The sequence below is a fragment of the Canis lupus genome, chromosome 6, assembly GCF_048164855.1.
Source record: "Canis lupus baileyi chromosome 6, mCanLup2.hap1, whole genome shotgun sequence".
In the NCBI taxonomy this organism is placed as follows: Eukaryota; Metazoa; Chordata; class Mammalia; order Carnivora; family Canidae; genus Canis; species Canis lupus.
The window spans coordinates 80,016,466-80,077,413 of NC_132843.1; the positions used below are offsets into that span (position 1 = coordinate 80,016,466).

A 60,948-nucleotide genomic window follows, 5' to 3' on the forward strand; every position below is an offset into this window, starting at 1 on the left:
TGGCTATGGTTGGGTCAGCTGCGATGGGTGGCATTCTCCTAGCTTTAATTGAAGGAGCTGGTATCTTGTTGACAAGATTTGCCTCTGCACAGTTTCCCAATGGTGAGTCTTCCTGTTTACTACCATATCTCAAACACTGGAATGGCCTCTTGATGTTTAGAGAAAACCTGTCTTTCTGCTAAAACGTGGTGGTTTGTGATTTCTACATTTGCCATGGTTTATGAGGGTTATGATAATAGGCCCTGATTCTATTTGAAAAGGCGGATGTGGATACAATTATTGTGTTTAACCACAGTAACCAAAATGCTTTGGTTAGATAGTTTGCTATTGATCTTTCTTACAGTTCTTAGGTTTTGCCAGTGCTCATGTGCTCATTCTAAGAAATTACCAGTTATTTTAGAGGGGCTTGAAAAAGATCGACCCTTGCAGATGTGTACAATAATGGTAGTCCATCAGCAACCTCTTAACTATACATGTATGTGCCAGGCACTGGTCAGGATGCTGGGATATAGTGCTAAATAAGGACTTTAATTCCTGTGGGAGATGACCAACTGACATGTTAACAGATAAATGAGATTTCATTGTGTTGCTTGCTTTGGAGAGAATGAAATAGAGTGGAAGAAAGTGGCTATGTTTGAGAAATCACTAGGGTTGGCAGGGAAATTTTTTTGAGAAGTTGGTAAAATAATTTGTTGCTAATTGTTCCTCTTAACCGATGTATAGGGAAAAGTTAAATTGTGGGCAGGGTGATCATTACATGGTCATGAAATACCTGCTTAGCTGTTAAATTGTGTACCTTCTAGTAACTGCAGAAAACGTCTGTTGCCTGTAAAGAGCCAACATTCCCTTTGTCTATAGAGGGACAGTATTCCTTGATATTGGAAGGAAGCAGAAAGATAATCATGAAGATTTTAATAGGAAAAATTTGACCTGGCATTTGGGGAAGGAAATATGCAGAATAGCGACACACGTTGAAAATTATTTTTGGAGCTTGGAAAAGATTCAGCATAGAGTTAGGAATAGATCATAGCTCCTAGTTTGATACGATTTCCCTGAGGCACCTAGCAAGAGATTCAGTGTCTTTTTGGCACAGTTGTAAAACACACTGCTCAGTAGATGCTAGGGATGATCTAGGGACCTTCTGGATCCTCTCAACTTCTGTTCCTATTTTTTGATCATTTAATAATCTTCTGAGTTAATAATCTTCTGATGTGCATTTTCTAATTTTGCCTTTTAATTTGTTTGTACCACTTTCTTGTAGAAGATTTCACATAAAACATCAGAAAAGTTTCATTTTTTCTGGAAATTCAGAGACTAATATAACAAAAACACGAGTTACATTGCCTTTTTAACTTTTTTTTTTAAGTAGGTTCTTTGCCAAGCTTGGGGCTTGAACTCATGACCCCAAGGTCAATCATGTTCTACTGACTGAGCTAGCCAGGCACCCAAGTTACATTGTCTTGTAGAAATTAGTCTTGGTTATTTTGCTTTAGCATTTTTTCCTAGAGAAAAATCTTTAAAAGATAGTGCATTTTATTTGAGACAGAAGATGTGTTTCTGAAAAGCTGTGTTGGGGAGAAATCTTTGAAGAGTTCAACTATTTTTCTAGTTGACATGAAAAGGTTTTTAAAAATGAAAAAAATGAGGTAAAACTGTACCTAAGTAATAAAGGTTATCTTCAGTTTACCTGTTTCACCCAGTATTTTCTCTAGTTTTCTGAAAAGAACAGATAATGCTTTTGTAGTGAAAAAAAAAAAAAAAAATCATTGGATTGAAGTATTGGAAAGCTTCGGGGAATTTTACCACTGCCCTCTTTCTCTCTTTACAGTTATGTTTTAGTCTGCTTTAGTTTCCTTGAGGAAAATAGTTGTGATTATTCCCATAAAAGTCTTTTTTTTTTTTTAGAACCACATTTTCTTTTTGGAGCGCGTGGATGGCTTAGTCAGTTAAGCATCCAACTCTTGGTTTCAGCTCCGGTCTTGATCTCTGGGTTATGAGATTGAGCCCCATGTCCATCTCCTTGCCCAGCCCAGAGTCTGCTTAAGTCTCTCTCTCTCTCTCTCTCTCCTCTCCCTCACTCCCTGCCCCACTCACTCTCTCTTTCAAATAAATAATTCTTTTTAATAAAAAAACAACCATTTAAAAAAAAAAAACAACCATTTTTTTATTAGTTTACAGGCTCTCTCATCCTTTGAAAACTAAAAATTACAAGACTTCGTTCTACAGCAAGCTAGGGGATGTCTTCCCTTTTCAGAATTCATTCTCTATTTAATTGGCTGTATAACTGGATTACTGATTTCTCTTAAAACATGACTAAGGTACTTAAACTTTGTGAAAATAATTTTAAATAGCTACTGAAAAATATGTCAAGAGGTGTGAGATTCTTCTCATCTTTGTAGCAGCTTGTTACAGCAATTATTTTAAAAACTTGAATTCACTTCTTGCTATAATTAATCCATCTGACTTTCCTGGCATAACAGTGGAGAGCTGTTCATTCTGGAGCATAAGGGAAGCCAGGCTGTCATGTTCTACCAAATTTGGAGGCACTCTCATGAGAATTAGGCCGTAGAGATTTCAGAGGACAGCTCTAAGGTAGCAAGCATGTTATTTTTTATTTTTATTTTTATTTTATTTTTTTTATTATTTTATTTTTATTTTATTTTTATTTTTATTGAGTTGACTGATTTACTCTCTACAAAGACTTGTTCTTTTTAATTGTAATATTCAGGTGGTTTTTAAGATGCTTTGCTTTCTTAATTGCAGGTCCTCAGTTTGCTGAAGACCCCTCTCAGTTGCCTTCAGCCCAGTTACCATCCTCACCTTTTGGAGACTATCGACAATACCAATAGGACTTCTTTCCCAGGATTTCTTTAACAGAATGAGCTGTAGTTCAAGAAGGAATTTCAGAAGATAAGTTAAAGTCTGTTTTTAAAACCATAGGTGGGACAGCTATAGCCAAATAGGCTTTGAAGAGACACTTAGCTCTTTTTTCTATTTAAAAGAACATTGGGGGGGGAATGTTAAAAGACAATACATTTATTTATTCACACGTGGATTGCATTTGTGATAAAAATAAATGTCTAATACCTGTAAAAGAAAATATAATAAATGCTTAGAAGATGAAGGACCAAAGGGCAAATGAAGAGTGACCATCATTTCCTTGGGGATTTCTCTGCCTGGTTTTATGTGTCCTGTCAAACAATAAAAAACTAGAACTTGCTCTTTGTTTTAAGATAAGTTGTAGAGTTCTACTCTTCATCCTCAAATATTCAAATAATGCAAAGTTGAATGTTGAATATTGCATGTTTTATAGTTAGGCTCTCATCTCACTTGAAGTAAAATATGAGAAGAATTATGCAGAGTTAACATGGATCATTTCTCAGTAAATACTTTATGGATTGAGGGTTAAAATACCCTTTACTTTGAAAGTAAAATATGGTATTTCTTGGTTTTGAAGATGTCAGATGTAAAACTTTCTTTACCTTTGAGGCTCCTGTGTCTTTTTTTTTTTTTTTTTTTTTAAGGTTTTACTTATTTATTTAGAGAGCCAGGGGGTAGGGGCAGGAGAGGCAGAGAGAATCCCAAGCAGACTCTGTGCTGAGCATGGAGCCCAACACGGGGCTCGATCCCACAACCCTGAGATCATGACCCAAGCTGAAATCAAGAGTCAGATGCTCAATCAACTGAGCCACCCAGGCACCCCTCCTGTGTCTTGGTTCTTGATCATCACCATCCTCACCAGAAACAACTTCTTCCAATTCTACCCAATTCTGTATGAGAAGAATTCATGGAGGGTATAGTAGCCCTGGAAAAGTTTGGTGTTTATTGTGTGCTTAAAAATAAAATGTATGCAAAAAAAAAAAAAAAAAGTATGCTGATTTTAGTATTCCAAGTCCCCGGAAGCTATTCTTCATAAAGGGTGTGATTTGGGATCTGATTGGGCCTGGAAAATGGATTAGCATTTCAGAATAGGCCATTTTTCTGCTCGTATTGGAAATGACATGTGGCCGTACAGAAGGCAGGAGGCTATTACCCATTTGCCTACGTCTGTGTGAAATGGAGAACAAATCCATGTAGCTGTGGTGAACACACATTTATCTTTTGGCCCAATGCCATACACATGGTAAGCATGTAATTACTAATTGTGATCTGATCTTTTTTATTTGGTAAGATATGTATAAAATACTATTTATGCTTTAACCACTTGTAAGTACAGAGTTCACTGACATTTAAATACAGTCCAATATTGTATAGTCATCACAATTATGTATATCCAAAACTTTTTCATTATCACCAACATAAATACCCATTGAATAATAGCTTCTCATTCTACCCTTCCCCCAGGGCCCTGGCAACCACAGTCCTACTTCCTGTCTCTGAATTTGCCTACTAGGTATCTCTTATAAGTGAAATCATACAGTGTTTGTCCTTTGTCTTATTTCATTTAGCATAGTGTTTAAAGGTCCATTTATGTTGTAACATATGCAAAAATTTCTTTTTTGGGGGTAGCTGATTATTCCATTGTATGTATATACCACATTTTATTTATGCATCCATTGAGGGATGTTTGGGTTGCTTCCACCTTTTGACTGTATTGTGAATACTGCTGTAAACATGGGTTAGTCCCTGCTTACAGTTCTTTAGGATGTATGTATACCTAGGAGTGGATTACTGGGGCACGCGGTAGTACTATGTTTGACTTTGTGAGGAACCACCAAACTTCTCCACAGCAGCTGCACCATTTTATGTTACCACCAGCAACGCACAAGGGCTCCAGTTTCTCCACATCCTTGCCAACATTTATTTTCCTTTTTAAAAAATTATAGCCATCCTAGTATGTGTGAAGTGGTATCTCGGGCTGAATTTACAGTCTTCCTAATGACATATGGTACTGTGCTTATTGGCCACTTGTGTATCATCTTTGGAGATTTGTATTTAAGTCTATAGCTCTGACTTTCACAAGTACATGTCTATCGGAAGAGCAATTCAAAGCTGAGGATGTGTTGAATTGCGTACAATTCTCAAAGTCTCCTTACATTCCTTCTCTTAAATGGTGTATCAGTTTGGAAAATAAGTTCCTTTCTTAGGAGTTCTGATTCTTTGAAGATTGTGTATATGTGATGCTTGCTGGTATGTTTTTGTCATTTTATGGGTTAACTCTGGAGTCTTCAACTCAGCATATCTGAAGCAAGCCTTAGTTACAGGTGACTTTCTGGAATTAGTGAGGTAGAGAAAAAATTTGAAAAAGATGGAAAACCAGTTATTTTTAATAATTTTATTTTTTTAATTATTTTTTTTTAAGGAGGGGCTACAGAAGGCGAAGGAGAGAGAATCTTAAACAGAATCCATACCCAGCACAGAGCCCGACTTAGGGCTCAAATTCATGACCCTAAGATCATGACCTGAGCCTAAATCACGAGTCGGATATTTAACCGAGTCACCCAGGTGCCCCAAAGAGAATAATTTTAAATTTTATTCCACTGTCTGCAGGACACTAGATCGAATAAAATCTTGCCAGTATGTTCCCCGGGCTTCCTGCCTCTCTCCTCCTCAGTTGATATCCCCCTTACTCTTTACCTCTTGTGGTTAGGAGAGGCTTTGCTCTTGTGGAAAAGGCTTTCTACCTTTAATGCTAGAGCCTGGCTTGAGGGCAGTAGTTCAAACTTCTCTAGAGATGAGAGGTAGAGAAAGAAGGTGTAAAATGGGGAAAACAAACTTTATTCCTTTATTTTTCTGCTTGAAACCACATGGAGCATCTGTGGTGTTCCTGGCACAGGTGTTTTGTAACAACCCAAGAGCTTCTGTGCTCTGCCTGCCCCCCCTCTTTGCTGGCTCATTCCCAGCTCGGGTGCCTTCTCTGCAGTCTAGTGGGAGTGCTCGGATTGAGCCCAGGTCTTTCCCTATGTGTTGTCACACTCAGCACAGTAGGAGGAGATCGCCAGGGGAGTTTTACAGGGAACACTCATGCCTGCCACCTAGTTTCTATTAATCTTTTTCAATTGTAGCAAACAATAGAAAACTAGGTTTAGATTTTATTTTTATTTTTAAAGATTTTTACTTATTTATTCATGAGAGACACAGAGAGAGAGAGGCAGAGACACAAGCAGAGGGAGCAGCAGGCTCCATGTGGGGAGCCCAATGTGAGACTCGATCCCGGGTCTCCAGGATCACGCCCTGGGCAGAAGGCGGTGCTAAACCGCTGAGCCACCCGGGCTGCCCTAGGTTTAGATTTTATTTTATTTATTTATTTATTTATTTTTAGGTTTAGATTTTAATAAATGTCTTAAAACACCAACTTGAAGTTTGTAATAAATATTTTAAAACTAATTTTGGTATACTAAAGTATAGCCCAGAATAAGAGCTAAAATAACCAAGTTGTTTTAATGATCACAATAAATAATCGGAGAAAGAAGCAGACAGAGAGGGGGTTTCTCCCTAGGTCTTTCCTGGAATAATGGAGTGAGTGAGTTGCTCAGTTTCAAGGTTGAAATGCCCGTCTGAAAGATCCCATCTGCTCTGCCGTTTTTGATGAGTCTCTGACAGTTGGTGTGAAATTGGCATGTGATCATTTCTGAGTCAGGGTTTGGAAGACATGCGGGTACAGCTGCATCTACTACTGAAAGCCCGTCAGTTGTCATAGATGAAATGTCTGCAGTTACGAAAGCGTGGTCATAGCTCCACCCTGTGGTGTGCTAGTCCTCGTTAAAGCTGTCTCCATTCTCTGATCTCCCCGTGGGTCAGCACGCTACACCTACACGCAACCTGTGTTTGTAACTCGTCGGAACACAGCCACGTCCTTCCACATTTGTGCTGTGGCTGCACTCTTGCTTCGATGGCAGAGTAGACTAACGGTAAGAAAGACTGGCCTGCAACCAGCACGAGAGAGGCAGGATTGAGTCTCAGTAGCTGCTAGAATTGAGCTTCTTGAGGACAGGAATGCATTTCATAATAGGTACTTGTTAAATATTGAGCGAATGAACAAATTATAAGCAGATGTGTCTGTACCCAATTTATTTATTTATTTATTTATTTATTTATTTATTTATTTATTTATTTTTAAAGATTTTATTTATTTATTCATGAGAGACACTGAAAGAGAGAGGCAGAGACACAGGCAGAGAGAGAAGCAGGCTCCATACAGACAGCCTGATGTGGGACTCGATCCCGGGACTCCAGGATCACACCCAGGGCCAAAGGCAGGCACTAAACCACTGAGCCACCCAGGGATCCCTGTACCCAATTCAAAAGTCTGAAACGTTTCAAAGAAGTTCTTATGAGATATTTCAGGCACACAAATGTAATTTTAAACATACCCATGTACCATCCATGTTGCTCAAGAAAGAAAACCTGCATCAGGCAGTTGAAGCCTCTTGTGTGTGGCCCCCTGATTCCATTCACCCACCTCCCCACAGGAATCAGCTATTTTCCTGAATTTGATTATTGGCATTGCCATGTATTTATTTTTAATTGATCACTTTAATCTGAGACAATTTTAGATTTACAGAAAAATCGCAGAAATAGAATTTCAGTATACTTTTTGTGCTGCTTTCCTTTATGTTTTAACATCTGACATGACCGTAACACCATGATCAAAACTAAGACATTCACATTGGTCATATTAACTAAACTATAGACTTTCTTTTAATCTCATGAGTTTTTTCTGTAATTTCCTTTTTCTGTTTCAGGATCTAGTACACAATGCCAAATTCTATTAATCGTCAGGTCTCCTTAATCTCATCCAATTTATGACAATTTCTCAGTCTTTCCTTGTTTGTGATATTTTTGTTTGTGAGGATACCGTTATTTTGAAGAAACCCTCAGTTTGCATTTGTCTAGTGTTTTCCTAAGGTTATGCATTATTAGAAAGGACAGCACACAGATCTGCCTTCTCAGTGCATCTTGTCAGGGGGCAGATGATGTCTGTATTTATTACTGGTGATGCTGACGTCGATCACTTCATTAAGGAGGTATCTGCTGGCTTTCTCCACTGTAAAATTACCACTTTCCCCTTGGTAATAAATATCTGGGGCGGGGGGGGGGGGCAGATACTTTGCAAATGTCATTTTTTTTAAACATTTGCCCACTAACTGCCATGTGGCTGTGATTTTCTGTTTTTCTCATACCTTCTGCATTAATTGGAATTCTGTAAGAGCTGCCTCTTTTCTCTCATTTGTTTTTTCAGTTATTTATGTTACTATAGATTCATGGGTCTTTATTTGGAGGCCATAACCCACTACTAGTATTTATTTGCTCAGGTTGTTCTAAGTTTGCCCATTGGGAACTCTTTCATGTCAGCTCTTAGGCTCTTTCAACATTGCTTTTTTTTTTCTTTTTAAATTTAATTTAATTTATTTATGATAGTCACAGAGAGAGAGAGAGAGAGGCAGAGACACAGGCAGAGGGAGAAGCAGGCTCCATGCACTGGGAGCCCGACGTGGGATTCGATCCCGGGTCTCCAGGATCGTGCCCTGGGCCAAAGGCAGGGGCCAAACTGCTGCGCCACCCAGGGATCCCCATTGCTTTTTGTTTTTGTTTTTTTATCCCCTAATTACTTCCTACCACTGCAAGATGCTCCAAGCTCATCTATTTCCCTGCTCAAGCCCTGGAATGCACCTTTTTCCCAAGGAGCTCTAGTTCCCTTCATGGGATAATGGTATTTAAAAACCAAAATTCTGGTTCGTAGGTATGCTCTTCGCTACTTGGGTGTCCCTGCTGTTAGTCCTTTTCAGAGGATAAAAATAGGAAATATATGTAATATACTAACTCATGCACATACACAGCTTTATTTCTATATCCGTAATACAAAAACCATGAGTCCCTCCAACTCCAGTCCAGCTCCATAGGATTCATTCTGGCCATCTCTCTGTATTTCTAACAGTAAGCTTGACTCTTGTTATCTATAATAATTTGCTGCTTTTTAAAAATTATTATTATTATTTTTTATGATAGTCACACAGAGAGAGAGAGAGGCAGAGACATAGGCAGAGGGAGAAGCAGGCTCCATGCACCGGGAGCCCGACGTGGGATTCGATCCTGGGTCTCCAGGATTGCGCCCTGGGCCAAAGGCAGGCGCCAAACCGCTGCACCACCCAGGGATCCCAATTTGCTGCTTTTTAAAAAAAGATTTTATTTATTCATTTGAGGTAAACAGAGAGAACAAGCAGGGAGAGGGGCAGAGGCAGAAGCAGACTCCCCGCGGAGGAGGGAGCCTGATGTGGGGCTTGATCCCAGGACCCTGGGATTGTGACCTGAGCCAAAGGCTGATGCTTAACTGACCGAGCCACCCAGGCGCCCCAATAATTTGCTTATTCAATCCTAGTTACATATAAGGTGATTTCAGAATTGCTAAACCATACCTCTGTGAGAAATATGCCATCCAGAGTACAGTGTTTGTCAGGATTTACTCAAGACATTTTCCAAAACTATTTAGGTCCACTTCATTGTAAGGTCCACCCCCTTCTTTGTGGCTACGTGGTTCACTGGTGACACAGCCAGACTCGTTTGCTGCAGCACGTGTTCCATATTTCACATCCTGGTGGATTTTTGTTTTAAATTTACATTCAGTAGAAGTCACTCGTTGTGGTGTACAGTGATGTGGATCTTGATGAATGTGGAGGGACAGGTATCCACTGCCACAGTTTGACACACAACAGTTACATCACCCCCAAGATTTTCTCGTGCTGTCCTTCTGTTGTCAACCATTCCCTCCAACCCATGGCAACTGCTGGTATGTTTTTCTGTCTCTGAGTTTTTCTTTTCAAGAGTTTTGTACAGATGGAATCCTACAGTAGGTAGTCTTGCATCTGGTTTCTTTCAGTTGCCAAAGTGCATTGACGGTTTGTTCCTGATGTGTGAATCAATAGTTTGTTCCTTTTTTTAAAAAATTTTTTATTTATTTATGATAGTCACAGAGAGAGAGAGAAAGAGAGAGAGAGAGAGAGGCAGAGACACAGGCAGAGGGAGAAGCAGGCTCCATGCACCGGGAGCCTGATGTGGGATTCAATCCTGGGTCCCCAGGATCGCTCCCTGGGCCAAAGGCAGGCGCTAAACCGCTGCGCCACCCAGGGATCCCAGTTTGTTCCTTTTTATTGCTGAGCAGTAAGTAGTCTGTTGTTCATTTATTCACTAGCTGAAGGACATTGGGTTGTTTCCACTTTTTGGCGATTGTGAATAAAACTACTGTAAACATTTGCTTACAGTTTTTTTGTGTGAACATGTTTTGATTTCTCTTGGTAAATACCTATGATTACTGGGTCATAAGGTAGGTATATATTTAATTTTACAAGAAATTGCCAAAATCTTTTCCAAACTGACTACCATTTTGTACTCCCACCAGGAACATAGGAGAGTTCTGGCAGTTTTGTATCCTCATCAGCGCTTGGTAGTATCAATTTTTGTTCTTGTTTTTTAAAATTAGCAATTCTAGGTACATAGTGGTATCTTGTGGTTTTAGTTTGCATTTCTCTCGTGACTAATGGTGTTGGGCATCATCTTTTCATATGTTCATTTGCCATCTTTATATCTTTTTAGAAAAGTGGTTCAAATTTCCACCTATTATTTTTCTTATTTGGTTTTGAGAGTTCTTTGTATATTGTGGATACGAGTCCTTTGTCAGATGTTGTATTTATAAGTATTTTTTGCACGCTTTGTTAAAAATTAGTGGTGTGAGGCTGTTTCTGGATCCTCTGTTCTGTTTTACTCTTCTACGTGTCTACCTTTCACTGGTACTACACTATAGCTTTATATTAAGTTTAAAAATTGGGTAGTGTGAGTCCTCCAACTTTGTTTATGTTTCTCAAAATTGCTTTGGTTATTCTCTTGCTTTTGCCTATCCCTACAGTGAGCTTATTGATAGCTACAAAAAAGCCTGCTGGAGTGTTTTTTGGGGTTGAATTTCATCAGTATTCCATAGTTTTTAGCATACAGATCCTGCATACGTTTTGTTACATTTAAACCTAAGTATTTCATTTTGGGAATGTTATTTAAACGGTATTGTTTTTAAAATGTCAAATTCCATTGTTCACTACTAGCAGATAGAAATACAATTGATTTTAAGACTTTTTTTTTTTTTAAAGACTTTATCTGAGAGAAAGAGAGATCACAAGCAAGGAGGAGGGATCAAGGGAGAAGCAGACTCCCTGCTGAGCAGGGAGCCTGATGGGAGACAAGATCCCATGACCCCAGGATATAACCTGAGCCAAAGACAGACGCTTAACTGACTGAGCCACCGGGGCACCCACAATTGACTTTTATATATTGATCTTGGATCCTGTAAATGTGATGAACTGTTACTAGCTCTAGGATCCTTTTTGTAGATACTTTGAGATTTTCTCTGTAAACAGTCATGTTGTCTGGAATAGAAACAGTTCTGTATTTCCCAGCTATGTGGCTTTTTTCTCTTTTTCTTGCCTTTCTGCAACAGTGCAGTATCGGATAGTAGTAGTAGGAGAGCACATCCTTGCTTTGTTCCCTATCTTGAAAGGGAAGCAGCCAGTATTCACCATTCTGCATGTTATCTGTAGAATTTTTGTAGATTCTCTTTATAAGGTTAAGGAAGTTCCCTTCTTTTCCTCGTTTGTGGAGAGCTTTTGTTTGCTTATCTGTTTTGGTCATGAATGGATTTTTGTCAAATGCTTTTTCTGCATCCATTGAGATGATCACATGGCTTCTCTTTAGCCTGTTATTATAGTGAATTAACATTGATTAATTTTCAAATGTGAACCAGGCTTACACTGCCAAGATAAACCCTACTAAGCAATGATCTGTTATCCTTTTTATGTATTCTGGATTGATCGACTGATGTGTTGGTGATAATTTTTGCATCGATCTTTTTTTTTTTTTTTTTTTTTAATTTTTATTTATTTGTGATAGTCACAGAGAGAGAGAGAGAATGAGGCAGAGACACAGGCAGAGGGAGAAGCAGGCTCCATGCACCGGGAGCCCGACGTGGGATTCGATCCCGGGTCTCCAGGATCGCGCCCTGGGCCAAAGGCAGGCGCCAAACCGCTGCGCCACCCAGGGATCCCTGCATCGATCTTTATGAAGAATATCGGTCTGTTTTCTATGATGCCTTGGTTTTGGCATTAGAATAACATGGATCTGAAAATGAGTTTCTACCTTTTCTGTTTTCTGAAAGAGATTGTGTAGAACTGGTGTTTTTTCTTCCTTAAATGTTTGATAGAATTCAGGCATTTGATAGAACCATCTGGGCCTGGAGTTTTCTTTGTTGGAAGGTTTTGTTCGTTTGTTTTAAAGCTTATATTTATCTATTTAGAGACACATACACACACACACACCACGTGAGCAAGGGTAGGGGCAGAGGGAGAAGGAGAGAAAGAATCCCCAGTAGGCTGTGCTAAGTGCAGAACCTGTTGCTGGGCTTGATCCCACCACCCTGAGATCGTGACCTAAGCCAAAATCAAGAGTCAGACACTTAATGTACTGAGCTACTTAGAAGCCCCTGTTGGAGGTTTTTTAAGCTACAATTTCTTTAATACAGGATGTTTTATTTTATTTTAATTAATTAATTAATTAATTAATTAATTTAAAAGGATTTTTTAGATTATAAATTCCTTCTTGGGTGACTTGGTAGTTTGAGTCTTTTGAAGACTGGGTCTGTTTCATCCATTTTGTCAAATTAATGAACATAGAGTTGTCTGTAGTATTTCTTTTTGTTGTTCTTTTTAATGTTTAGGAGATCCATACTGATACCTTCTTTTGTTCCTGATACTGACAGTTTATGTCCTCTCTTTTTTTTTGTTGGTTTAGTTTAGGTCAATGTTTATCAATTTCATTGATTTTTTTTCAAAGAACAACTTTTGGTTTCAATGATTTTCTCTATTTTTCTGTTTTCAGTTTCATTGATTTATGCCTTCATTATTTCCTTCTGCTTGCTTGGAGTTTAGTTTACTCTTACCTAGTTTCTTAAGAATGAAGCTTAGATGATTGATTTGAGAACTTTCTTTTCTAAAATAATCAATGCTATAAACTTCCTTCTAAGCACTTTGCTAGCTGTATTCCATAAATTTTTATATATTTTCATTTAATTCAAAATATTACTATTACTTTCAGTAGGTCCCACACTCTGCATGGAACCCAACATGAGGCTTGAACTCATGACCCTGAAATCAAGACCTGAGCTGAGATCAAGAGTTGGACCCTTAACTGATTGAGCCACTCAGGTGCCCCTAGTTCAAAATATTTTTAAATTTCCATTGACCCATCCTCTTTGAACCATGGATTATCTAAAACTGTGTTTTTCAAATTTCAAATAAATGGGCATTTTCCAGATATCTTCCTTTTAACTGATTTCTAATTTAACACTGTTATTTGAAAACACTTTGTATGATTTCTATTCTTTTTAATATGTAAGGTTTCCTTTATGACCCAGTCTAGGGCCTATTTGCTGAATGTTCCATGTGTTCATGAAAAAGATACACACTCTGATACTATTCTATGAATGCCAAGTGGTTGGTTGATAGTTTTGTTCAGATTTCACATATCCTTAATGATTGTCTGTTTACTTGTTCTATCAATTACTGACACTTTCGAGTATTGAAATCTCCAATTATAGTTGTAGATTTGTCTATTTCCCCTTGGAGGTCCTATCAGTTTTTGCCTCGTGTGTTTTGAAGCTCTATTGTAAGCTCAATACACCTTTAGGATTGCATGTTTTGGGGTAACTGACCCCTTTATTATTATGTAGAATTCCTCTTTATTGATGATAATATTCCTTATTCTGAAGTTTACTGTTATTAATATAGTTACTCCAACTTTTCGCCTAGTGTTTGCTTAGCTTTATATATTTTTTCATCCTTTTACTTTTAACCTATTATGTCTGTATATTTAAAGTGAGTATCTTTTAGACAACACAGTTGGTGTCTTGCTCTGTTAGTCAACTAACAACCTCTTCTAACGTACGTTCACACTCACTATGATTATTGATGTAGTTGGATTAAAATGTACTATCTTATATACTGTTTTCTATTTGTTTCATTTTTTCTGCTTACTTTTTTCTTTTTTTTTTCTGTCTCAGGCATGTTACTCAAACTTAACAATCCCATTTTAATGTTTCTATGAACTTATTTATATGTATTTTTTTAATTGCAAAAAAACCTTTTTTTCATAGTTAGGGTTTACAATATACATCTTTAATTACAGATAAGGACCTTCCAAAGTGTATTTTTTTTTTAAGATTTTATTTATTTACTCATAGAAACAGAGAAAGAGAGAGAGAGGCAGAGACACAGGCAGAGACACAAGCAGGTTCCAAGCAGGGAGCCTGACGCGGAACTCGATCCCGGGTCTCCAGGATCACAACCCGGGCTGCAGGTGGCGCTAAACCGCTGTGGCACCCAGGCTGCCCCACCAGTGTGTTTTCAATTCCTCCTTCTCTGGGGCACCTGAATTGCTCAGTCAGTGAAGCGTCTGCCTTCAAATCTCGAGGCATGATCCCAGGGTCCTGGGATTGAGCCCCGCATCCAGCCCCACATCGGGCATTCCGCTCAGCGGGGAGTCTGCTTCTCACTCTCCCTCTGTACTCTCTCTCTCAAATAAATAAATAAAATCTTTTTTTTAATAAAAAAAATTAATTCCTCCTCCTCATCCTTTTGCTGTTGTGCTACAGTTTATTTTTATATATTCTGTAGACACACAGCACATTGCTGCTGCTTTTGCTTTGTACAGTAGGCTTTCAAAGCAGAAAGGGCTTGGTGTGCAAACCAAGGCCCGTGGGCCAAATTCATCCTGCCACCTCTTTTTGTATGTCCTGCAAATTAGGAATGGTTTTTAAATTTTTTAATGGTTGAAAAAATAAAAAAATTCATAATATATGAGAATTAGATGAAACTAAAATTTCAGTGCCTATTAAAGTTTTATTGGGGGCAGCCCTGGTGGCGCAGCGGTTTAGCGCCGCCTGCAGCCTGGGGTGTGATCCTGGTGTCCCGGGATCGAGTCCCACGTCGGGCTCCCTGCATGGAGCCTGCTTCTTCCTCTGCCTGTGTCTCTGCCTATCTCTCTCTCTCTCTCTCTGAATAAATAAATAAATCTTTTTTAAAAAATAAAGTTTTATTGGAACATAGTTACAGCCATTTCTCTGTTTTGCCAATGTCAGCTTTTGTACTTTAAGGCAGAGTTAAGTGGTTGCAACAGACTATAAGGTCCACAAAGCCTAAAATATTTGTCTTTTACAGAAATTTTTTTTTTTGCCAGCCTCAGTTTTAGAGCAGTTCAAAGTAAGAAAAAGATTATTTTATTTTACCTGCATTTATTCAGTTTCTAGCACTGTTCTTTGTATGAACCTAAGTTTCTGTCTGATACCTTGTTCCTTCTGTCTGAAGACCTTCCTTCAACTTTTCTTTATAGACTAAATGTGCTAGCCCTTAATTCCCTCAGTTTTGGTCTGAGAAAGTCTTTATTTCCTCTTCATTTAAAAAAATATTTTCTTGGGATGCCTGGGTGGCTCAGTGGTTGAGCATCTGTCTTTGGCTCCGGGGGTCGAGTCCCACATCAGGCTCCCCCGTAGGAAGCCTGCTTTTCCCTCTGCCTGTGTCTCTGCCTCTGTCTCTTTCATTAATAAATAAATAAAATCTTTTAAAAAAATAAAAAGTATTTTCTGTAGGTTAACAAGTTTTTCTCTTAGTGCTTTAGTCATATTTCATTGATGTCTGGTTTGTATCATTTCTGACTAGAAACCTACCGTAATTATCTTTGTTCCTCTATATGTCTTTTATTTTCTGGCTTTCTTTAGTATTTTCTTTTTTTTTTTTTTAAGATTGTATTTATTTATTCATGAGAGACACAGAGAGAGAGGCAGAGACACAGGCAGAGGGAGAAGCAGGCTCCATGTAGGGAGCCTGACATGGGACTCGATCCTGGGTCTCCAGGATCATACCCTGGGCTGAAGGCAGACATTCAACCACTGAGCCACCCAGATGCCCCACTTTAAGATTTTCTTTTCAAAAAAAAAAAAAAAAAGATTTTCTTTTCATGTTTTTAAAACTATGATATGCTGGGGCACCTTTCACTCAGGGCGTGACCCCAGGATCCCGGGATCGAGTCTCACATTGTGTTCCCCGCAGGGAGCCTGCTTCTCCTTCTGCCTGTGTCTCTGCCTCTCTCTGTGTGTGTCTCTCATGAATAAATAAAACCTAAAATAAAAATGAAAATATGATATGCTAAGGTGTTCTTTTTTTGTCTGGCATTTATCCTTCTTGGTGGTCTCTAAGCTTCTTTGTGGTTTCACGTCTTTCGTTACTTTTCAAAAATTTTGGGGATTATTTCTTCATATTGCACTCCTCTCTGGTTGGGATTCCAGTTATGGATGGGCTGGATTATTTGATATTGTCCAGCAGCTCTTGGATGCCTTGTTTCCTATCCCCTGTTGTTTTTCCTTTGTGTTTAAGTTGGGTAATTTCTACTGACTTATCCAATTGTCTTCTTTGGCTGTGTTGAGTCTAGTGATGAGCTGGGTGAAGACATTTCTCATCTCTGGTATTGTGTTTTGCATTTATAACATTTTCACTTGATTTTTTAAAACAGTTTCCTTCTCTTTGCAGAAGTTACCCATCTTATCTTGCCTATTATTCACCTTTTCCATCAGAGTCTTAACATATTAATCATGATTTTGAATTCTCTGTCCCAACATCTGGATCACATTTGTGTCTAGTTCTGATGTTTCCATGTACTTCATTTTTTTTTTTCAAATTGGACCTAGTGTAGGATACAGCAGACATTGAGGTATATACAATTAGTATCTGGAAATGGAAATACCTTTGCTCTTCCTAGGCCTTTAATGGGGGTAAGGGATGAGTTAATGTGGTTGGGGTTTGGTCTTGGCTTGAAGTTTGTTGTTGCTAAGGTTGCCTTTGGTGTACCACAGGTATCAAATTCCCGTAGTCATGCCTGGGGTATAGAGTGGGTGCTCGTCTGCCAAGCAGTGTCTGCCTTCAGCCTTAGGACTTCCCTTTGCAGTGCACCCAAGAGGAGAGCTTTCTTGTTCTCCTGCTCCTGTCCCTCTTCTACCGATACCACTTTGACTTGTTTCTGGAAGTTTGTTAGCTTGGAAGGTGGGGGGTGAAGTGTTCCTGGTTCTGGTTAGGCCTCAGGTGTAGGCAGGTATCATGCCTCTACATCTCAGGAGGGTACCCTTCTCATCTTTCCTGCTCCTCCTCCCTTGTAGTTCTGGAGCCAGCAAATATTCCTGCCCATCCCCCTGGGATAGATTTTCTTTTTCCTGTTCCCTTCCTCTACAGATTAAGTCGTATGCTTTTTAGGGGGAAAGCATCCCAGTGGATTCATGCCCGAACAGCTGTGGTTGTTGTGCCCTCTCCTAGGTCTGCACCATGACAACCACTTTCTTGGGGCTCTTTCTGATCTTTTCTATGAGTTTATAGAGAAAAGTCTATAAGAGGGCACAAACTCCCAATTTCTTCAGTCCTCTGGTAGCTCACTAGCCCACATCTGGCCTTCACCAATTCATTAACCATCCTACCTGAACTATTGCAAGTGGCTAGTCACATCTACCCCAACCCTACTCTGCTCATCCTTCTGGTGCCTGCCTCTCCTTAGATACTTGGCCAGTAGGCTGTCCTGGGACTACAACTCTCTGATTGGTTTAGAAATATTGTAGATTGTAGCTTATCTAGTCTTTTCTTTGAGAGGATGAGTTTCTTTCTTTCTTTTTTTTTTTTTTTTTAATACTTCCCTATAGGGATCCCTGGGTAGTGTGGCGGTTTGGCGTCTGCCTTTGGCCCAGGGTGTGATCCTGGAGACCCAGGATCGAGTCCCACGTCGGGCTTCCTGCATGGAGCCTGCTTCTCCCTCTGCCTCTCTCTCTGTGCCTCTCATGAAAAAATAAAATCTTTATTAAAAAAAAAAAAAAAAAAAACTTCCCTACATCCCCTAGTGGAAGTCAGATGTTTTTATATTTTTGCTGTATTTGCAGCTATTACTAAACCATTTTTAAGAGAATATAAATAGCATATCCTGTATGTATTCTTACACAGTTCTGCTTTCCACTCAACACTATATTTGTAGAGTTCAGATACAAAGGACAGATGATGACAGCAATAGAAATACCCAGAGGATCATCATTTGTACCGTTGCCCTTGCCCCCAAGTCCCATGGGTAGATCCAGAAGGAAGCCTGCATATGGAATGGGTTGCATTATAGGAGAAGGAGCTTAGCAAACCTGGAACTGTTACAGTGGGCAGTAGCATCACTGTTCTTTGCTTTAATGGAGGGATTACCTTTATTATAATAGACAGTATGCATGACTTCTCTTTGTTCCAAAGGAAGACACTCTATCTTCTAAGAAGCCAGAGTTGATCAACCTCACCACTGTGGATGTTTGGGGTTGGGTAACGCTTAGTTATGGGGATCTTCCCTGTGCCTCGTAGGGTGTTTATAGCATCCCTGGCCTTCGCCCACTGCACGCTGGTAGTACCTCTTCTCCCAGTCATGACCACTAAATATGTCTCTAGACATTGTCAAATATCTTCTAGGGGGCAAAATCGCCCCTAGTTGAGAACTACTATGGTAAGCAAACTTACCCTTAGCTCCAGAGGGAGTCGCCATCTTGCAAAGTTCACTATACAAACGGACTTGAAAAGATCGTCTAGAACAAAGAGCAGTCAGTGCTTCCTTTTGCAAGATGTGTGGATCATTGTCTCCCAACATTGGTTTTAACTTCATTGTGGTTAGAAGAATATTGTGTACGCCATTGATTCTTTGATTTGTTGAGACTTGTGCATGGCCCATCTGTGATTAGTTTTTGTAATTGTCTTAAATGTGTCTGAAAACTGTGTGTTTTCTCTTATTGTTAGGTGCAAGGTTTGGTATGTGTTGATCAGGTCAAGATCATGACATTTCTGTACAGATCTTTTATGTCTGTATAACTTTTGTCTGAGTGCTAATTACTGAGATAGATATGTGAGGCCTCTCTGTTGGTGAGTTTGTCCATTTTCACTTGTAATTCTATTAATTTTATTTATTTTGAGGCTATATTATTAGGTACATTCCCCCAATTTGAGAGCTAGAACACTGACAGGTAATTTGCTTCTAGGTATTTATGAGTTCTTCCCCATCCTAGGCTGCTGCCTTCCCCAACTGGGCTAACTACTGTCCTGGTCTTATTATTTTTTCCTAATTTTTTTAATATTCCATACTTTCCCTATTTGTTGTTTTGTGAGTTGCATTCGAATTATATTCTTTAGGTGGTTTCCTTTAAAATCTTAATACACATACTTAAGAAAACCCCATATTTATCTCTAAATCTACTCTCCTCCTTATAATACAAGCAGCTTGGAATGGTTCAACTCCAGCTACCGCTTCTCTTCTTATGTTCTTTTTGGCTAATATTCTTGTTTCACTCTGATTCCCTCATGTAAACATTATTAATATATTATTATAATTGTTTTATACAATGTTTGTTTAAACTCACCCACTTTTTTTTTTTTTTTTTGCCTATGCTTTCTGTATCTCATTCCTTCCTTGTGTGAACATTTTCCTTCTTCAGGTAATTCCTTTAGTCAACAATTCTCAGTTGACAGTTGTTTTTTTCTCAGTATTTTGAACATAATACCTCTGGCTTCCATTGTTGTTAATGACAGCTCTGCTGTTAGTCCAATTTCCAATCATCATTCTTTTATAAGTAATCTGTCTTTTTCTTTGGTTGTTCTTAAGATTTCCTTTATGTCTTAGACTTCCTCAATTTTACTAAAGCATGTCTATATGTAGATTTTTTTGTTTGGAATTGGTTTTGACCTTTAAACCTATAAAACTACGTTTTTCATTAATTCTAGAAGATTTTAAGCTATTATTTTGAAATATGCAAGCTGTGTTGCATTCTAAACATTAAAAAGTAAGTAAATCAATAATGAAAGCAGTTTGGGGGAGAGGTGGGTTGTGTCTACAGTGTCTTTCTACAGAGTAGAAGGCCTTTCTGAATCTGCTGTGAGTTGTTGCAGATACCATCTAGAGGTAAACCAGAAACCGGGAGGGAGCCATGCAGGGAAGCAGAAATGGGAACAGTGGGAATACACTGAGGAAGAAATTAAGGCTAAAAGAAGAAACCTAACTCCATAAATATTTTCTCCCACAGCTTCTTGCTCCAGCAATATTTAACTGGAAAGATCAGGCTATGTGTTTCTCCCTTGTGTTCCACAACATATTGTTCTTCTCAGAGAATAGCACAGCACATGGAATTGTCATGATGTGGTTTTGTTTTTTTTTTTGTTTTTTGTTTTTTGTTTTTTGTCTGTAAGTTAAAATGTGAGCTAGACTGTGAACAACACCAGCAGAGAGACTGTGCCAGATTTGTTAAAACTGTATCCCCAACACCCAACCTAGTGGCTGGTGTATAGTTGATGCTCAACTAAAAACACATTGCATCAGGGAATGAATAATTTGGAGGCAGTTGTATTATTGGAAGTCTGTTACCAACTACTGTGCTCAATGCCGCAGAAGAGTTGCTTTTTCAAAAAAAAAAAAACTTGGATTTCACTAATAAGTTAAAAGATTTTTTCACTAATAAGTTAAAACACTGACCTTATATGGAATTTAAAAAAACTACCATAAGTATTTCATAAAACAAAATTTTAACACTATAATAGTAGGTAACACATGATAGGATTCTATTACCTTTTATGAAAAACTTCCTATGTTGTCTTTTTAAAAACCTAATTTGAATCAGTGAAATATCATCGACTAGCTCCTTATTCACAGAAGGGCTATTGCAACCCTATTCATACAGAAAAGATACAAAATATAAGGCAAAGGTACCCCTAGCTCAATATGCTTTACAATACAATAGGGGAAATAAAACTCACAGGACGGACAGCCAAGCATCACGCCGTAACGTGCGCGTTCACTATTCCTTGGCAGAAGAAGGAAAGGTAAGTGTGCTTGGAGCTCCTGGGGATGAACCTTGATCTGCTGTGGGATTGAGCTATTACTCCTATCTTACAGGTGCAGAAAGGGGCTTGGAGAGGTTCACCTTTGGGTGATTGCCCAAGGTGTCACGCGGCCCTAATGATCGGTCCAGCGCGGAGTGTGAGATCTCAAACTCAGACTCTTCCAACCCAGGGCTCCATCCACGTCCCGCTACCTTCCTGGAAGATCGGGAACCGAAACGTCCGCAGAGAAAGGTGTGCTACTTGGGACGACGGCAACAGCGCAGTAGGATGAGCCTGGACAATTGTGGACCGGACTATCCCACTGTACCTTTCTGCCCACGGTGCTCAGGTACCCCGGACAGGCTGGAAGTTGGGGACTTGGAGAGCAAGGGCGGGGCGGGGCGTTAGGTCAGGTCTCGGGTTTGGAGAGGGGCGTGACCCAGCCCGGGCCTCCCTGGGGGCTGGGCCTGCGGGCTCGGGGCGGAGCCTGAGGGGCGGGGCTTCCCCGGGGCGGGGCTTCCCCGGGGCGGTCGGAGGCGCGGGGCGGCTTCCCCGCGGCGGCTCAACGGCGCGGCGGGACCATGGCGAGCGACGGGGGTTCGAGCGGCTCCTCGGCGGCCCCGCGGCCGCTCCACTCTGCGCAGGCGGTGGACGTGGCCTCGGCCTCCAACTTCCGGGCTTTCGAGATGCTGCACTTGCACCTGGACCTGCGGGCCGAGTTCGGGCCTCCGGGCCCGGGCCCCGGGAGCAGGGGCCTGAGCGGCACGGCGGTCCTGGACCTGCGCGGCCTGCTGCCCCAGGGCGCCACCGAGCTGCGGCTCGACGCGCACCCGTGCCTGGAGGTGACGGCGGCCACGCTGCGGCGGCTGCGGCCCGGCCCGGGGGAGCCGCCCGCCGAGCCCGTGCCCTTCCACGCGCAGCCCTTCTCGCACTACGGCCAGGCCCTGTGCGTGGCCCTGCCGCGGCCCTGCCCGCCCGGCGAGCGCTTCCAGGTTCTGCTCACCTACCGCGTCGGGGAGGGACCCGGGGTGAGTGCGCCCCGGCCCGCCCCAGGGGGAGGCCGAGGGTGATGCCGAGCTCCGGGGCACGCCCCGCGCTCCGGCACCTCGGCGCCCCTCCCGCGCCCCTCCGCGCCCCTCCGCGCCCCTCCCGCGCCCCTCCCGCGCCCCGCCCCGCCCCGCCCCGCGCCCCTCCCGCCCTGCCTCCCTCGGGCCGCGGCCGGCCTGCAGCTGCCCCCTCGTGCCTTGCCCGGTCCCCGCCGCTCCTCCCCTGGGCTCTGGCCGCCTGTCCGCGCTGCTCCCCCGTCTGCCTGCCGCCCCCTCCCGCAGACGCGCCCCTGCCCTGCGCGCCCTTCCGGAGAACCGGCTGCTCCTAAAGCGGCCTGGACGTCTCCCTGAGCGCTGGGGCCTAGGTCCCTGAGAGCTGCTGTAGTTCTTCCCGTGCGGCAGCCCTGGACGCGGCCGGCTGATGAGCCCCGGGCGCTGGCTCGGCCCTTTGTGCTGCGCGCTCGGTGCCCCGCGCTGAAAGAACCCTGAACCCCAGAGGGTGGTTGCCTTTTCTTCTGCAAAGTCCTAGGCTTGTTTAACGGAAGAATTTGAGTAAAAACGGGAACTACAACTAGGCTGTACTAGGCTTTGTCATAACTTGGCCCTGTTATTACTCTTGACTGACTCAAATACTGATGGACTCTTAAATATTACATTTCCGGGGTGGGGGGCAGATATGGGAAGTAAAAGGATGGATGGTTATCTGGCTTGCGTTTGTAAGAGTTGGAAGCTCCTTCCTAGAGAGTCCTGAGGCTGCGGTTGCTTTCTCAGGAAGGATGGGTTACAAGTGTCCCCGGGAGGCTCCCTGCCTGCAATCCAAGTCTACTTATCTGGCTAGCAGTTCCTTTCGCTTAGAGCTGGCTCAAAGGGCAGTTCTGTTTCCATCTGTAACTAACTACTCAGGAAATAAATGAACCTGTGATAGAACTTGTTTAAAAAACGAGAAGTCCAAAGCAATTCCAATTAACCTCTAAGGCTCCAAAGAAAAAAAACCCAGTGCCCTCTAAGGATAACATAACATCAGTAAATGCATTTGGTTGCCCTGTTATGTTCTAGTTTCTGGCTTGGGGTGGGAATGAGGAATTAAACAGGATAGCTGGAAAAAAAAATAAACAGGATAGCTGGAAAAATAAAGCCCTCTCTGAAAGTGGCACCTCATGTTAGACTGAGTACTAAATGGCTTTCATCAGAGCCCTAACAGCGGAGATTCCCACTTTGCACTACATTCAGGGCACTTGTATGTATTCCTTCTTCTCATGGCCACCATCCTAAGTGAGAGCTCTCCCCGTAATCACTGTAGGTAACAGCCGCACCCTGACTTTAGACTCTTTTTTACATAGTGGAAGTACTTACACTACCAGCCTCCTTCATTCTCTCCCCTGTCATTATAAACAAACAAACAACAAAAAAACCTCAACTAAAGATGATGATGAAGGACTTACAGTATGGCGGAGAGGATGACCGGTGTTTATTAAAATGCGCCAGGTACTAGTCTATATGCTTGACAGAAGTTAAATGAGTTATCTTTGTCTAAGTGCCTGAAACAGTGCCTGGCACCTAGTGAATACTGTGTGTTAGCTCTTATTGTCAACTCATTAAAGTTCTTTCATTAATATAATTAAAAACAGTTTAGGGATGCCTGAGTGGCTCAGCCAGTTAAGTGGCCCAATTCTTGATTTCAGCTTGAGGCATGATCTCAGGGTTGTGAGATTGAGCCCTGTGGTGCCCTGGCTCTCTGTGCTGGGTGTGGAGCCTGCTTGAGATTCTGTCCAAAAATATTAAAAACCATTAGATTAACAAGAAAAGTGAGCAGATAGTACAGTTTCCATATACCCTTCCACACAGTTTACTCTATTAGCATTTTGCAAGTCTGGTACATCTGTTACAATTAATGAACCAATACTGATACAGTGTTATTAACTAAAGCTCAGAGCTTTTTTTTTTTTTTCTTCTTCAGATTTTCTTAGTTTTCATTTAATACTTTCTCTGTTTCAGGATCGCATCCAGAATACCATAATATCTTTAGTTCTCATGTATCCTTAGGCTCCCCTTGGCTATGAAAATTTCTCAGACTTTCCGTGTTTTTGATGACCCTGAGAGTTTTGAGTATTGGTCTGATACATTGTAGGATGCCTCTCTGTTGAAATTTGTCTTTCCCATGATCAGACAGGGGTTATTAAAAAATAAAAAATAAAATTTATTTTTTTACAGCAATTTTAGGTTCACAGCAAAATTTCATGGAATGTCACAAACGTACAGTGCTGTCTTCACATCATATTGAGAATACATAGTATCAACATAATTTGTGACTGGTTGATGGTGACCTCACTCACCTGGCTGAGACACTGCTGTTTCTGCACTGTGACATTTCTTTCTCCTCCTTTCCATCTGTATTATACTCTTTGGAAGGAGACTCATTGACATTTTCACACACACTACAAAAGAAACTGAAGCAAATAAAAAGCCAGCATCTCCATGTGCTGTCCTTATGCCTCTTAAAAGCAGGTCTCAAATACCCGTGTTCAAAGCCTTTCCACCTGCCGTGAGGCATGCCCCCCCACCTCTGTATCTGAAACCTACCTCCAGTTCCCAGAGACCTGCCCGTCCGTGCCTTTCTCCATGTTGCTGTCCACCGCCTTAAGAATGTTTTCTCCCTTCCAACCATCTCAGTCCTACTCATCTTTAAACCAGAAAGTTTCGCTTCCCGTATGAAAGGTTGCCAGAGTTATGTAATCGGTTTCTAAATTCTAAGTGGCTTTTGGTGCTGACATATCCAGCAAACCCTCCCCCCCTCCAGTTACATCTATATTGTAAGTGAACTTTTTGCTGTAGGCAAAAATTGGATTTGTGATAATCACTCAGATTTGCTCTTTGTTAAAGGCTAACAGGAAACAAATTAAGAAGTATATACTTCTTAGCCCTGGCACCTGGCTGGCTCAGGTGGTAGAATGTGCAACTCTTGATCTCGGGCTTGTAAGTTTGAGCCCCACGTTGGGTGCAGAGATTACTTAAAAGTAAAATCTTTAAAAGAAAAAAATAATTATATATAGCCAATGCCTATAGTATACATCTATTCTGAAAGGGTAAGTTTCAGGAATGGAGAACATGTATCCATCACAGACTCCTCCCACTTCATTTCTGCATTTCTATGCCTTTTATCACAAGTTCAAATACAGCTGCTTCCTCATTGGTTTTTTGTTTGTTTGTTTTAAGATTTTATTTATGTATTCATGAGAGACCCAGAGAGAGACAGAGACACGGGTAGAGGGAGAAGCAGGCTCCCTGCGGGGAGCCCGATGTGGGACTCGATCCCGGGACCCCAGGTCACGACCTGAGCCGAAGGCAGACGCTCAACCCTGAGCCAGGCGTCCCTGTTTGTTTTTTAACGAGAAACTATTACAGTGTGAAGGACTCAGAGGAGGAAGATAGGATGCCAGGGTCAGAGGCCATGTCTGGAACTCTTGAGATACCCAATGGGATGTGAGAAACAGACCCTTTGTAGTGTTTCTACCATGTGAAGTGGACGCCATACCTTGGCATGGATTCTAGGGTGGATTAAATACACAGTAGGAGAGAACTTCCCAGTCAGGGCTAAACTGCTGGCAGGATTGTAAGGATTACCTAAAATTCTCCCAGGCCAGCCAGCCACTTTTCTCTGGCTGGACTGAACTCATGTAGGGGGTGTCAGTTTTGAAATGTTCTTTTATTCTCTTAGGTTTGCTGGTTGGCTCCTGAGCAGACAGCAGGAAAGGAGAAGCCTTTTGTCTATACCCAGGGTCAGGCTGTCCTAAACCGGGCCTTCTTCCCTTGCTTCGACACTCCTGCAGTGAAATGCAGATATTCTGCTCTTGTTGAGGTAAGGGGGCTAAAGTTAAGTGCACCTGCTCTTGGGATTGAAAATATAATTTCAGATCTATCTGATTACCTTTCAGCTGTTAAATTGTTACATCCATCCAGTGGCACCTCTGCAAAATTCCCCCAAGGACAGGAATATTATTTGTGTTAAATGCCACCAGCTTAGCACAAGTTTAGTTTCTTGAATCTTTTTGTTCTCCAAAATGGGCTCCAGGTCATCGCTATCACTATGCAGGTTGTCAGCCATGCTGTTCTTCGAGCAAATCAGGAGACTCTCCAGGTAAAATCTCCTAAGCTTTCTCTCTTGTCAGGTCCCAGATGGCTTCACAGCTGTGATGAGTGCTAGCACCTGGGAGAAGAGAGGTCCTAATAAGTTCTTCTTCCAGATGTGTCAGCCCATCCCCTCCTATCTGATAGCCTTGGCCATCGGAGATCTGGTTTCGGCTGAAGTTGGACCCAGGTAGGAAACAAGACCCCCACAGGCAAGATTGGACTGACCTTGAGGCCAGGAGGCCTCTGACCAATGGCCCAGCTGGGATGGTTCTTGGGACAGTCTTGCATCCTCTCTGAATGGACAGCTTCTCTGCAGCCCAGAGGCGTGTGGCATGTGTACAGAGGGAGGAAGTCTTCTCTTTCTGCCTTCCCTCCCTGCTCTCTCCCACTCTAATCCTGCTGTCTAGCTAGAATCAGGTCATCAGTCCTGCTACCAGTAGCTTCTGTCCTGGGCCACCTTGTGGGGTGCAGGTAGGCACCAAGCCAGAAATTTTAGAAGACTGATCTTTATTAGTATCTTTTAGTTCTGAATTCCCTTCTAGCAATTGTATTTGCTTTTTAATCTTTGTACCGAATGTCCCCATTTTCTCTAGCACTTAATTCCTGGAAATATACAACTTTGATCTCATTGTTCGCCTCAGGAGAGGAAAGTGGGAGCTCCTTTTTTGTGTGCTCCAGATGAATAAACCTGAACCCGTGGTGGCAGAGATCCTCCGGGAAATCAGATGGGTTTGATGGCGATAAAGAAGGATTTTGTAAGGTTTCCTGCGAAAAGAAACTTGACCGGGAGTGTAGGTTTTTCCTGGCTCTCATATTATCTGCCAGTCCAGTGTAATCCTGATGTAAAACGATCAGAGGTTGGATAGTAAAGCTGTGGCGCATTTCCTGGCTCTGTTGCTGTGACCTCGCAGCTCCTGGGGGTGATGGTATCCTTGATGGCATTGGTCACAAGCGTCAGACTTCATAGCTGGGCTCAGCAGCACTGCTCAGATCATGAATCCTAGTTCCTGGGTTTCAGAGAGAATGATAGGTGGGATGCCACTGGCATGTGTCCCCGCACACACAGTGCAAACAATACCAATCTAGAAAGAGCAGGTGCTCTCTTGCCATGAAGGGCAGTCTTTCTGGCACATAGGGTAGTAGATAAGCAAAGGAGTGTCAGCGTTGGCAGTTGACAGGAAAATAGATAAGGAAAGTCGTTTTAGAGAAGTTACTCTTACTAAGGTTCTGTTAGTAAGAGTATGAGCTATTAATGAGGAATGAAAGAAAAATGTATTCCAAACACACCAGAGAATGCTGATTTTTTTTTTTTCTGAGCCGTCTGTAATAAAACAACAATATAATACATCAGTCCAGGTGATAGAATCCATTTAACTGGTGCTGATGACTTATTACTTCTCTTATCAGGCAGATGGTCCTTGCCTCTTGGAGCACAGCCTAGGGTCTTGTGAAGGCGAGTTAGATGAGAAGGTCATCTGGCAGACTTTGCCGCCAGTCCCAGTGGCTGTTACCACGGGATGGAAGTCCTGGGCAGAAGAGTTGGTGGATATATCTCAGTCATATTTTACGTATAATCTCTTCAGGGTGGGAATGGGGAGTGGAGGTTACTATTGTCTCCATTTCACAGATAAGCACGCTGAGGCTTCTGGTGGAATTGCTTGTGCAAAGTCACATCGTTAGCAGAACTGGAATTCCAACCGAGGCATTTCTATTGCAAATCCCGTGCTTGTTACGACAGATTACTGGTGATAAAACTCCAGCTGGACTGAGAGCATTCCAGTTTGTTTTGACAGAAATCTGTGTAGTGGAGGAGGTATCTTGGATGCTCCCTGTCTAGCCTGGCCTTCACCTTCTAGTTGTAGCAAGCTGACATGGCCTGGGATAAAGGACTTTGCTAGTTGTGATATCCAAGCTGATCACAAAGCAATTCCTTGAGGACTCTTACTCCTGTATCATGGTCTTTTCTCAGCCTGGTACCCTGTCACATCATCTTTGGTGACTTTTTTCTCCATCGGGATTACCTGTCCCAACGCCCAGGATCGAGGGTGGCTTCAGGTTTCCTCTCCCCCTGACTCAACCCCTTACAGTCATGGGCGCGCTCTGCAGCCTGGGGCCTAGCCGAGGGCATTCGCGTGAACTGTCTGTGGCAGCGATTTTAAACACCTTCCGCTCATTCATTCTCTGACCTCACCCTCTTGACCTCCTGGCCCCCTGGTGGCCTCATTCCCACTACATCTGCTTTGCAAGCTCACCGAGGCCTTAATTCCTGCAAGCTGTGCATTTCCTCCTGGGCAGCCAGCCTCTTGTGGCCGGTCCATCTTTTCTCTGTGGCCCCAGGTGTGGGGTTGATCCTCTCCTCCCAACACCGGGGCCACTTTGCAAACTATGCTGCTGCTCTAACTTCCAGCCCCGGGGCCTCCTGTCCCTCTTCTCTGCTTCTGTGCCTGGGTGTCTGAGAGAAGGAGAAGTAATGCAGCTGTGCATACTGGTTCTATGACCCATTTCTGGTTTCTTGGTGAAAAGTTGGAATTAAAAGTCGAAATAGACATTCATGTGGTTTTCAAGAAAAACAGAGCAAACGTAGTCTTCAACTACAGATAAGCTTCCAATATTGCTCACCAGTCCTTTTATTTATCTTTCTAGCTGACTGTCCTTAAATGAAGACTTTCCCCTTCAATTTTCCAATTCAAACACCAGACCCTCACTCCAAGCAGATATCTTGTCTCCTACTTTAGTGAGAATATTTAATGCATCAGATATAGTTATGTCAGCTTCCTGTTTTTCATGTAAAAGCCATTTTCATCCTTCCCCTTTTCCCCTCTGGACTCTGAAGAGGGGTCCATCCTATTTAAAGCCAGATCTCTGCATCTGAGCCATCCTTGGTTCTGTGCCAAACAAAGCAAAAAGCAAACTCATTGACTCCACCTTCCCTCCTAGCACACTACCTTCTGCTCCCCTTCTTAGCCAGGTTTCTTAGAAGAGTAGCCTTTATGCTCACCCACCCCCCATGGACTACTTGGACCCGTGGAAATCCAGCACCTCTCCCCGTTGTGCCACAGAAACTCCTGTAGTGAGAGAGGCCACTGGCCCCACCATGTAAAGCACATGGCTCCTCAGTCCTTGTCTCGGCGTTCTATGCTTTTTCTTCTGCCTCCGTTGACCCACCTCTGGCTCCTGTGACTCAATTCTGTCCCAGTTCCAGGACTGCCCGGTTCCTCCTCCTGGTCTCTGTTGTGGGCTCTTCTCTGCCCAGCCCGCCATGTGCTGGTGTCACCCAAGACTCTGTTCTGGGCCCCTTCTCTTCTGCTACATACTTTTCTTGGGAATATGTACTCGCTTGTGTAATTTAAAGGTATCTTCTGGGTACTGCCACTCGAGTGATCTCTCAGGGCTCAATCTGATAATACCACTTATTGGTTTAAAATGCTCTTGTGGTGGGACACCTGGGGGGCTCAGCATTTGACCTTTGGCTCAGGTTGTGAGTTCTGGGATCAAGTCCTACATCGGGCTCCCTATAGGAGCTCCCTCTGCCTGTGTCTCTGCCTCTCTCTGTGTCTCTCATGAATAAATAAATAAAATCTTTAAAAAATATTTTTAAAAAATAAAAATAAATACAGTGCTCTCATGGCTGTGGAGGTCCAACTGTGTCACGTGGCCTGTTGGGCCCTTTGTGACTGGAGCTCTGAGAACCTCCCTCCCTGCCCTTCCCCTCCTCGCCCCATCCGCCGTCTGATGATGAGTGCTCCAGTGGCCCAGACTGTCCGTGGCTCCTCTCCTGCACGTACCATTTCCACTGCTAGGCTCTTGTGTCTGCTACTTGGGAAGCACCTGCTCTTTCTCCTCCTGCTAGAACAGTCCCTGAGCCTCTGCAGGGCCCAGGAGGAAGCCTTCCCTCTCCCCTGACCCGGAATCGTCTACTTTGCCATCTTCTTCTCCATCCAGTATGTCCGTGTAGGAGGACAGTGCTGTGGAACATCCAGAAGCTCTTGGCCAGGGTGCAGTCTTGGGCTACAGGACCCTTGAACTCTGAGGTCAGCTCATCCTTGAATTCAGTGAACAGCCTTGGGCTAATCACCTCCCTTCTCAGCCCAGACTTTCTGTGGGGCTAGATCTTGATTTTTACCCCCTTTCCACCTTGTTTCCCCTTCTCCCCCCCCCTTTTTTTGAAGATTGATTTATTTTGAGAGAGAGAGAGAGAGCACAAATGGGAGGGGCAGAGGGAGAGAAAGAACCTCAAGCAGACTCCTTGCAGAGCCTGACACGAGGCTCAATCTCATGACCTGAGCTGAAACCAAGAGTCGATTGCTTACCCACTGAGCCACCCAGGCGCCCCTCCCCTTCTTTTTATTTTGCAAATTTCATACAGATAATTGAGAAAGCAATGCATTGAACGCCTGCATGCTCATCCATTTTGCCATATTAGTTTCATTTATTAATATCAGTTTTTTGGTGTGGATTCATTTTTGGTTTTGCTTGGCCATTTAGAAGCAAGCCAGTCAGGATGCCTCTCCTAAAAATAAAGACATTCTCTCTTACAAGCACAATTGCCACTGCCGTTCCCAGATAGTCACACATTTTTTTTTTAAGATTTTTATTTTATTTACTCGTGAGAGATACTGAGCAAGAGAGAGAGAGAGAGAGGCAGAGGCATAGGCAGAGGGAGAAGCAGGCTCCATGCACCGGGAGCCCGACGTGGGACTCGATCCCGGGTCTCCAGGATCACGCCGTGGGCTGCAGGTGGCCCTAATCGGCTGTACCACTGGGGCTGCCCGATAGTCACACTTTTCTATTAATGTTAGTGTGGGGTTACCCCTGGAGTTGCTTTCACTTCCCCGGGTTGTGAGAATCACCACGGGGAGGAGGAAACCAGCTTTCACTGTGTGAGCCCCTGTATGAAGGGCTTTTATATACTGTCTTCTTTCCTCTTTCCCGCTCGCTTCACAGATGGGCACACTGAGACTCAGAGAGGTCAGTGACTTACAAGGTCACATTTGGTGTTGGAGACAGAAAATTATGGCGCCGTGAGTTTGAGCCTGTTGCACACGGGAGGCAGTTCCTCCTTGTCGCTGTGTTGGGTTCTTATTTATCAGGTGTGGCACGCAGTCTCTCGGCCCATGTAGGGGATCCGACGTTGCACCTCCTGCCTCTGTGGCTGGCCACAGTGTCACATTCATTTGGCTCAAATATGCAACTGCCAGGTTTCTGCGGGTGCTTTCAGGATCGAGTCTCCAAGCACCATCCTGCTCCTTCTGTGTTCTTGTCTTTAGGAGCTGGGTGTGGGCTGAGCCCTGCCTGATTGACGCTGCCAAGGAGGAGTACAATGGAGTGATAGAAGAATTTCTGGCAACAGGAGAAAAACTCTTTGGACCCTACGTCTGGGGAAGGTGTGGTATCACGTCGATCCCAATGTCTTTTGTTAACCTGAGTCCCTGGTTTCCCCCTGCCTTCCTTCTGGTGCTGCTGCTTCTCCTGTCTCCTAGAGCGGAGCCAGCCCCCAATCCCAGAAGTAAAGGAGAGGAGGATGAGCAAGAGGGAGGGATAAGCCAGGCCTCATTCACTGTTGCTGAGCAGGGCATCCCGAGAGGGAGGGTTATTGAAGTGCCTTCCAGCTGCTGAGTGTGGAGTCCGGGAAATCCTGTCAGGGAACCTTTGTGACTTGGTTGCTAGAAGCAGCCACACACTCCCGTTTTCTCCTTTGACGTCTTCAGACTTTAGCTGCCTCAGATAAAAGGCTGTTAGATCTTTGTGACCCCACCTGAGACATTGTGAGCTAACCGACCGAGCTGATGGTACGGCCATACCCTGCTTGGAAGGAGAACAGGGAGGTTTCAGAGACTGGCCTTCGAGAGAGCAAAACCTGGGGAATGGGAGGTCCCAGCAAGCTGGCTGGAGGGCAGAGGACGCTGGATGTCATTTCAGTGCTGGGCTCAGGGTTACGTCTCCCAGGACCGAGAGTCCTGCCTGGGGAAGTGAGGCAGGGTCTGTGACCTCCCACTCTCTTGGCAGATATGACCTGCTCTTCATGCCACCATCCTTTCCATTTGGAGGAATGGAGAACCCTTGTCTGACCTTTGTCACCCCCTGCCTGCTAGCAGGGGACCGCTCCTTGGCCGATGTCATCATCCACGAGATCTCCCACAGTTGGTTTGGGAACCTGGTCACCAATGCCAACTGGGGTGAATTCTGGCTCAATGAAGGTTTCACCATGTATGCTCAGAGGAGGATCTCCACTGTCCTCTTTGGTAAGCCAGCGCCCAGGTGCCCGTCCTTTGCCTAGGACCCCGCGCCGCATGCTTCCACCTGTGAGGCTGGCGTGATCTCCTTTGGGGTTTTGGGACACAAGTGGGCGTGAAGGGAGGAATAGTAGTGCGGAAAGCTCGAGGGAGAGGCCAGCAAGGGCCAACTCTAGACAGAAGTTCCTTCTAAGTAAAGCAGCCCCGTGGCGTTGCATGGCATGAAATCAGTAAGCACGGGAGTGGAGGGGGTGGTCTCAGGACCTCCGTGTTGGCTGAGTGAACCCTCATCTAAGCTGAAGGCACGCTCCATGCTCTGCTCTCCCAACAGCCAGGCAACCCCTCCAGGAGAATTGCCCAGCACCGTCCACCCAGATAGCTAGTTGGTTTTACAATGAATTGTAAGATTATTATAATCATGACTTTCTATTGAACACCTACATGCCGGCTTTGTACAGGCACCTTATTAAAAATAACGTCATTTAATGGTTTTACAATAGCCTTATGAAACAGATGTTATCTCCATTTTATGTATGAGTTCACTATGACTCGAAAAGTGCGAGAAATGTGCCCCAGCCACTTAGCAGGTGAGGCCAGAACCCCAAATTGAGCCCAGGTGTGCTTTTAAGATATTTTCTCAACATTGTCTCATTATGGAAAACCTGCTATATATCAGGTATTCTAAAAATATAACATTTATTGTTTTTATTATTTCTCACATCAAAATCTATTTTGAAATATATGGGAAAGCACGCACAATACGTTTACCTATAATCTCAGTGTTCAGAGAAAATCGGTGTATATCCTTTCAAACATTTTCCTGTGTGGGTGTATGAATCATCAGACCTTCCAACTGCCTTTTTTCTTTTTTCTTTTTTTTTTTTTTGACTTGATAAAGTTAAGCGTTTTCTCAGGTCATTAAATTTTCTTCCATAAAAAAAAAAATTCTTCTATAGCTACAGAGTATGTTTCTTAACTTACTTAGTTCTAGTTATTAGGTTTTTTTTGGTTTTTCTTTTTCTTCTTTCTTTTGAGAAAGAGACTGTGTGTGAGCAGGGGGAAGGGCTGAGGGAGAGACATTCTCAAGCAGACTGTGCGAGGGGCCCATCGTGGGGCTCAGTCTCACAACCCTGAGATCATGACCTGAGCTGAAATCAGGAGTTGGACACTTAACCTGAGAGCCGCCAAAAAAACCTTGGCGGCCCTGGTTTTTTTGTATGTTTTTTTAGGAGAGGGACACACAGAGGAAGACACAAGGATAACATTTCTTTTTATTTTTTTTAAAAGATTTTATTTATTTACTCATGACAGTCACAGAGAGAGAGGAAGAGACACAGGCAGAGGGAGGAGCAGGCTCCATGCAGGGAGCCCGACGTGGGACTCGATCCCAGGACTCCAGGGTCACACCCTGAGCCAAAGGCAGACGCTCAACCCCTGAGCTGCCCAGGTGTCCCTAGGTGCCCCTGTTATTTTCTAATGAAAGAATATTTTGACAAATATTTTTTACATGTAAATGTTTATGTTTCAGATGATCTCAATGGAGGTAAATTCCTAGGAATGTAATTTCTGAGATCTGAACATTTTAAACGCTTTTTAGCACACATTGCCCATTGCACCCCCCCTCCCCCGAAAGTTTGTACAGATGTATGCTTTGATCCAGAGTATATGGAACAGGAGCCTGTTTGTGACTGTCCTACTCAGCCACTGAGGGTCCTGCAAGCAGATGTTGTGAGCCCACTGCGCAGATGAAGAAGTTGAGCCTAAGAGAGGTTGAGTAGCTCGCCCAGAGTCAGAGCACCTTGAGAGTGGCAGAGGTGGCTAGTTCGCAGCCTGGTCCCCTTCCCCTCCACCATTCCCTCTGTCATCCCTAGAGCCAGACGGACATGTAGAGACCCTTGGAAAAATTTTGGGTGACAGTTTCTCTTGTCTGATGGGAACAGCCTAGTGAAAAGAATCTGTTTTCATAGAAGATCAAATTACTATCTCTAAGAATTAAAATATTTTTATGGAGAAAGGGAACAGTCCCAGAAAAAGGTGTGTTTCCCTCATCCTCATGTATGGGCGAGCCCAAGAGCCTGAGCTCACCGCGTCGTGTGTAGCCCAGAGCAGCAGGGAGCCAGGGGCTGAGTCAGGTTCTGGGTCACGGACCCCTGTGGGCCTGGGGTTCCCCGGGGGTGGGGGTGGGGGTGGGGGTGGGGGTGGGAGTGGTGATGCCCTGAAGCTTCGGCGGCCAGTCGTTGACCTTGTGGCCACCAGGGGGCAGCACACCCTCTTTTGTCTGAAAAATCTACTCGGCTTGGGCGTTCTTGAGGCCTAAGGGTTCCAAGGATTCTCTTTGCCCTAGGCTCTGCCTACACCTGCTTGGAAGCTGCCACGGGGCGGGCCCTGCTTCAGCAGCACATGGAGGTCACTGGCGAGGAACACCCACTCAACAAGCTCCGCGTGAAGATCGAACCAGGTCCAGGAGGCTCCTCTGACTGCCCCTCCCCGAGATTGAGCTTGGAGCCCCAAGTTACTTGAGCTCTGTGCTGAGCGGTGCACACCTTGAATGCCATCCTGGGAAGGCGGAGCCCTCCAGAGCTCCTTTTAGCCATTTCCTGGCCTCTAGGCCAACTCAACGGAAGCCACTCCAGCCAGACAGGAGTTCTTTCTGGTTTTGTGCAGTTCGTAGTGACTTGACCATTGCTCTGCACTTGTACGGGCCCCTATCGTCTTACAGGGCTCTTTGCCATCCTTTTTCTATCAAATGAGACCTGTGGTTTTGTAGGTTGAGCATTTGCCTTCTTTTACAGAGGACGTGAGTGAGCACCCCACAAGTCAAGTGACTTGTCCAAGGTCATGTATTTTTATTTTGTGACATTTTTCTTTAGTTCCACGTATGACTAATCTAAAACCTTTCTGTGCAATTTAAGCTCACGTTCCTCGGTGCCAGTGACCATGAAAATGAACTCCCTGTAGAGTGGTCATTAGTTTATTTTGGTCTAGAACATTCGTAGAAACAACCAGTCGTTCTGGGAGGGGAGGAGGTTCAGTGTAGCTGGTGACCAAGAGGGCTTGAAAAGGCACCAAGCCCTGTGCTCAGCCCGAGAGTCAGTGGAGCCCAGTGGAGCACAGCAATCCCGGGAATAAGGAAACCTGCCAGTTCCCCTGGAAGGCCGGTTCTTTGTCCTCATATTAGGTCCGTAGACAATGACCCCTTAAGATCAACTTTGAAGTGGCTTGAGAGGGGCCAAGATGGATCTGAAAACTTTCCTGGCCTTGCTGAACCCGAGGAAGCTGAAATCCGACCTCTTCCATGATTACTCATAGAACCCGGAGCTGGAGAATAGCCCAAGTGACAGGTTACAAGTGTCTGCTTTCTCTGCTAGGTGTCGACCCGGATGATACCTACAACGAGACCCCCTACGAGAAGGGCTTCTGCTTTGTGTCATACCTGGCCCACTTGGTGGGTGATCAGGATCGGTTTGACACTTTTCTCAAGGTATAGTCAACTCAGAGTCGAGGGGAGAAGGAGGAGGCGCAGAGAAGCCAGCTGGGCGAGAGTGCAGGGGTAGAGGCGGGGCCGAAGGGGCGAGGGGTTGGAGGAGAACCCGAGGAGCAGGGGGACTGTGCTCCCCCTGGGATCCAGAATGCCTGAAAAGTTCCTCCCTCCCTGCAGGCCTATGTTAATGAATTCAAATTCCAAAGTATCTTAGCTGAGGACTTTCTAGAATTCTACTTGGAATACTTCCCTGAGCTGAAGGAAAGGAGAGTGGATTCCATTCCAGGTGAGCAGGAGAGCTGGCCTGTGGGCTCCTGGGAGATAGTGGAGAAATGAGTCTAATCTGCGTCTGGGAAGACGAGGGCGGGGCGGGAAGCGTTAAATCAGCGTCCTGGTAAGTGGCAGTGAGCAGCTGCCCAGCCCGGGGCCCCGGCCCCCGTCCACGGAGAGACTCTCTGGTGTCCTCCTGGCCTGGCTTTCTCCACTTTGTTCCTTCAGTGTCTCCCCTCCGTCCCCGTTCTCCTCCATGACCCAACCCCACTGCCCGGAGAGCTGCGGGCTGTGACCCGGGGCAGCAGTACCGGCCGGCCCACCTTGCCTGCGAGCATGGGCGGCCTCGCACGGCATCCGAGGGACGGAAAATCCCGGGGGCCACCCTGCGCCCTGAGACAGACGGTGGCCTGGGACGGACAAGGCTGCTCAGGCTGGGCGCCCCGAGTCAGCCTGTCGTGGGGCTGGTGGCGCCGGCTTCCCCGACCGCTGGGACCGCTCGCCCAGGGCACCCACTCCCTGCTGCCAGGCCTCTGCTTCAAGGTCACGAGACTCCGTGGCTAGTGGCGGTTAATGATTACTGAGTGCTTGCTGCGCCGGGCGGGAGCCCTCGCCGTGTGCTTGCTTGCCTCGTCCCCCCACGGCCGCCTGCGACACGGGCCTCCTCGCCCCGCCTTGACTGGGCTCCAGATAAAGCTGGGGTGCCAGAGGCGAGTACCGGGCCTGGGTGGCGGGGCTGGGCCCGGGCAGCCTCCCAGGGCCGGAACCGCAGCCCCGCGCTCCTCTGCTGCTCTCAGGGAGCATGTGGGCGGGCCTGGCCGGGAGAGCGGTCCAGCGACGACCGCGACTCGAAGCCACCGTCTGGGTAGAGAGAGGAGCGCTCCGGTTGACGCAGCGGTCCCTGGGGGTCGGTGTAAGCGGGACGTGGCGGGAGCAAGGTGATGTCCAGTATTAGGGAGTTTGGGGCCCGTAGACGCAGACGGGAGCTCGAGGTCCAGGCGCCGCTGGAGCGAGTTGACCTTGGCGCCCGCTGCCGGGGAGTTCCGACGGCCCCCTCTCTCCTTCTGCTGAACAGGCCTTGAGTTTGATCGGTGGTTGAATAGCCCTGGCTGGCCCCCCTACCTCCCCGACCTCTCCCCCGGGGACTCCCTCATGAGGCCTGCCGAGGAGCTGGCCCAGCAGTGGGCGACCGAGGAGCTGGACATGGGGGCCATCGGAGCTGTGGCCATCTCCACCTGGAAGACCTACCAGCTGGTTTATTTCCTCGATAAGATCCTCCAGAGGTCCCCTCTGCCTCCGGGTAAGGGAAAGGGGCAAATCCACGTAAAAACGCCAGGGTTCCTTGTACACAGGGCTTGACATCAGGGACGAGGGAGACTCAGGGAGGAGGCAAGGCTCGCCCTCGGGCACCTGCCGGGTGCTGGCAGGTGGATGCAAGCACCTGGCAGGGCTGCGCCCCGGCTGACGTCAGCCATCCGCACGGGCGCCGTGGGGAATGGGATCCCAGAGCCCCGCACGCACCCACGCCTCTGAGTCCTGGTGACCGCTCGGTGCCTGGGGGCTGTGATGTGAGCCCCGTGTGACAGGGTGACCTGGGCACGAAGAGGCCACGAAGCCAACAGCTGGCAGGGCTGGGCCCTAGAAGCTCTCAGCCACTAACACATGTCGCTGCTCAGCCAGAGATAACGTGCACCCAGGGGTCCAGGGGTGTTGTAAGGAGACAGTGGAAGCCAAGGTAGCTTTCAGCAGCTCAGTGGTGGTGGGAGAAGACGGGGGCGCAGGAGACGTTAGGAGGATCCCTGTGCTTGAAGCCGGGAGGAGAGCAGGACGGGGACACGGTCTGATTACGTTGAGGGAAGTTTGGTGGAGGAGCCTTAGAAAAATGAAGGTGAGGTTGAGCCGGGCATTACCTTCCGGAGCAAGGTGAGCAGGACGGTGTAAGGTGGGCGGGTGGGAACCCCTCGACGTCGTTCCCGATGCTTTCGGGGGGCCTGTGGGCAGACACATGCCTGTTGAGGGTGGAGTTAGGCCCCTGGCTCGTGGCTCTGGTGACACCGCCAGTAAAAACCCATGTTCTTTTTTCAGGGAATGTGAAAAAACTGGCAGAGACCTACCCGAACGTCTCAAACTCCCGGAACGCGGAGCTCCGGCTCCGATGGGGCCAGATCGTCCTTAAGAATGACCACCAGGAGGATTTCTGGAAGGTGAAGGAATTTCTCCAGAGCCAGGTGAGTGACCCCACCTCCTGCCCCATTCAGGCACGCGGTGGGCCCCTCGCCTCCCCGGCCACAGTCCTGTGCGTAGAGCCTCACCGTCTGCCCCTCTGTGGACAGAGTGGGGGTGGGACGGGGTGTGGGGGGAGGACCCTGCTCAGGGTGGCCGGGGAAGGCGTTGCCATGGCGGGGAAGCCTACAGGGCTGGGGAGCTTTTCTGGGATCAGCTGGTGTGGCCTGAGGGGTCCGAGCTGGTCCAGCTAACACACTGGGAAGAAGGGTCGAGCCTCCCGTGACCCCCTTGTCACCCACCGCAGCCCGTGGGTCAGCCCCTGGCTTGGTGGCCACCCACCGACAGCCTTCCCAGCTGGGAGCCCCACTGTGCCAACCGTCCTCATTGCTGGGTTGAGTGTAGACCCCCGGGGGCGCCTGGGTGGCTCGGTCGGTTAACCGCTGACTCTCGATCTCGGCTCAGGTCTGATCTCGGTCTTGAGCTCAGGCCCTGCGTTGGGCTCCGTGCTGGGTAGACCAGCTTTAAAAAAAGGGAGAAGAAGAAGAAGGGGAGTGTAGATGCCCTGAGCTAGCAGGGGTCGGGGTGATACTAAGATCCACCCGCGGGGACCCTTGGCCCCCACGAAGACGCCAGCGTAAGAGCCGCCTGTCTGGGACCCCTCGCTGAGAGCCTCCTCCCTCTTGGTGCCTGCCGAGGCCCCGGGGCCCGCGGACTCGCTGAGCAGTGCTCAGGCCACGCGTTTCTTGCAGGGGAAGCAGAAGTATACCCTCCCGCTGTACCGCGCCATGATGGGGGGCAGCGGGGAGGCCCAGGCCCTCGCCAGGGAGACCTTCGCGGCCACTGCCAAGCAGCTCCACAGCAACGTCGTCAACTATGTCCAGCAGATCGTGGCGCCCGTGGCCACATAGAGGCTCGCGGCCCGGCCGCTGCGTCTCCAGGCTTTCCCACATTGCGGTTCTCCGGCCCACGTCCCCGTGTTTACTCCCCCGCGCGGAAGCCTGTTCCCTGGGCTTGGGTGTCGGTGGTGCTTGGCCTCTGCTCTGCTGGAAACTTCTCTGGACCAGCCGGTCCCGAGGCCAGAGAACCTTCCAGGGCTCTGGCTGCGGCTCCTGGCTCTGGTGAGGTCCCCGTCTTCTCCCTCCTCCCCACTCCCTGGAAGGAGCAGAGACGATTTTCTTATCCTACCCCTGCCCTCCCCTCCCCTCCTCTCCCCTGCCCTCCCTTGCTCTCCCCTCTCCTGCTTTCCCCTCTTCTCCCCTTTTATTTTCTTTTCTGATTCTTGAAATACTATGCAAGGGGCTATAAGTTTAATCTTTATTTTAATAAACATTTTTAAGTGACAATTATCTAAGGTGGAGGTAACGTGTGAAATTTCTTGCTTCCACATGTGCCCTCTGCTGAGCAGATGTTGTGAGGTCGCGGGGAGGGGAGGGGCCTCAGAGGCTGACAGCACTTCCCTGTCTGGGGGGAGCTCGCAGGTGGAGGGGGTGGGGGTGGCGCACAGGCAGATGGAAGGACGTGGCCACAGGGCGGTGGGGGGCCCGTGCAAGGGAGCCCCATCCCACTTCCTATGAAGGAGCCCAATTCCCTTCCTGCGGCACCACCCGTTCATCTCTTCCTTTGCTTGAAACGTGTATTGTAGTGTCTTTTCCTCTGGCCTCTTCCTTCCTGGGCCTCGCCTGCGTTTGATCCTGGATAAGTCGTTTTGTGTTTTTAAAGATTTTTATTTATTTATCTGACAAAGAGAGCACAAGCAGGGGAGTCTTAGAGGGAGAGGGAGAGGGGCTGAGCGGGAGCACGTGGGGCTAGATCCCAAGGCCTGGGTCCTGCCCCCCGGGCGCCCTGGGTGAGTATTTTAACTGTGAGTCTGTTGAGAGTTTGGCGCCGAGTGCGGCGTCCTGGTCCCCACGGGCATCGCCGCGGCCGACAGCCTGGGCTGGGCCGTGGATGAAGGGGGCTCACCAGACACTTATCTCTTCTTGAGTCTCCGCCTTGGCTGTGTCCTTGGCTTTGGAGGTCATCGGCCTCTGCCTCCGCCGCGCAGGGCTTGGGAGAGAGCACGCGGCGCAGCCCCCAGACAGGCTCCTTGAGGCTCCTCGCACGAGTTAGGGGACAGAGGCGGCGGGCCGGCGGGTGATGGCCTCGTCCTCGGCCCTGGCGCTCTGATGGCGGACCCTGCGAGGCTCCTTCGGGCCCTTGCGTCCACGTGCCGCCCGCAGGCCTCCCCGACTGCCCAGCGTGGTGTCTGGGGTGCCATGACCGCCGCTCCTGGGCCCCACTAGCGTGGTGGGTGCCCAGCACGGGGACCCCGCCTTGCGCTGCCGGCCCTGCTCTCCGCCTTCGGCCCCCCTAGTCCTGCGGGACGCGGCTGCCCTCGTAGAGGGCGGGGGCCGGGCTCTTGCCACCCCATACCCCCAGGACCAGGCCTCCCGGGGAGAGCGTGGGGGGCTGTGCCCCCGTCCTACTGCAGCTCCTCCCCACAACACCTCCCAGGCCCTGACCTCGAGCTGGAGTCCTTCCCACTTACCCATAACACCACCGCGCTGCCGGCTGCGGGGGCATCAACACTGGGAGATAAGGGCCGGCCTATAGGGCTTCCTTATCTCGGCCCGTCCCCAATGTGAAGCCCCGTGAAGGCAAACATCCTTCTCATCCCACCCTCGGGAGCCTTGGCCAGGTATCCCCCAGGGCAGGGGAGCATGTGAGCCGTCCTGGGGCTAGAAGCCGGTTCGCCCACATTCCAGGGTGAGTGACTGGGTGGAGGGTGTGCCCGCCTCGGGCTCCTGGGGGAGGCCCCCTGAAGGGCTGGGGAAAATCCTACCGCCAGCCCCCGGGGCTCTCCAGCCACCTGTGGCCAAGGGGAGGGGGCCCTGGAGCCCAAGCCCCGTCCTGGGGGCCCAGCAGTTGCAGGGACAAAGAGGAGAGGGTCCCAGGAGGTGGCCTTTGTTAGTCACCTGGGGCTAGGGACAAGGGAGGGGTCAGCTCCGGAGGGGAGCCACCCTGTGTGAGCGGCTACCTGGCCCACCGAGCCTAAGCTTGGCCGCCCCGGCGCTAACGGGGGGTGTGGGAGGGGTACCCAGCTCCCAGATCCCAGATGCTGAGAACTAGTCTGGAGGAGACCTTAGGGGCTATTAAGCATGAACAACCGTGTTTTTACCCGTGGGGAGGCCAGCAGAACCGCGTAGCCGGGCGGCCGCCTGAACGCAGGCCTGGGCCGCCTCCTCCCCGTCTGTGCTGCCGTGTCAGGGTCTCCGGCGGGGTCTGCGCGCTTAGACGCTTAGACGGGCCCCCGGGCCCCGGAGGCCCCCCAGCGGCCAGGACTACCCGGTGTTGTACCCGGTGTGGGAGAGAGTCGCCTTTCCTCCAGGGAGCCAGGCTTCTGGCCACTAGAGGGTAGCAGACAGGTGCCCGGCGGTGGCGGGGGAGGGCGAGGGCGCGGAGGCTGGAAGGGAGACCCGACGGGGGCTAAACACGGCCCCGCGGCTCGGCGCAGCCCCGGGCCCGGGGTCCGGGCCCTCCCACGGGCGGCTGCAGCAGTGCTGATGCTCGCGTGGGCTCCGACACGCCACCAGGGCGCAGGCACCGGGGCTCGGGTACACGCGGCCCTGAGGCTGGCAGGCCGGGCCCCCGCCCAGTGTGAGCTCAGGAAAGGGCCCGGCCTGGGGAGCCTCGGGAACCCGGGCGCTGTGCGTGAATTCCCTGAACCCCACCATCTGCTGTCCCCGCCGGCCCCGGTCCTCGGGTCTCTGCCTGTTTGGGGACCAGCAGTCCGCGCAGCCCCTCGCGGCCTGGCCCCCGGGGGGGTCTCCTGTGCCACCCCAGCGGCACTCCTGCCACCCGCCCAGGCCCATGCCCTGTGCCCAACCCCAGAGGGTGCGGGATGACAGACTCTGACAATCATTAAACCAGCCGGGCCTGATTTCCCAGCACCGCCTGCCAGGATCCGGGCCAAGTGGCACAAAATATGCAAATCACCTGGGGCCAGAAGCCCAGTCTAAAGGCCAGGAAATCCCCTCCATCCAATGAGCCACCGGCTCAGGTTACCGCCAGGCGCTATAAGGGCCGGGCTGGGGAGGAGCCCCGCGCCTCTATTTAGGGCGGGAGGGGGCGCGCGGGCCAGACACCGCCGAGCTCCTGGCCAGCGCCGGCGCGGCTCTTCCCTCCTGGATTCCCCACCTGCCCGCTGTCCCTGCTGTCCCTGCCGCTGCCCGCCACACCCACACTCCGCCTCCAGGTAGGACGCCCACCGTCCTCGGTGGCCCGGCCCTGGGAAACCCGATGGGGGTCTAGAGCCGCCCGCGGGGCCTAAGCCTGAGCTGCCTGGAGGCCTCGGCCGCACTGCCTCTGGGAGGGACAGGGTGGCCCGGCTGCCCGTGCTACTCGAGGGCGGGTGGGGGAGGGCGGGCAGCAGGAGGCCTGGCGCCCACAGCAGCCCCGAGACCTGGGAGCCCTGCACGAAGAGGGGGCGTCGGAGACACCCTGCCCGTCACCTCCCTTGGGGCTGGTCCTGCCCCGGGCTGGGCCGGAACAGAAGAGCCGGAGGGCAAAGGGCAGGACCCTGGCCCTCACCTGGCCTCCGCCTCTGCCCCAGGTGGCCTCATGGCTGCAACCTGCGAGATCAGCAACGTCTTTAGCAACTACTTCAGTGCTATGTACAGCTCCGAGGACCCCGCCCTGGCTTCTGCCCCCCCTGCCGCCGCCTTTGGAGCCGATGACCTGGTGCTGACCCTGAGCAACCCCCAGATGCCACCGGAGGGCACAGGTGGGTCTCAGCAGGTGGGATGGGGCGTGGAAGGGAGGGAGCGTCACCCGCTAAGAACCTGTTAGATCCACGGCTGGCCGGCAGGGAAGAGGGTCCTCCTCTTCCAGCGTTAGGGGCAAGGGCGCTGGCAAGAGGCTGAGATGTGGGGGTAGAGGGGCAGCGGCCGCTACGAGGTGCTGGGCGAAGCTGTGGGGAGTGGCGCCCCCGCCGCCCCTCCTGGGAACTGGGGGCGGGCAGGGGGCGGGGTGGGTAGTCAGTGCCTGCAAGAGCCCGAACCGGTGCCAGAAATGGACTGTGAAGGTCCGGGTGGCTCAGGCCACCTGACATCGCGCCGTGCCTTGCAGAGAAGGCCAGCTGGTCAGGGAAGCAGCCCCAGCTGTGGTCCAAGGCCCAGGTTCTGGACTGGATCAGCTACCAAGTGGAGAAGAACAAGTACGACGCCAGCGCCATTGACTTCTCGCGGTGCGACATGGACGGGGCCACGCTGTGCAACTGCGCCCCCGAGGAGCTGCGCCTGGTCTTTGGGCCCCTGGGGGACCAGCTGTACTCCCAGCTGTGGGACCTCAGTAAGTGCGGCTGCGGGGCCCGGGGGGTGGGACGGGGGCGCCAGCCGGGCTCTGACCCGCCCTCCTCCCCGCCAGCCGCCAGCTTCCCCGACGAGCTCAGCTGGATCATCGAGCTGCTGGAGAAGGACAGCATGGCCTTCCAGGAGAGCCTGGGCCCCTTTGGTGAGAGCCCTCGCCCCCCCCCCCAGTGTGCCCCAGCTCCAGGGTCCTCGGGCCCCAGGCCCCGTCTGAGCCCTCGCCTCCTCTTCCCAGACCAGGGCAGCCCCTTCAGCCAGGAGATGCTGGAGGAGAGCCGGCAGGCCGGCCCCTACTTCCCCGGCAGCTACGGCCCCGGCGCCCTCTCCCCGGGCAGCTCCGACGTCTCCACCGCAGGTGCGTCCTGGCCTGGGCCACAGCCTCCCTTTCCCCCCAACCCGCAGCCCCGGTGCCCTGCGCTTCCCGGGAGGGACAGAGCGGGTGGGGGTGGGCCTGAGACCCCAGGAGCTCACCCCGGCCCCGCCTCCCTAGGGACTGCCACCTCCCAGAGCCCCCACTCCTCAGACTCCGGTGGAAGTGACGTGGACCTGGATCCCACTGACAGCAAGCTCTTCTCTAGGGGTGAGTGCAGGGAGTGTCCCATGGGGCGGGTCTGTCCCCTCATGCCTGATGCCTGCAGGGCTGCCCCCCTGCTCGCAGCTGCCCCGGCCCCCCAGGCCTCCCCGCCTGACCCTGCCTGACCCCGGCCCCCCTCGCAGACGGCTTTCCTGACTACAAGAAGGGAGACCCTAAGCACGGGAAGCGGAAACGGGGCCGGCCCCGCAAGCTGAGCAAGGAGTCTCGGGAGTGTCTGGAGGGCAAGAAGAGCAAGCACGGTGAGCTCCTGGCCCCTTTGCGTGGGGGCCTGGGCGGCAGGTTCCCTATGGCGCCACGGGTGCCGTGCTGTCCCGTGGTCACACTGCCCCTCCCTCCCGCCGTCACAGCCCGCACAGGGCAAAGCTGTGTGTGCGGGTCACCGGCTGATCACAGAGCCTAGACTGAGGGTGCTGGAGGGGAGGGGAAACTGAGGCACGAGAGCTCAGATTCCCAGCCCACCCCCCACTCCAGTTCTCTGCACACTTGCTCCGTCCCACCTGCTGGGACGGCCTCTAGGCCTGGCCTCGGGGCCTGGTGGGAGCCAGCCGGCCGCTGGGAGCTGCGGGGTGAAGGCCCCGAGCTCCTTCTCCCCGAGTCTCCCTCCCCACCACGCTAGGCCCGGCTCCCTGGCTATTTTTTCCAGGAAGCTGCCCTCTTGTCCCCCAGGCGGGGGCCAGCTCTCGCCCCATACTCTCCAAGCTCTCACCGATCGTCGGGGCATTTGCTTTTTAACCGTGGCACCCCCCAACCGCGGGCTCCTTCAGGCAGTAGCGTGCCTCAGTCCCCATCGGGTCCCAGCCAGGCAGCGAGTAAAACATCTGTGCTGCGTGCAATGGGGAGGGGAGGTGGCGACGCGGCCGCCCATGGGCAGGGCGCTGGGATGGGCCTGGGGGCGAGGGACCACCTGGGCCGCCGGCTGACGCATCTGGCCTTGCAGCCCCCAGAGGCACCCACCTGTGGGAGTTCATCCGGGACATCCTCATCCACCCAGAGCTCAACGAAGGCCTCATGAAGTGGGAGAACCGGCAAGAGGGTGTTTTCAAGTTCCTGCGATCAGAGGCCGTGGCCCAGCTGTGGGGCCAGAAGAAGAAAAACAGTAGCATGACGTACGAGAAGCTGAGCCGAGCCATGAGGTGAGCGGGTGCCCGGCCCTGGTGACGCGGCGAAGCCGGGGGGCCGCGCGGGCACTGCTCCCCCAGTCGTCCCTGCCCCCCCAGGCCTGCGTCCTGGAGAGCGAGGGCAACAGTAGGGCCTGCCCCCGGGTGGCCCGGAGCAGACAGGAGGCTGCACAGCAAGCACAGGAAACCTCCCCTGGCAGCACCTCTTTGCATTACCTGCGAGGCTCGTCCTGAGAAAAGCTCTTGCTGGTAGAAAGAGCATGAGCCACGCAGCCTACACCAAGCCCAGGCTCCCCACCTTGAATCAAGGAAATTGCTTGTCTGGACCTCAGTTTCCCCCTGAATTACGACTAAGGTCCCTTCCAGCCCTAAGACCATGTGGTTTCATGATGAGCCCCAGGAGAGAGCCACAAGGTACAGAGGAGCCAGGGTAGAGGCGGGTCCTCGAGGCTCGGAGTGCACGAGGGGGGCAGAGGCAGCCCCTCCCTGCAGGGGGGAAGACGGGGGAGCTCCCGGAGGTGGATCAGGCTCAGGCTGGCAGCGGTGGGGCGGGTCACGCACAGAGGACGCGGCCGGCGGAGGGCCTGAGCGGCCCGGCGGCTCCCTACCCGGGCGCCTCTGAGCGCTGTTCTCCGCACGCAGGTACTACTACAAACGGGGGATCCTGGAGCGGGTGGATGGCCGGCGGCTGGTCTACAAGTTCGGCAAAAACTCCAGCGGCTGGAAGGAGGAAGAGGCTGCCGGGAGTCGGAACTGAGGGCCTGCAGTGGACCCAGGACCAAACGCACGGACTTGAGCCCGCGGGCCCTCCCGGGAGCACCGCCGCGCCCCACCGCCGGGCCCCACCTGGGCGGGCTTCGGCCGCGCTGTGGAGAGATGCCGACGTCCGGCACCTCGTTCAGCCGTCATCCTGGGATCCGGGGCTGTGGCCTCTCCTGTCTGCCCTCCTCTTGGAGTTACGAGCCCTGGGGTTGGAGGCGGCTCGTCTGCTGACCGTAGCTGCCGGGGCCGCTCCTTTGACCTGACGTGTCCTCAGACCCGACCCAGACAGCAGCCGCAGACACGACGTTCCTCCTACAGACGCCTGGACTGAGCCACGGGGCCAGGGGGAGCCCCAGGGGCCTGCGAGACGGGGACAGAGGGGCCTCCGGCACCTGCTCTCTGGACTGGCTCCCACCCCAGTGCTTGGACTCCGCAGGCAGGGGTCAGAGCACTCCCTAATTTATGTGCTATAAATACGTCAGATGTACATAGAGATCTATTTTTTCTAAGACGTTCCCGTCCCCGCTCCTCTCCCACCACGTGTTAGTGGTCAGACTGACTCCTCTGGGCCCTGGGCCGGGCCAGCGAGGGGCGGGGAGATGCTGGGACCCTCAGGATGGGGCTCCTGGCTCCTCCTCCTGTGGATGGAGGCAGAGACCTCCAATAAAGTGTCTTCTGGGCTTTTCTAACCTCTGTCTTAGCTCACCGCGCGCTGAAATTCAGGCCTCTGGATTGGACGAGGGCATGGGGTTGGAGGAGGGGCCAGGGCAGGAGGTCTTGGGCTAGAGGTGCAGGGGTAGGGACAGGTGTCCTAGGGTGGGAGGCCCGGTTCGCAGACAAGCTGCCCCGGGGCCGGGAGGCCAGCGAAGGAGACAGGTGACACGGCGCCAGCTTCCCAGGCTCCGTGCAAGGGAGCCCTGCGCAGGCCCTGCTGCCCTCACGCCTTCGCCCGGTCGCCTCGGCCACCAGCCCTGGGGCCTGCTTCCTGGCCGACGCTCCGGAAGCCCAGAATTGGGTGTCGAGCCCCGTGGCGCAGATGCCTGGGCCCCCAGCCCTGCGGGCCGCACACCGAGGAAGCAGACGGAGACGCGCCCGCCGAGGCCGAGGAAGGACGGGGAGGGGAACGGCCGCTCGCCAGCCTGGTGCCCTGCAGCCCACCGGGCCGTGCCCCGCGGAGCCAGGACACGGCCGCCGCCCGATTACAGATGCACAAAGTGAGGTCCATAGGGCCGGGGAGCCAGCCGGGGCGGTTCCCTGGGGCCACGGCCGCTTCCCCCTGCGGCGCCCCAGGGTTAGGGCTCCCCTAGCCTCATCCCAGGGCATCCCCACCCGGGTTGCTCTGTCTCCACGGTGACACCGCAGGGGGTGCAGGACAGGCGCTTCCCCAACTGGAGGTGGGCCGTCCAGTGGGAAGTGCCCCACGTGGGAGGCTCCACGCGCCGCGGGCCCAGTGACGAGGCAGTCTGCGAGCTGGAGACGCTCGGTGGCCTGGGGGACGCCGGAGCACTGGCCGCAGGGTGGGGGTGAGGGAGGGCGCGGCCCAGGCGGCACAGCTGGCCTCGCTCTGCGGAGCCCCGGTCGAGTAGGTAACGGGGCCAGTGTGGCAGCTGGCGTGGAAGGACCCCGATCTTCTTTGGGAGAAGAAACGCCTTTGGAGCCGGGGTTGCTTCTGCGGCACAAGCAGGTTAGTGGGTGAGGGAGAGGGTGCAGGTGCCGGAGAGACCCTGGGCTCCCCGCGGGTCAGGCCACCTGGTCTGGAGCCTTCGGTGGCATCTCGGCCCAAGAATGACCTCACTTCCTGGGAATGAAGATGCTCCATGTGCCGCGCTGGGTTCTCCGCCCCTGTTGTCTTGGGGTCCTCGGGACCGACAGCGAGGGGACCCCTGCTGCCCGACGGCGCCTTGCCAGGTGCGGACTGCACCTCAGGAGCCTGGAGCATGCTGCCCCCATGCTCCGTGTCCCCCGTGCTGACGCGGAGCCGCTGGCCATGGGTGCTCACCCGAGGGTCCCCCCGGGGAGGGGGCTGGGCCCGGGCCGAGCCCCTCATCCTCCACCCAAGGGCTGGGAGGTGGCATGGGGCCCAGTGTTCCACTCTGACCTTTGTCCCGCCCTTTTTGGTTTATGAGGTGCTTTCCTTACCCCATTATCTCATTTGAGCCGCACCACAGCCCGTTGAGGAGACTGGGTGTCCCCGTGTCCCTGCGGAGGCTCGCGGCCAGGCCAAGGTCACCCCCTGGCCAGTGGAGTGAGGGCCGGACCCCAGGCATAGGTCCCCCTGCTGCAGCCTGGGGGGCCCCTGGGGAGAGCAGCAGAGCCGAGGGCCTTCCCCCAGTGGCTCTCCACCCGCTTCCCCCTCAGGCCGCAGAGGGCTCAGGCCCGACCCCGAGGCTGCCCTTTCTCCTTCCCCCTCCTTGCTGTCCCCTCTGGCGGGTGTCAGCCACCCTTACTCCCACCCCCACTCCTCCCCACCCCACCCCAGCCACCAGGGGACCCACCCCCAGCAGAGATGGGCCCTGCGGCAGTGCAGGGGGTGTCTCCTTGGGTGTGGCCTCCTCGGTTGTGTGGGGCCTGCCCAACTGTGTGCGGCCTGCCCAGGTGTGTGAGGCCTTCCCGGGTGTGTGCGGCCTGCCCAGGTGTGTGAGGCCTTCCCGGGTGTGTGCGGCCTGCCCAGGTGCGTGAGGCCTTCCCAGGTGTATGAGGCCTGCCCAACTGTGTGCAGCCAGCTCAGGTGTGTGCGGCCTGCCCGGGTGTGTGTGGCCTGCCCAAGTGTGTGAGGCCTGCCCGGGTGTGTGCGGCCTGCCCAGGTGTGTGAGGCCTTCCTGGGTGTATGAGGCCTGCCCAACTGTGTGCAGCCTGCCCAGGTGTGTGCGGCCTGCCCAGGTGCGTGAGGCCTTCCTGGGTGTATGAGGCCTGCCCAGGTGTGTGCGGCCTGCCCAGGTGTGTGTGGCCTGCCCGGGTGTGTGCGGCCTGCCCAAGTGTGTGAGGCCTGCCCGGGTATGTGCAGCCTCCCCAGGTGTGTGAGGCCTGCCCAGGTGTGTGCAGCCTAACCCAGGTATGTGCAGCCTGCCCAGGTGCGTGAGGCCTGCCCAGGTGTGTGAGGCCTGCCCGGGTATGTGCAGCCTGCCCAGGTGTGTGAGGCCTGCCCAGGTGTGTGAGGCCTGCCCAGGTATGTGAGGCCTGCCCAAGTATGTGCAGCCTGCCCAGGTGTGTGCGGCCTGCCCAGGTGTGTGAGGCCTTCCTGGGTGTATGAGGCCTCCCCGGGTGTGTGCGGCGTGCCCGACTGTGTGCAGCCTGCCTGGGTGTGTGCGGCCTGCCCGGCTGCAGGTCACCTCTTATCTGCTCCCGTGGGGTGGGTGGGAGGGCGGCCCCCTCCCGTGTTTGGGCGAGTCGCCTCCCCGGTGAGCCCCTGGATTCTCCCCACAGCCTCGCCTCCCCCGGGTCAGAGCAGCGGTGCCCTTCCCTGCCCTCCTGGGGCTGCGGTCAAGCGGCTGCATGTGTGCTCAGTGCGCCGTCCTCCTCCAGGCGTCTGTGGGCACCTCTCCCTGCCGGCGTCCGGGGCCTGTGCACACACGTCGCATCACTGACACGCACATGCTCCACTCGTACCCCACACACACCTGCTCATATGCACGTGCCCGCGCCGCCACAGGCGGATGCTCATGGCCCACACCCCGCACACCTGCACCCATGCACATCACACCCACACCCACACCCACGGTCATGTGTCAACCACACACTCATATGTCCACACACATCACACACACTCACAGCCTCGACCTCCCTCCCCAGGGCGTTAAACCCCAGGTGCGCCCTGCCCCAGCCCTGTGTTGACAAGGCCCATCTCTTTCCTCAGGTACAACAGACCCCACTGTTTTGGTTTGGTTTTATTCAGAGAGGAGGAGGGGGAGGGGAAAGAGGGGGAGTGGGGGTGCGAGGGGGAAGGTGGGGAGAGGGAAAGGGGTGGGCGGAGATTTTAGGCAGGCTTCACACTCAGCACCCGGCAGGTCCTGGGGCTCGATCTCACAACCCTGAGATCAAGACTTGAATAAGGATCAGAAGCTCAAGCAACTGAGCCCTCCGACCCCCTTTTGGAAGCCTTTCCGGCCCCCCTTCGGCCATCTCCCACCAGGCGGGTCTAGACCCTCCCTCCAGTCAGGACCAGTTGCGTAAGCTGCAGGGCGCTGTGCAAAATGCAAACCGGGGCGCCTGTTAAAAGTCCATAAAAATCCCCAAATGGCCACAGCAGAGCAGAGCACGAAAGCCAGTGAGGCCCCTGAGTGGCCGCCCGGGTCCCAGGCCGGCTCCTGCGCCCCGTGGCCCCCGCGCTCCCCTGGGCCGCCCCGTGCCCCTGCCGCACACATCTGCAGCTATCGTGCCGACACGGAGCAGTTGTCGACTTTCTATAACCAGGACGATGTTCATAACCTGGATTTCCGGCTTCTGTTAAGAAATCAGAGGATTTGGGATGCCCCGGGGGGGCTCAGTGGTGGAGCGTCTGCCTCGGCTCAGGGTGTGATCCCGGGGTCCTGGGATCGAGTCCCGCATCGGGCTCCCTGCAGGGGCCTGCTTCTCCCTCTGCCCGCGTCTCTCTCTCTCTCTCTCTCTCTCTCTTTCTCTCTCGGTCTCATGAATAAATAAATAAAATCTTAAAAGAAGAACAAGGAGGAGGAGGAGGAGGAGGAGGAGGAGGCCGGCGGGCCGGGCCAGCGCTCCCCGCGGACCGCGATCTCCAGGAGCGGCTCCTGCCGTCCCCCTCGATGTTCCAAGTCCGCCGTGTGCCCACCGACCAGCCTGAGCCACCCGGAGAGGCCGCCTTCAGGCCCTGCGGGGCACACGCACGCCCAGCGCCTGCTCCTGCTCCCAGCCTCGGAGCTCGTCCGTACCCCGTGTACTCCCGTGTACCCCCGTGTGCCCCCATGTACCCGGCACAGTGACGCTGTCCAGGCGTCGGCGGGCGAGTGCATGGCGGCCGTGGGGGGCTCCCGCTCACGAGTATGGAAACCTGGGGTGGCTCGTCGGTTAAGCGCCGGACTCCTGACTGCGGCTCAGCTCGCGATCTCAGGGTCGCCAGACGAGCCCCGGGTCGGGCTCCATGCTCAGCAGGGACTCTGCTTGAGACTCTGTCTCCCTCTCCCTCGCCCAACCCCCAAAAAAATAAATAAATAAAATCTTAAAAAAAAACACAAGTGTAGAAAGCCAGCCAGCTCCTGGTGCTATGAGGGCCTGGGTGGGGACAAGGGCCGAGGCTTACTAGGCAGTGTCCCACTTTCTCACATGCAGGTGCACCTGCAGCCCGCACGGCGTGTAACAGATGCCCCCAGGCCTGGCCTTCTGCGCGCCCGCGGCCCACGCAGGTAGGTAGCTCTCTCCCTGCTGAGGGAGCAGCGGCCTGGCGACCCTCCTCCATCCACGCAACAGCTCCTCATGTCGATGTCTTCCCTTAGCTCCCCTCTTGTCTCAGGAAGAACAGGGCCCTGAGTTGGTGCCCGCAGCGTAAGCACCTTCCATGATGTGTAGAGCAGAGCACAGATCCACGTGAGAGCCCCAAGCTCCAGGTGAGGCCGAGGCTCAGGGGAGGAAGGTGCAGCACCTGGGGTTAGCGTTGACGGCCGGGCCCTTATTGGGCGCCTAGCAGGTGCCACGCAATGGGCCGCCGGTGCTTCAAGGCACCACGTTCATTAATCCTCCCTGCGACTGCACAGTGGGGGCCCGCCGTGTACCTGGCTCTATGCTGGGTGCAGGGGACGCGGCTGGGAAGAGGTGGCCCAGGGGGCGTAGGGAGCCTGGGCTGGAGCCCAAGAAACTCCAAAGCCATGTAAGCCCCCCAGCAGGCCCGCAAGGTAGGATCGTTCCCCAGATGAGAAACTGAGGCTTTAGAGAGAGAAAGAAACGGCTCGAGTTTTCAGAGCCAGTGAGGAGAAGAAATCAGGATGTGAACCCTGGCTTCCCGGGCCTCCCTCGGCCCCACCACTGACGCTGCCAGGCGCCCGGCGATGCTGAGTCTCACCTGCTTACCGGCGCCTGCAGTGCCACCACTAGGTGCGCCCTCTGGGGAGTGTCAGCTCACCCACAAACCCGCCTGGGGTGGTGGGTGGGGTCAGTGAGAGATGCTCTTGGGGGCTTCTGGATCCTGTGGGAAGGATGCAGAGTGAGCTTCTGTTCCCGTGGGGCCCTCGTGGGGAGTGTCGGGTCCTCACGCTCACTCCCCTCCCCCCTCCTCCCCTCCTCCTCCTCCTTCCCTCCCCTCCTCCTCCCCTGCCACATGCAGGCCCGGGCCAGGGCAACAGCAGCAGCAATTAGCTCAGCTCAGCTGCCCGTTACTGGAACCTTTGTGTCAACTCTGGAGCCGATCCAGGAAACCATGCCCAGTGTCCCGCATGACTCAGTCTCACCTGCCCACCTCCACACCTGCGCCAGCCTCGGTGACCCAGGCTGCAGCACTGCAGGGCAAGTCCCAGGCTCCCCTGGTGCATCCCTCACCTACCCCGGGTGCCTGCAAGGCATGCCGGGATTTAGAGTCCTTAGGGCACCAGCTTGGTCCCTTGACTGATTTCTAGCGAAGAAGAAATGCTCCAGGCAGGCCCAGAGCGGGGGTCGGAAAACCGGAACCTCTGCGGGGAACGCAGGCAGAAGCGTTTGCTCTCCTGTTACTGTCCGCTCTGGGAGACGCGTACGGCCGGGAGTAAGAAGGCCCCGACGTCCAGAGCTGTTGAGGGCATAGAGGTTGGTAACTCAAGCTTGCCACAGGCCCTTGGTCTAGGTGTGACTTCGGAGACGCTTCCCAAGGGCACTTTGACAAACGGTCTAAAAGCCTTAAAAAACCCATGCGCACCACTGTCCGCAGCAGCTTCATGCCTGAGGATTGAGAAAATAAAGAAAAAAAAAGGAAATAACTGGATAGGTCCGCGAGAATCTGCACGGGCCGCCGTTACGCCGCTGTTACAACTGCAGGTGGACAAGAGCCGCCTAAGGGCCGGTCCTCGGAGGACCAGCACGGGACGGAGGCTCATTCAGACACGAGGCCGCCAGGAGAGTGATGCTGGGGGGCCGGGGGGGATGGGGGGGCTGCCCTGGGCTCAGGTCATGACCCGGGGCCCGCTGGAGACGGGAGCCTGCCGCTCCCTCTGCCCCCCCGCAAATAAATCAATAGAATCTTAAAAGAAAAAAAATGTCTCCAGTGTTTCTTCCCTTAAATCACTCAGAAGCAAGAACGATTCCATCCAATTTGGTGAGAAACCTGTGGCTCTGAGAGACGAAGACCCCGTGGAAAGATTCACAGCACGTTACGGGGTTGTTCTTTTATTGATTCTTTCCTCGGCGGTCCTGCCTCCTGATGAGCCCGCTGAGGCCATTCTCCAGCTCCCCGTCCACTTTTTAATTTCCTGCCTGTTCCTCTTTGACGCTCACGATCTTCCCCGATGAAATTCCCTGTCGGTTCCTGCATGTCGTCTACCTTTTCCACTAGAGCCTTGACATTTGGGTCACCTGTGAATCCAGCTCCACGGGTTACACTGTTCCTTGGCAGTCGGATTTTTTTCTTTGATATTTTTGTATGTCTCGTAATGTCTATTTTTTAATTTATTTCTTAAAAAGATTATTTATTTATTTATTTATTTATTTATTTATTTATTTATTTATTTATTTATTTATTTAATTTATTTGAAAGGGAGCAGGAGAGAGAAAGAGAGAGAGAAAACAAGCCGGAGTGGGGGAGGGGGGGTAGCAAAGGGACAAGCAGACTCCATGCTGAGCACAGAGTCCGACTCGGGGCCGATCCCATGACCCTGAGATCACGACTCAAGCAGAAGTCACGCATTTCGACTGACTGAGCTATCCAGGTGCTCCTGGCTCCTAATTTTTTATGAAATGGTGAACATCTGTGTAGAGCAGTGGAGATTGAGATAAATGGTGGCACGACTGGAAATGAGTGTGGCTCCTCCACTGGGTCACCAGTGTGCGTCCATCTGTCTGTCTAGGGGCAGAGTCGAGCTGCTCAGGGGCCCAGTCGAGCTTCAGCTCTGCTGACCCTGTGCGTGTTGCCTCCTCTTGCATCGCTGCACGCTGCTGGGTTGTCAGGGATCCGGCTCTTCCCTCAGTGCTGGCACCTGTGCACCTGTGCACCTGTGCGGGCTCCCGCCATGGCCCGCAGTCACATCAGGCTCCTCAGCCTGGGCCCAGGTGAGGCGGCGGGGCTTTTGTGCTCCTGGTCAGGCCCCCCTTTAGGATGTTCTGGTCGGGTCTCCCCTAGGAAGTCCTAGTCAGGGCCCCTCTTTAGGACGTCCTGGTCAGGGCTTCGCTTTAGGATGTTCTAGTCAGGTCTCCCCTTTAGGAAGTCCTGGTCGGGGCTCCACTTTAGGAAGTTCTAGTTGGGGCCCCCCTTTAGGATGTTCTGGTCAGGTTTCCCCTTTAGGGGGTTCTAGTCAGGGCTCCCCTTTAGGATGTCCTAGTCAGGGCTCCCCTTTAGGACGTTCTGGTCGGGGCCCCCTTTAGGAGGTCCTGGTCGGGTCTCCCCTTCAGGAGGTTCTGGCCAGGGCTCTGCTCTAGGAGGTCCTGGCTGGGGTCCCCCTTTAGGAGGCCCACGAGCCCGCCTGAAGCTGGGATGTCGGCCGATCCTGCGCCTCCAGCCTGCGCAGCCGGGCTGCCTTGTGTCTGTGGCGGATTTCACGGGGGAGAGTTTCCTGGTCTCCATCAGCTGAGGGTCCGCAGGCGTGTGGGTCCCACGTCGAGCCGCCAGCCCCGTAGACCCTGCTGTTGGGGCCCAGCCTGGGCCTTGGAGGCCGCTCAGTGGCACCGACCTCTAGCTCCAAATGCCACAGCACTCCCTTGCCCAGCTGTGGCACCCCAGCCCCTGGAGAAGCCAGGTGTACCCCGGGGGGCAACATGTCCTGCCCCCCCATGCTGCATTAACCCATCCACCCCCCACAGAGGTAAGCAGTGTTCCCTTCTACCCCTTCCTGCTAGGCCCATGACTGAGGGCCGCCCTCCTCACCTTCCCCTCCAAACCTCCTGCCCCACTCCTCCTTTCCCTGCTTCTTCGGGGGGACGGTCTGGGGGCGTCCTGCCAGTGTCAGCCCAGGCTTGCTCCCAGCCTGGAGGGGTGTCGGACTTCTCCTGCCCCTGCCCCCGGGCCCCTGGAGGTCGGCGGACAAGCCCTCGGAACGTGCAGCTCCCAGGGACTCTACTCTCACAGCAGCCCTCACTCAGCCTTCAGCAATTTGGAGTTTTTGTTTTTTTTTTCAAATTTCATTTATTTATTCCTGAGAGACACAGAGAAGGAGGCGGAGACACAGGCAGAGGGAGAAGCCGGCTCCGTGCGGGAGCCCGACGTGGGACTCGATCCGGAGACCTGGGGTCACGCCCTGGGCCAGAGGCAGACACTCCACCACTGAGCCCCCTGGGCGCCCCAGCCTCCAGCAATTTGTTAAAAATGCCAGCAAGCTCTTCCCCACTGGTGAGGCCTGGTGTGTGTTCCCCACTTGCTTTGCCTCAGGCCAGTCCGTGCCTACATCCCACCTCTCCTTGGAGGGGCCTGTCTGTCCAAGGGTTCTCCGTTACTTGGTGGCCCTGTGTCCCAGCTCTCTGAAGGAAATCCTGATTTTGTAGTTTATCTGACTGCTTGTTACTAGGGTGGGAGCGGCACCCTTTCTAGTTTGCGCATCCTGAGTGGAAATATGCCCTCCACTCACGCTTTACCCATATAGAGGTACCCCCCCCATACACTGTGCATATTGGTTCTTTGAAGGGGTCCTGGACCTCCTCGATAGCCTTAAGAAAAATAAAAATCCTTTTCCTGACCCCCCCCCTAAATGCACACGTGATGCAATTTTGCCTACGGGCCCAAGAGCATCTTTACTTCATTTCTAGTGACTCATTCTCCAGATAAACTCATGTCAGTACAAGGATATCCCTGCAGAATTCGGGGGGAAATGACAAAATACTGGAAACAAGAAAATTAGTCACTTAACTGAGCGGTTATCGTGTGTCAGATGTAGTTAGGGTTTTACATGTGCAAACTCTGAATCTCCACAACTGCCTTTGGGGCTGGGCCTGCATCATCCCCCACGTTACCGGTGAGAAAATAAGGTGCAGAGCATGAAGGCCGATCGATCACTCAAGGTTTCCCAGCCGGTCAGTTTGAAACAAGGACTCCAACCCAGGCAAGTGGGTTCCAGAGTTTATGCTCCTGAGCATGTCTAAATGTCTGGTAGGAGAGCACTGGTTGGAGGAATTTTTTTTTTAATTTTTTATTTTTTTATTTATGATAGTCACACAGAGAGAGAGGCAGAGACACAGGCAGAGGGAAAAGCAGGCTCCATGCACTGGGAGCCCGATGTGGGACTCGATCCCGGGTCTCCAGGATTGCACCCTGGGCCAAAGGCAGGCGCCAAACCGCTGCGCCACCCAGGGATCCCTGGTTGGAGGAATTAAATTGAATTAAAAAGAAGGCATGAATTTGTGTGGACCAATCTCCGAAACCAATGAAGTAGAAAAAGCAGATAATAGCAAGATGTATAGTTAGTTTGTTATCACATCCGTGGGCAGGTGGGCGGGGGGGGCAGGGGGGAGAAAGAATGAGAATCTCCGCAAGGACACAAGACCAACTGGTGACTGGTGTTACTTCCAGAATAGGAATGGGAGTCCATGTGGAGGACGAGACTTTTCATTAGTCTCTACTGAATACTTTTGAGCACTATTGAGCACTACTTGGATACTTAACTGTATATAAATTTTTATATTTTGTAGCTTTATATATTTTTCATTTTATTTTATTTTTTTTTTTTTTTTATTTTTATTTATTTTTTTTTTTTTTAAATTTTTATTCATTTATGATAGTCACACAGAGAGAGAGAGAGAGAGGCAGAGACACAGGCAGAGGGAGAAGCAGGCTCCATGCACCGGGAGCCCAAAATGTTACGCATACATCTTTTTTAAAAAAATTTATTTATTTACAATAGACACACACAGAGAGAGAAAGAAACAGAGACACAGGCAGAGGGAGAAGCAGGCTCCATGCCAGGAGCCCGATGTGGGACTCGATCCCGGGTCTCCAGGATAGCGCCCTGGGCTGAAGGCAGGCGCCAAACCGCTGAGCCACCCAGGGATCCCCTATTTTTCATTTTAAAGGATATCCTTTAAAAATGATTTAGCATTGTTTTTTGTTTTTTGTTTTTTTGTTTTTGGTTCTCTCTACACACACCATGGAGCTCGAACGCAGGACCCTGAGATCAAGAGTCACGTGTTCTTCTGACTGAGCCTGCCGGGTGCCCCTCAGCATCGTTTTATTTTATTTTATTTTATTTTATTTTATTTTATTTTATTTTATTTATTTTATTTTATTTTATTTTATTTTATTTTATTATTTTATTTTATTTTATTATTTTATTTTTTTTCTCATCATCGTTTTAAAGCACAGTATCTCGTTCACTTACAAGAGTCATATAAAATAGGAATTATGATTTCCGATTCACAGGTGAGTAAACCAAGATTTAATAAAGTTGAGTAACTAGTCTGTGATTATACAAACATTAGGTAACAGAACCAGGATTTGAACTCAGTGTGCAGGACCCAAGTCCACAGCTTATCTTGTATGGTGTTATCTCTATGCCTCTGTCTTCACTCACTCATGCCTTCTTTCCTAAAATACTTATTTAACACCTACGATGTGATCACCAGGGGGGAGTACCTGGCTTCAGAGCTGATTAATATTCTCTCCAAGAGATTGGATACATAAACATTTCTCCCCTCACCCCGGGTGAACAAAGAGAAAATGTATGGTAACGCACAATATTGGCCAGGGTGTGGGAGACACATTGTCATACACTGCAGCTGTACGCTGAAGTGCAGCATTGCACAGTTGGGCGAAAGCATCAAAAATCTGCAAGCCTCCAACCCAACTAGTCAACGTCAAGGAACGTATCTTAAGCAAATAACCAGGTACGTGTATAAGGGTGTATCTACAAGGAGGTTCGTGGCATCTTGATAAAAACCAAAATGTCTAAAGTGAGGGAATTTGTTAAATAAATGGTCACATGCACACATTGAAACACTATGCAGTCATGAAAAATGATATGTGATTATTTAACGACGTGGAATCTTATTATTTTGTTCATTTTGTTCATGTTCTACTGTTACATAAAGAAGATTGGTTAGAAAAAGCATGGACAGTATGTCTCAATTTTGGTTTTAAATGTAGAGATAAATATAAGATATGCATGCATAGAATGCAGCTTGGAAAGATGTATGTCGGCTTGATAACAAAGCCACCTTTGGATGGCTAGATTACGCATGATTTTTCCTTTGGTTTTCATGCCTTTCTGTGTTATCAGATTTGCTTGTTTGTTTTTTAATTTTCTTTCACAATAAGCCTGCATTGCTCTTAAAATAAAAAAGTAGACGAAAGCCTTTTCCATTCTGAAAAAATAAACATTAGCAATTCAAAAAAAAAGTAAAACAAACAACACATCTAATATTTGGGATAAGTTAACTCAAGTATGACTCACCTAGTTACAATCTAGAATATTATGCCTCCACTAAAAAAGATGATTCATTGAAGAATCTGCTGTGTGCCAGACATTGATGATAATGAAGGAAGCAAGGACTAGGCCAGCGCTCTCCTCATCACGAAGTCATGTGAGTAAGCAGGTGTTTACCACACATCGGGATTCCTAGTGTGATGAAAGTAGTTACCAAGTGATATTGAAACCATAGAGCAGAGCACAGAGCCTGGAACTAGGTGCGGGTGGGAAGAGGAGCGGGAACTCGCCAGGGCACAGAGACGCGGCTCATCCAGGCTGAAAGAACATCATGTGCAAATGTAAAGATGCACAGAATGGTCCCATTTATACAGAGAATGGTAAGAAACTGGGTAGGTTTGGAGCATAGTATTCCAGGCCGCGGTGGCAAAAAAAAAAAAAAAAAAAACGAGGCCAAGAGGTTTGTAGATGATGAAATGCTGTACTGGGTCCTGAGGGTAATGGTAGCCTCTTAGGGGCTGATGTATGTGTAATGGGATGACAGAGTCATAATTGCTTTAGGGAAACATCCCGCCGAGGGCACCATGGGGTGTAGGTGGAGGGGGTGGTACCGAAGACAAGGATGGCAGCCAGAAGGCTGTTCCCAGTGAGAGGGGTGAGGACCTGAGTGATGGTGATGGCAGCAGAGGTAGGCTGTGGTGGCGCAAGGAGTCGGGGGTCCATGGACGTGTAACGTGTAGAACCTGAGAGATGAATGTGGGAGAGCAGGGTCGGGATAGCACAAGGGGGGCCCCCGGGGGGCTCAGCCGGTGAAGCATCTGCCTTCAGCTCAGGTCATGATCCTTGGGTCCTGGGATCGAGCCCCGTGTTGGGCTCCCTGCTCCGCGCAGAAACTGCTTCTCCATCTCTCCCCCGCCCCGCCCGCTCCCCTGCCCGTGCTCTCTCTCTGTGTCAAATAAATAAAATATTTAAAAACAGAAACACGGGATCTGCTTCTACGACGGGCGGGTAGGGCTGCCATTCTTCAGAGCAGGGCCTGAGGGAGCCACCGATCTGCCCCTGTGCTTGCTAGATTTGAGGGGCTTGAGATGTTCAGCAGGCAGGCGTGGAGAAGGATTTGAGCCAAAAACACAGGCTTCAGGGTCATCAAGCATATATATGATAGTTAAAGCTAATGGGTGGATATCACTCAGGGAAGACGTGTAGAAAATAGAGAAGAAAAACGTCCAGGGATGGAGCTTCTGGATTTTTTTTTTTTAAGATTTTATTTATTTATTTATTTATTTATTTATTTATTTATTTATTTATTTATTTATTTATGTTAGACATAGAGAGGCAGAGACATAGGAGGAGGGAGAAGCAGGCTCCATGCCGGGAGCCCGATGTGGGACTCGATCCCGGGTCTCCAGGATCGAGCCCTGAGCCGAAGGCAGGCGCTAAATTGCTGAGCCACGCAGGGATCCCCTTCTGGGTGTTTAGAGGCCGGGCAGAGGAGGCCCGGCAGCTCTACTGAGAAGGCGAGATGGGCTAGGGCGGAAGACGAGGCCGGGAGAGGACGGCCCCGGGAGGGGGACCATCAAGGCAGAGCGGTCAGCGGTGTCAGATGTCAGAGGAAGCTCTGGAGGCATTTTATGAGAACCGTGGCGGGAGGCCGGGAGGGTGAGTGAAGGGTGGTTTCACTGGGGCTGCTGTGATTCGAGTAGTGGAGAAGGAAACGGCGGGAGCAAGTGAGGGCGAGGAACGGTCGTTGGTTCTACTAGGGTGTACCGGGCACCTTCTGGGGTCGGGTGCCGCCTCACCAGGAGCACACAGCTGGACCGGACGGAGCAGACGCAGCCCCGCGTGGACGTGGACTGTCGGGAGCACTTTCCGCGCCGAGCGCCGGGCCCCGAGGCAGCTCTGCATCCTTGTACGCCTGGGGTCAACAGGACACTGTGCGTTACCTACGCCAGACTCTTTTTAAAAAAGTATGAAAAAGAAAGAATGTGGACTTCTCTTGGAGAAGTTGGATGGAACTATGGATGAGGATGTAGACGGGTTTTGATTTTTAGGATGGACACTGGGCGTGTCTACACGTCAGAAAGGAGAATCCAGAGGCTAATAATGCGGAGCATTTGCCACGTGTGCCAGAGCTTGGGGCTTCCCGGCCAGATTCTGGGGAACAAAATGCCCATTTGACAAGAGCAAGAGAGAAGGAAGAGTAACATGTCAGGTGTGTTCCTGATAAATTGGACGTTGGAGAATGTGGATTTTCTCTGTAGGCAGGAACAATGGGTGACAATTAGCCACTCACTCACCGGGTCCTGGAGGCACTGGACACGCTCTCCTTCACACCCCAAGCACCACGGCCTCTCCGTGTACAGTGAGCCGCACAGAG

The 60,948-nt window shown here is 50.6% G+C and overlaps 3 protein-coding genes and 1 long non-coding RNA gene across 7 annotated transcripts in view; all 4 read left to right on the forward strand.

Annotated features, from left to right (window-relative positions):
• TIMM17A (translocase of inner mitochondrial membrane 17A) overlaps positions 1 to 3,488 on the forward strand; it is a 13,078-nt gene extending 9,590 nt beyond the window's left edge. The window contains exons 5-6 of the mRNA XM_072831415.1: positions 1 to 102; positions 2,764 to 3,488. The exon at positions 1 to 102 is cut by the window's left edge and continues 9 nt beyond it. Of these exons, the coding sequence (XP_072687516.1) occupies positions 1 to 102; positions 2,764 to 2,849 (188 nt within the window). The 3' untranslated portion in view covers positions 2,850 to 3,488. The remainder of the gene's footprint in view (positions 103 to 2,763) is intronic.
• Positions 3,489 to 21,224: 17,736 nt separating this feature from the next.
• On the forward strand, positions 21,225 to 39,629 carry RNPEP (arginyl aminopeptidase). 3 transcript variants are annotated; one of them, XM_072831419.1, is made up of 11 exons: positions 21,225 to 21,243; positions 25,656 to 25,796; positions 26,107 to 26,255; positions 31,336 to 31,452; positions 32,075 to 32,310; positions 34,646 to 34,759; positions 35,670 to 35,782; positions 35,960 to 36,068; positions 37,128 to 37,352; positions 38,138 to 38,280; positions 39,028 to 39,629. In XM_072831419.1, the coding sequence occupies exons 3-11, from the start codon at positions 26,131 to 26,133 to the stop codon at positions 39,184 to 39,186; spliced, it is 1,341 nt and encodes a 446-aa protein (XP_072687520.1). In that variant the 5' UTR covers positions 21,225 to 21,243; positions 25,656 to 25,796; positions 26,107 to 26,130; the 3' UTR covers positions 39,187 to 39,629. The 3 variants fall into 3 exon arrangements, with proteins under 3 accessions (XP_072687520.1, XP_072687519.1, XP_072687518.1); XM_072831417.1 differs by lacking the exon at positions 21,225 to 21,243 and adding an exon at positions 21,436 to 21,922; XM_072831418.1 differs by lacking the exons at positions 21,225 to 21,243; positions 34,646 to 34,759 and adding an exon at positions 21,433 to 21,922.
• A 1,243-nt stretch (positions 39,630 to 40,872) lies between these two features.
• Positions 40,873 to 46,787, forward strand: ELF3 (E74 like ETS transcription factor 3). Of its 2 annotated transcripts, none has more exons than XM_072831422.1 (9): positions 40,873 to 41,023; positions 42,870 to 43,040; positions 43,385 to 43,606; positions 43,682 to 43,768; positions 43,859 to 43,978; positions 44,114 to 44,203; positions 44,341 to 44,457; positions 45,156 to 45,351; positions 45,979 to 46,787. In XM_072831422.1, exons 2-9 carry the CDS (start codon positions 42,878 to 42,880, stop codon positions 46,091 to 46,093), a joined length of 1,110 nt encoding a protein of 369 aa, XP_072687523.1. In that variant the 5' UTR covers positions 40,873 to 41,023; positions 42,870 to 42,877; the 3' UTR covers positions 46,094 to 46,787. The 2 variants fall into 2 exon arrangements, with proteins under 2 accessions (XP_072687523.1, XP_072687522.1); XM_072831421.1 differs by lacking the exon at positions 40,873 to 41,023 and adding an exon at positions 42,125 to 42,512.
• A 3,282-nt stretch (positions 46,788 to 50,069) lies between these two features.
• Positions 50,070 to 53,637, forward strand: LOC140634813 (uncharacterized). The gene is made up of 3 exons (XR_012032193.1): positions 50,070 to 51,452; positions 51,543 to 51,653; positions 52,367 to 53,637. It is a non-coding gene; the product is annotated as an uncharacterized lncRNA (long non-coding RNA).
• The last annotated feature ends 7,311 nt before the right edge of the window (positions 53,638 to 60,948 follow it).

Bases quoted from the DNA above. Each gene is read 5' to 3' on its own strand.
- RNPEP (XM_072831417.1), top strand. From the start codon at position 21,476: ATGGCGAGCGACGGGGGTTCGAGCGGCTCCTCGGCGGCCCCGCGGCCG. The intron at 25,797-26,106 runs GTAAGGGGGCTA...CTCTCTTGTCAG, and splicing joins GATATTCTGCTCTTGTTGAG to GTCCCAGATGGCTTCACAGC. The intron at 36,069-37,127 runs GTGAGCAGGAGA...TCTGCTGAACAG, and splicing joins GAGAGTGGATTCCATTCCAG to GCCTTGAGTTTGATCGGTGG.
- ELF3 (XM_072831422.1), top strand. From the start codon at position 42,878: ATGGCTGCAACCTGCGAGATCAGCAACGTCTTTAGCAACTACTTCAGT. The intron at 43,607-43,681 runs GTAAGTGCGGCT...CCTCCCCGCCAG, and splicing joins CTCCCAGCTGTGGGACCTCA to CCGCCAGCTTCCCCGACGAG. The intron at 44,458-45,155 runs GTGAGCTCCTGG...CTGGCCTTGCAG, and splicing joins GGGCAAGAAGAGCAAGCACG to CCCCCAGAGGCACCCACCTG.